We start from the raw sequence: 72,089 nt of genomic DNA, 5'->3' as shown, positions 1-72,089 counted from the left end.
AAATCACTTGAAGATTGTTTGATTCCAAGTAAAGAACTTCTTTTTCTGGTAAGGAATTACTACCTTAAATGAACTTCCTTCTTAATGCCAAGATCAGCCTGATTTTTAATACAATCTGTGAACATGTGGCCTCCATTAGGACACAGCATGATTTGCTTTACCCTCTTTCTTTCAAAGAATTCCCTGTCAGTTTTGAGAGGAGGAAGAGAACTGTGATATATGGCTATGATGAGCTAGCTTTCTGCAGACAACTGGATTTGATACAAAAAGACCTTAACTCTATGAACCAACCCACATTTACACTACACTGGGGAATAAAAAACATGTAAAAGGGGACTTCCCTGGTGGCACATTGGTTAAGAATCTGCCTGCCAGTGCAGGGGACACGGGTTCAAACCCTGGTCCGGGAAGATCCCATGTCCTGCAGATCAACAAAACCCATGCGACACGACTACTGAGCCTGCGCTCTAGAGCCGGCAAGCCACAACTACTGAAGCCTGCGGGCCTAGAGCCAGTGCTCTGCAACAAGAGAAGCCACCGCAATGAGAAGCCCACACACCATAACTAGAGAGAATCCTGCACACTAGAATGAAGAGCCCATGTGACACAAGGAAAGATCCCACATGCCACAACTAAGACCCCACACAGCCAAAAATAAATAATACATAAATAAGTATTTTAAAAACACTTTAGATCCAAAGGAGGTCCTCCAGAGTGTGGAGATCTGGAGTTCAGAGCTCTGTGGCTGACAGGGTCTTCGTGCTCCAGCCAGGTGTGAGGCCTGTGTCTCTGAGTTCAGAGAGCCAAGTTCAGGACACTGGTTCAGGACCTCCCAGCTCCACGTAATATCAAATGTTGAAAGTTCTCCCAGAGATCTCCATCTCAATGCTAGGACCCAGCTCCACTCAATGACCAGCAAGCTACAGTGCTGGACACCCTATGCCAAACAACTAGTGAGACAGGAAAACAACCCCACCCATTAGAAGAGAGTCTGCCTAAAATAATAATAAGGTCACAGACACCCAAAATACACCACTGTAGGTCATCCTGCCCACCAGAAACACAAGATACAGCCTCATCCACTAGATCACAGGCACAAGTCCCCTCCACCAAGAAGCCTACACAACCCACTGAACCAACCTTACTCACTGGGAGAAGACACCAAAAACAATGGGAACTACGAAACTGCTGCCTACAAAAAGGAGACTCCAAACACAGTAAGTTAAGCAAAATGATAAGACAGAGAAACACACAGCAGATGAAGGAGCAAGGTAAAAACCCACCAGACCAAACAATGAAGAGGAAATAGGCAGTCTACCTGAAAAAGAATTCAGAACAATGATAGTAAAGATGACCATAATGATATCAAAGACATATTTAAAATCTTGGAAATAGAATGGAGAAAATGCAAGAAACATTTAAAAAGGACCTAGAAGAATTAAAGAGCAAACAAACAATGATGAACAACAAAATAAATGAAATTTAAAATTCTGTAGAAGGAATCAAGAGCAGAATAACTGAGGCAGAAAAAAGGACATGTGACCTGGAAGGTAAAATAGTGGAAATAACTACTGCAGAGCAGAATAAAGAAAAAAGAATGAAAAGAATTGAAGACAGTCTCAGAGACATCTGGGACAACATTAAATGCACAAACACTTGAATTACAGGGGTCCCAGAAAAAGAAGAGAGAAAGAAAGGTACTGAGAAAATATTTGAAGAGATTAGAGTAGAAAACTTCCCTAATATGGAAAGGAAATAGTCAATCAAGTCCAGGAAGCGAAGCGAGTCCCATAAAGGATAAATCCAAGGACAAACATGCCAAGAAACATATTAATCAAACTATCAAAAATTAAATACAAAGAAAAGTATTAAAAGCATCAAGGGAAAACCTACAAATAACATACAAGAGAATCCCCATAAGGTTAACAGCTGATCTTTCAGCAGAAACACTGCAAGCTAGAAAGAAGTGGAAAGATATATTTAAAGTGATGAAAGGGAAAAACCTACAATCAAAGTTACTCTACCCAGCAAGGATCTCATTCAGATTCAACAGAGAAACTAACACTTTTACAGACAAGCAAAAGCTAAGAAAATTCAGCACCACCAAACAGCTTTACAACAAATGCTAAAGCAACTTCTCTAGAAGGAAAAAATCTACAATAACAAACCCAAAACAATTAAGAAAATGGTAATAGGAACATACATATTGATAACTACCTTAAATGTAAATGGATTAAATGCTCCAACCAAAAGATATAGACTGGCTGAATGGATACAAAAACAAGACCCACACATATGCTCTCTACAAGAGACCAACTTCAGACCTAGGGACACATACACACTGAAAGTGAGGGGATGGAAAAAATATTCCATGCAAATGGAAATCAAAAGAAAGCTGGAGTAGCAATTCTCATATCAGACAAAATAGATTTTAAAATACAGACTATTACAAGAGACAAAGAAGGACACTACATAAAGATCAAGGGATCAATCCAAGAAGAAGCTATAACAATGGTAAATATTTCTGCACTCAACATTGGAGCACCTCAATACATAAGGCAAATACTAACAGCCATAAAAGGGGAAATTGACAGTAACACAATCAGAGTAGGGGACTTTAACACCCCATTTCACCAATGGACAGATCATCCAAAATGAAAATAAATAAGGAAACACAAGCTTTAAATGATACATTAAACAAGATGGACTTAATTGATATTTATAGGACATTCCATCCAAAAACAACAGAATACACTTTCTCCTCAAGTGCTCATGGAACTTTCTCCAGGATAGATTATATCTTGGGTCACAAATCAAGCCTTGATAAATTTAAGAAAATTGAAATCGTATCAAGTATCTTTTCCAAACACAATGCTATGAGACTACATATCAAATACAGGAAAAAACCTGTAGAAAATACAAACACATGGAAACTAAACAATACACTACTACATAACCAAGAGATCACTGAAGAAATTAAAGAGAAAATCAAAAAATACCTAGAGGGCTTCCCTGGTGGCGCAGTGGTTGAGAGTCTGCCTGCCAATGCAGGGGATGTGGGTTCATGACCCGGTCCGGGAAGATCCCACATGCCACGGAGTGGCTGGGCCCGTGAGCCATGGCCACTGAGCCTGCACATCCAGAGCCTGTGCCCCACAACAGGAGAGGCCACAACAGTGAGAGGCCCGTGTACAGCAAAAAAAAAAGAAAAAGAAAAAGAAAAAAAAAACCTAGAAATAAATGACAATGAAAACACAATGACCCAAAACCTATGGGATGCAGCAAAAGCAGTTCTAAGCGGGAAGTTAATAGCAATACAATCCTACCTCAAAAAAAAAAATCTACAAACAATAAATGCTGGAGAGGGTGTGGAGAAAAGGGAACCCTCTTGCACTGCTGGTGGGAATGTAAATTGATACAGTCACTATGGAGAACAGTATGGATGTTCTTAAAAAATTAAACATAGAACTACCATACGACCCAGCAATCCCACTACTGGGCATATACCGTGAGAAAACCATAATTCAAAGAGTCATGTACCACAATTTTCACTGCAGCTGTATTGACAATAACCAAGACATGGAAGCAACCTAAGTGTCTATCGACAGATGAATGGATAAAGAAGATGTGGCACATATATACAATGGAATATTACTCAGCCATAAAAAGAAACGAAGCTGAGTTATTTGTAGTGAGGTGGATGGACCTAGAGTCTGTCATACAGAGTGAAGTAAGTCAGAAAGAGAAAAACAGTACTGTATGCTAACATATATATATGGAATCTAAGAAAAAAAATGTCATGAAGAAACTAGGGATAAGATGGGAATAAAGACACAAACCTACTAGACAATGGACTTGAGGATATGGGGAGGGGGAAGGGTAAGCTGTGACAAAGTGAGAGAGTGGCATGGACATATACACACTACCAAACGTAAAATAGATAGCTAGTGGGAAGCAGCCACATAGCACAGGGAGATCAGCTTGGTGCTTTGTGACCATCTAGAGAGGTGGGATAGGGAGGGTGGGAGGGAGGGAGACGCAAGAGGGAAGATAAATGGGAACATATGTATATGTATAACTGATTCACTTTGTTATAAAGCAGAAGTATACTCCAATAAAGATGTAAAAAAAAAAAGAAACAAGAAACATCTCAAATAAACAACCTAAACTTACACCTAAAGCAATTAGAGAAAGAAGAACAAAAAACCTCCAAAGTTAGTAGAAGTAAAGAAATCATAAAGATCAGATCAGAAATAAATGAAAAAGAGGAAGGAAACAATAGCAAAGATTAATAAAATGCTTAAAAGCTGATTCTTTGAGAAGATAAACAAAGTTGATAAACCATTAGCCAGACTCATCAAGAAAAACAGAGAAAAGGCTCAAATCAATAGAATTAGAAATGAAAAAGTAGAATAACAACTGACACTACAGAAATACAAAGGATGATGAGAGATTACTGTAAGAAAGTATATGCCAATAAAATGGATACCTGGAAGAAATGGACAAAATCTTAGAAAAGTACAACCTTCTGAGACAACCAGGAAGAAATAGAAAATGTAGACAGACCAATCACAAGCACTGAAATTGAAACTGTGATTAAAAATCTTTCAACAAACAAAAGCCCAGGACCAGATGGCTTCACAGGCAAATTCTATGAGACATTTAGAGAAGAGCTAACACCTAACCTTCTCAAACTCTTCCAAAATATAGCAGAGGGAGGAACACTCCCCAACTCATTTTACAAGGCCACCATCACCCTGATAACAAAACTAGACATAGAAGTCACAAAAAAGAAAACACTGCCCAATATCACATGTGAACATAGATGCTAAAATCCTCAACGAAATACTAGCAAACAGAATCCAACAGCACATTAAAAGGATCATACACCATGATCAAGTGGGGTTTATCCCAGGAATGCAAGTGTTCTCCAATATAAGCAAATCAATCAACGTGATAAAATATATTAACAATTTGAAGGAGAAAAACCATCTGATCATCTCAAAACATGCAGAAAAAGCTTTTGACAAAATTCAACACCGATTTATGATAAAAACTCTCCAGAAAGTAGGCATAGAGGGAACTTACCTCAACATAATAAAGGCCATATATGACAAACCCACATCCAACTTTGTTCTCAATGGTGAAAAACTGAAACCATTTCCTCTAAGACCAGGAATAATACAAGGTTTTCCACTCTCACCTCTATTATTCAACATAGTTTTGGACATTTTAGCCACAGCAATCAGAGAAGAAAAGGAAATAAAAGGGATCCAAATTGGAAAAGAAGAAGTAAAGCTGTCACTGTTTGCAGATGACAAGATACTATACATAGAAAATCCTAATGATGCCACCAGAAAACTACTAGAGCTAATCAATAAAATGGTAATGTAGCAGATACAAAATTAATGCACAGATATCTCTTGCAATCCTATACATTAATGATGAAAAATCTGAAAGAGAAATTAAGGAAACACTCCAATTTACCATTGTAACAAAAAGAATAAAACACCTAGGAATAAACCTACCTAAGGAGAAAAAAGACCTATATGCAGAAAACTATAAGACACTGATGAAAGAAATTAAAGATGATACAAACAGATGGAGAGATATATCATGTTCTTGGATTCGAAGAATCAACATTTTGAAAATGACTGTACTACCCAAAGCAATCTACCGATTCAATGCAATCCCTATCAAACTACCAATGTCATTTTTCACAGAACTAGAACAAAAAATTTCACAACTTGTATGAAAACACAAAAAAACCCTGAACAGCCAAAGCAATCTTGAGAAAGAAAAATGGAGCTGGAGGAATCAGGCTCCCTGACTTCAGACTATATTAGAAAGCTACAGTAATCAAGACAATATGATACTGACACAAAAACAGAAATATAAATCAATGGAACAAGATAGAAAGCCCAGACATAAATCCATGCATATATGGTCACCTTATTTTTGATAAAGAAGGCATTGGAGAAAAGACAGTCTCTTCAATAAGTGGTGCTGGGAAAACTGGACAGCTACATGTAAAAGAATGAAATTAGAACACTCCCTAACACCATACACAAACATAAACTCAAAATGGATTAAAGACCTAAATGTAAGGCCAGACACTATAAAACTCTTAGAGGAAAATATAGGCAGAACACTGTATGACATAAATCATAGCAAGATCCTTTTTGACCCACCTCCTAGAGAAATGGAAATAAAAACAAAAATTAAAAAATGGGACCTAATGAAACTTAAAAGCTTTTGCACAGCAAAGGAAAACATAAACAAGACGAAAAGTCAACCCTCAGAATGGGAGAAAATATTTGCAAATGAAGCAACTGACAAAGGATTAATCTCCAAAATGTATAGGCAGCACATGTAGCTTAATATCAAAACAACAAAAAACCCAATCCAAAAATGGGCAGAAGACCTAAATAGACATTTCTTCAAAGAGGGTATACAGATTGCCAACAAACACATGAAAGGATGCTCAACATCACTAATCATTAGAGAAATGCAAATCAAAACTACAAAGAGTAGTTTCTTATTGGAACCCTAACCAGATCCCATGTGAACAACAGTCAGCCCACTGGAGGATGAGAGACCACATGAAACAAGAGAAAGCATCCCAACTGAAGCCATCCTAGACCAGCCGGCTCCTAGCTAGCTTAGAAGTCAACTGTAGACACATGAGTGAGCCCAGCAGAGACCAGAAGAAAGGCTCACTGGGCCCTGCATACCAGTAAACTGTGAGCTAAGTAAATGCTTGTCAATTAAAAAAAAAAAAACTACAAAGAGGTATCACTTCAGACCTGTCAGAATGGCCATCATCAAAAAATCTACAAACAATAAATGCTGGAGCGGGTGTGGAAAAAATGGAACCCTTTTGCACTGTTGGTGGGAATGTAAATTGATACAGTCACTATGGAGAACAGTATGGGTGTTCCTTAAAAAACTAAACATAGAACTACCATATGACCCAGCAATCCCACTACTGGGCATATACCCTGAGAAAACCATAATTAAGAAAGAGTCATGTACCACAGTGTTCATTGTAGCTCTATTTACAATAGCCAGGACGTGGAAGCAACCTAAGTGTCCATCGACAGATGAATGGATAAAGAAGATGTGGCACATATATACAATGGAATATTACTCAGCCATAAAAAGAAATGAAACTGAGATATTTGTAGTGAGGTGGATGGACCTAGAGTCTGTCATACAGAGTGAAGTAAGTCAGAAGGAGAAAAACAAATACCGAATGCTAACACATACATATGGAATCTACAAAAAGAAAAACAATTGTTCTGAAGAACCTAGGGACAGGACAGGAATAAACGATGCAGAGGTAGAGAATGGACTTGAGGACATGGGGAGGGGGAAAGGTAAGCTGAGACAAAGTGAGAGAGTGGCATGGACACATATACACTACCAATTGTAAAATAGATAGCTAGTGGGAAGCAACCACATAGCACAGGGAGATCAGTTTGGTGCCCTGTGACCACCTAGAGGGGTGGGATAGGGAGGATGGGAGGGAGTGGCAAGAGGGAGGAGATATGGGGATGTATGTATATGTATAGCTGATTCACTTTGTTATAAAGCAGAAACTAACACACCATTGTAAAGCAATTATACTCTAATAAAGATGTTAAAAAAAAAGCACTCTTTGAAGAATATTTTTTGAAAGCAGGATTTTAAAAGAATGTACATGTATCTATAATTTTATTATGTATTTATATGGGTACATATAAGTATATTATAGAATAGAATATACAAAAATATTAACAGTGGTTACATTTAGTGGTATGATTCTTATAACTCTCATTTTCTTCTTTTTATAGAAATGTATACCCATTTTCTTAACTTTCTATAATGACCAGGAATTACTCTGTATTTTTAAAAGATGAGGGTTATTAGTTAAATATGTTTGAAAATTATTTAACTATAAATGCTTTTAAAACTTTCCAGATATTTGATAAACCCAAAATGCCTGTTCCTTATGGAATTTTTAAAAAATAAATCATTTAAACTGCACATTTCTGAAATATTCTGTTTTCCCTCTTAATTGTCCATGTATTCAGGTATTATGAAAAATTATACTTTTACAAATATATGCATTTTAGCTTATGCTTTTTATTTACTGCTTGATTACTGACTTAGAGCAGTCTATCAGCATAAGAACATTATGAAAAATATCAGTGACTCTGAAAACCTTTCCTCCCAAGAATTCCAGGATGTGAGCTGTGTGTCTACAATTTAAATCCATGCCTAATCTTTAACAAAGATCAGAGTTCCTGAAAGTGACTAATGCTGAAAACTATTTGACATTCATTGACACTGTGTTGAAGGAGGTGATAGGAATTAAATGAACAATGATACAATGACAATACTTAAAATATCTCACTACCTTTTATTTTACATTGTGTCCCTGCTTCCTATGGTACTGACTGTAGTAAATTGCCAAGAGACCAGAAAACGCATACAGTGATTTAATGATAACAAAGATACAGAGACTTAGACTTGGAAAGAACTTTAGAGACCAGATAGTTGAAGTTACATCCAACAGATTCTCTTCCATAACATGCCAAGGGCTGTCCAGCCACTGCCTTAATATTACCTCAGGAGGCAGGAAGCTCAGACCTTCCTGAGGCAGCACATTTGAATGCTGACCAATGCTAATTACTACTTGTATTACTACTGCTTCTGCTACTACTGCTACTAGTACTAATTCTATTACGTTTGCACAGACCCTTCACAATGTTAACAACATTCTAGAGCAACTATACTCCAAAAAAATTAATAATAATAATAAATAAGATATCTCTGCTTTAATTAGCCCATACAAATTTGAGAGGCTTTTCAAAAAATAAAATGCCAATTTGCCAAATGGTGGTCAAAACATTAAAGTTTTGGAGAATGACTTTGTAAAAATCTAATTATTAAATAATCTAATAAAACTATTTTTATAAAAAAGTTAAATTGCTATAAACATTTGCAGACACGTCTTTATAGAGAAGTTTTCATTTCATTTTGGGAAATACCTAGGGTTGGAATTACTGAGTCATATGGTAAGAGTATCCTTACATTCAGAAGAAACTTCTGTTTTCCAAAGTGGCTGTATTACTTTGCATCCTCAACAGCAGTGCATGAGAGTTTCAGTTGCTCAATGTCCTTAATAACACCTGGTATTGTCCATTTTTTGGAGTATAGTTACTTTACAATGTTTTGTTAGTTTCTTGTTGTACACCAAAGTAAATCAGTCATACATATACATATATCTACTCTTTTTTAGATTTCTAACAGTTTTATTTTAAAATTTTTATCCATAATAGCCCCAAACTGGAAACAACTTCAATGTCCATCAACTGGTAAATAAGTTGTGGTAGTTCATATAATGGAATACTAACCAGTAAAAAAATAAAGGATATTCCAGAGAGAAAGCAGACACAAAGGCTCAAGAAAAGAAGTAACTTGGTGTACTGCTGTAACTACTAGGACTTGAAATTCACTGGAGGATTAAGAATAAGAGGTTAAGCAGCAGTTAAACTAGACCACATATGCTATGCTAAGGCTTAAGACATATTTTTGACAAGGGATAACATCTATAATTTGATTTGGGCAGCATAAGGCAAACAAGCAGGTATTGAGATAAAGTAACTAGAAAACATTTGTTCAACAGACCATGAATTGACTTACTGTCAAGGAGTCCTAATCTTTGCAGGTAGGCAAAGAAGTCAAAGACAGTAAAGAGAACAGTGACATCTGTTAGAATGTTCCTGAGCATGTGATTTATTATGTAGGATAGGTGAAATCCACAAATGTGTTTCTTTTTCTTTTTTTTTTGTCGTATATGGCCTTTATTATGTTGAGGTAAGTTCCCTCTATGCCCACTTTCTGGAGAGTTTTTATCATAAATGGTGTTGAATTTTGTCAAAAGATTTTTCTGCATCTATTGAGATGATCATATGGTTTTTATTCTTCAATTTGTTAATATGGTGTATCACATTGATTTGCGTATATTGAAGACTATTGCATCCCTGGGATAAATCCCCCTTGATCATGGTGTATGATCCTTTTAAAGTGTTGTTAGATTCTGTTTGCTAGTACTTTGTTGAGAATTTTTGCATCTATATTCATCAGTGATATTGGTCTGTAATTTTCCTTTTTGTAGTATCTTTGTCTGGTTTTTGTATCAGGGTGATGGTGGCCTCATAAAATGAGTTTGGGAGTGTTCCTTCCTCCGCAATTTTTTGGAAGAGTTTGAGAAGGACGAGTGTTAGCTCTTCCCTAAATGTTTGATAGAATTCACCTGTGAAGCCATCTGGTCCCAGACTTTTGTTTGTTGGAAGATTTTTAATCACAGTTTCAATTTCATTACCTGTGATTGGTCTGTTCATATTTTCTGTTGCTTCCTGTTTCAGTCTTGGAAGGTTATACATTTCTAAGAATTTGTCCATTTCTTCCAGGTTGTCCATTTTATTGGCATAGAGTTGCTTGTAGTAATCTCTTAGGATGCTTTGTATTTCTGTGGTGTCTGTTGTAACTTCTCCTTTTTCATTTCAAATTTTATTGATTTGAGTCCTCTCCCTCTTTTTCTTGATGAGTCTGGCTAACGGTTTATCAATTTTGTTTATCTTCTCAAAGAACCAGCTTTTAGCTTTATTGATCTTTGTTCTTGTTTTCTTTGTTTCTATTTCATTTATTTCTGTTCTAATCTTTATGATTTCTATCCTTCTGCTGACTTTGGGTTTTGTTTGTTCTTCTTTCTCTAGTTCCTTTAGGTGTAAAGTTAGATTGCTTATTTGAGATTTTTCTTGTTTCTTGAGGTAGGCTTGTATAGCTATAAACTTCCCTCTTAGCTGCATCCCATAGGGTTTGGATCATCGTGTTTTCATTGTCATTTGTCTCTAGGTATTTTTTGATTTCCTCTTTGATTTCTTCAGTGATCTGTTGGTTATTTAGTAATGTATTGATTAGCCTCCATGTGTTTGTATTTTTTTATGTTTCTTTCCCTGTAACTCATTTCTAATCTCATGGCGCTGTGGTCAGAAAAGATGCTTGATATAATTTCAATTTTCTTAAATTTACTGAGGCTTGATTTGTGACCCAACATGTGATCTATCCTGGAGAATGTTCCGTGTGCACTTGAGAAGAAAGTGTAATCTGCTGATTTTGGATGGCATGTCCTATAAATATCAATTAAATCTCTCTGGTCTATTGTGTAATTTAAAGCTTCTATTTCCTTATTTATTTTCATTTTGGTTGATCTGTCCATTGGTGTAAGTGAGGTGTTAAAGTCCCCAACTATTAATGTGTTACTGTCAATTTCCTCTTTTATAGCTGTTAGCAGTTGCCTTATGTATTGAGGTGCTCCTATGTTGGGTGCATATATATATATATAGATAGATAGATAGATAGATAGATAGATATAACTGTTATCTCTTCTTCTCGGATTGCTCCTTTGAGCATTATGTAGTCTCTTCCCTGTCTCTTGTAACATTCTTTATTTTAAAGTCTATTTTATCTGATATGAGTATTGCTACTCCAGCTTTCTTTTGATTTCCATTTGCATGGAATATCTTTTTCCATCCCCTCCCTTTCAGTCTGAATGTGTCCCTAGGTCTGAAGTGAGTCTCTTGTAGACAACATATATATGGGCCTTGTTTTTGTATCCATTCAACAAGCCTGTGTCTTTTGTTTGGAGCATTTAATCCATTCACGTTTAAGGTAATTATCAATATGTGTGTTCCTATGACCATTTTCTCAATTGTTTTGGGTTTGTTTTTGAAGGTCTTTTTCTTCTTTTGTGTTTTCCACTTAGAGAAGTTCCTTTAGCATTTGTTGTAGAGCTGGTTTGGTGGTGCTGAATTGTCTTAGCTTTTGCTTCTCTGTAAGGTTTTTGATTTCTTTGTCAAATCTGAATGAGATCCTTGCGGGTAGAGTCATCTTGGTTGTAGGTTCTTCCCTTTAATCACTTTAAGTATATCATGCTACTCCCATCTGGCTTGTAGAGCTTCTGCTGAGAAATCAGCTGTTAACATTATGGTAGCACCCTTGTATGTTATTTGTCATTTTTCCCTTGCTGCTTTTAATAATTTTTTTTGTCTTTAATTTTTGCCAATTTGATCACTATGTGTCTCGGCGTGTTTCTCCTTGGGTTTATCCTGTATGGGACTTGCCGTGCTTCCTGGACTTGGGTGGCTATTTCCTTTCCCATGTTAGGGAAGTTTTTGACTATAATCTCTTCATATATTTTCTCTGGTCCTTTCTCTCTCTCTTCTCCTTCTGGGACCCCTATAATGCAAATGTTGTTGCGTTTAATGTTGTCCCAGAGGTCTCTTAGGCTGTCTTCATATCTTTTCATTCTTTTTTCTTTAGTCTGTTCCACAGCAGTGAATTCCAACATTCTGTCTTCCAGGTCACTTATCCATTCTTCTGCCTCAGTTATTCTGCTATTGATTCCTTCTTGTGTAGTTTTCATTTCAGTTATTGTATTGTTCATCTCTGTTTGTTTGTTCTTTAATTTTTCTAGGTCTTTGTTAAACATTTCTTGCATCTTCTCCATCTTTGCCTCCATCCTTTTTCCAAGGTCCTAGATCACCTTCACTATCATTATTCTGAATTCTTTTTCTGGAAGGTTTCCTATCTCCACTTCATTTAGTTGTTTTTCTGGGGTTTTATATTGTTCCTTCATCTGGTACATAGTCCTCCGCCTTTTCATGGTGTCTACCTTTCTGTGAATGTGGTTTTTGTTCTCCAGGCTGGAGGGTTGTAGTTCTTCTTGCTTCTGCTCCACCAATGTGTTTCTATGTCATTTCTGTGTGCTTGCATTAGATTTAACGTTTCTCTTTCAATGTTCAGGTTAACATATTGTTAAAATCAGAGTAGTGACTGTATTGACATGATCAGAAATATGATACGTTTCATATAATCAAAAGACTACGCAAGAAAAAAGAGCATATTTTCTTCTGTCAAAATAAAATTTTAACGCTATTTTCCTCCAGATTTTGACTCTAAAATATACCTTCAAAAGATGAAGCCACAAGTTTAAGGCATCAATAAACCACGCAGGGTTTACAGACCACTCCTCAGTGTAAGAAAGTAAAAAGGTTTGCGGAACAAAATCCATCAGAATGGGCTGGCAATTAGGAGTGTGGCTGATGGAAATATAACATAGGAAGAAAAGCTGTATTGTGGTCGCTAGGGAAAGGTTGGAGCCAAAGAAGTGAAAGAGGTAGAGGAGGTAGTTTACCAGAGTTGTAATAAAGCCAAGTTACATTAATCGAGGCTTACTGCCAGCTTCTGCCTTTGCACCAAGTTTCTCCTTGGCAGTCCTCAGTGCTCTGCTGGACCTATAGAACCTTAAAGAGATAAACAGATTATCATGTTGGAAGGAAGGGATGTATGTTTAAAGAATGAACAACAAATAGGGTACTAAGAGTAGGTGTAACATAATGCATCAGTTCCAATATGTTATTACCTCTTCTCTAAGAGCTCATGATCCATTTGCCTTCATTGAATTTGTGGCTGTGCCATGTATATCTAAACTCAGCAGAAGTGTGGGCTCTGATGACATGCTGAGCTTGTCCACCTAGCATTTTCTGCTAGTTTTCTTGGCACTTCCGTCTATTTAGAACATTCTTGGCTTTTGCTAGTCCTACTCTTGTAGAATGGAGCCCTGATTCTGAGTAATGAGCAGTTAGATGTAAATTCTACTCCCAAAATAGTGTTACTGGCCATAATTGGATGCCAAGTAATAATAAAGTAGTTTTATTAAGTATTATACATATCAGTAGTGAATTTAAGTTCAAAGTACCAGTTTGATCCCTTTGAAAGAAATAAAAGAATTATTTTACTTTAACCTAGGAATGATGAACATTCAGAAAGCATATAATATTACACAAAGTTCTGCCAACTATTTCCAGGGAGAGAAAAAGGGGGAAATTCTTTACTTATCATCTTTGTATCCATCATTCAAGTAAATGTAGTGATAATGGTAAGGAAGTAGCTAATAAACTCAAGTGGAACTCACAAGAAGCAGTGAAATAATGAAAGGTTAATTTATTAAATTAATAAAATTTAGGTTAACATATCAGAAAAAGTTGATACTGGAAGGACCTATTCCAATACAAAATGCATGGGCCAAGTATAACAATGGAAGTTTTGGATGTACTGTCAAACTATAAATTACCAGGAAAATTTCCAGACTTAGAAATAAAGGAACAGAAAATGAGGGACTGTAATTGGTGGGCAGGAGCAAAGACAAAATAGCTTCCACCTTAGCGTGAGTGCAGGTTTACCATATATGTACTGGCTTTGTTACCAAAACAAACTTGGGTGTGCTTGCCCACATGTGATAAAGCCAACCTACTGGCACTGGGGTGTGGCGAAGGTAAGTGCAGCGTTTATTGTAGGTGCCATACAAGGAGTCCAGGCAGCTCATGCTCTATAAAACCAAACTCCCTGATAGGTTTCAAGGAAGCATTTTTAAAGGCAATGTGAAGGAGGGGAGTCACAGTGTGTGTGCTCAGCTCGTGCACAATCTCTGATTGGTTAATGGTGAGGTAAAAGGGTGGTGTCACAGGGGTTAACATTACCAAGCCTCAGGCTCCAGCTGGTCTGGGGTTATGTGCTCATGGTCATCATGTAGTTAACTTCTTCCATTTGGTGGGGGTTTTAGTATCTATAAAATAACTCAGGAATGTGCTTCAAATACTGTTATCTATGTACTTCAGGGAGAAACTAAAGATTCTATACTTCCATATGGCTTATTTACTATTTAAATTGTTACCAGTTCTTCTGGCCCATCTCCTACTTTTGTCACTATATGTTCACATCCTTTCAATCATTCATTCTTGAGCCGGGATTTTGTGACTCAGGGGAGGCCTGGAAGACTACAGCTTTTCTACAAACAAGAAACAGGCAGAGGACATGGGGGGAAGGGTCTGTCCCGGGAAGGCCCCATAGGGTCCTGCTTGGTTACAGTTTTCTAAAGATAGGCTTTCTTTGCACCTGCTGCTTCTGCAGAATTAATAATAAACCCCCTCCCAAGTTTCTAAGTGTTATGATTTAAATGATAAATGGTAAGGTTTTCCTGGTTAATGAACATGTTGACAGCAAGTATTATGCTTGAGAGTAGGGTTTTGGCCAAAAGACCTAACTATAAACTTCCTGCATATGACCAGGAGTCATAAGGAGCTGACCTTTCCATGAAACAGAAAAACATCAGCAACTAACCCTGCCTAGGAAACTGCAAGGAAGCTTGGGTGGAAAAGAAGCCAGTACCTCAGCCAGTGGGTAGCTGTAGAGTCCAAACTCATTCTGTCTGCTTGGCTCAAATGGTTCTAAATTAAGATATTTTCATGAAAACTGATCTAGATATGGTGAAACCCATCCAATCTAAGTAGAGGCAAATTTGAAACTGGGCTGTGGTTAAGAGGCTACATCTTGAGTATGCAGCATAAGCCACCAAATCAACCCCCACTGCAGATGAATTTATAGTTAGAGATTATAATCTACTTGAGGAAATGAATCACTGTGAGAAAGTATTAGCAGACACAACAAATAGAAGAATATACACACCAAGGTTATAATCTACTCTGAAAGATACTTTGAAATAAATATTTATAAGGAAGGAAGGAATATAAATCACAGTGAAAGAATAAGAGAGTATTTTAAATAAGAGCAGACAGATTTGTAAAAAACAGCCAAACAGAATCTTTCTGCAAATAAAATATATACTCATAAGAAAAAAAAATTACTGAGTAGGTAGATTTCAAATCTCTTTTAATTCTTTTATCTAAAGCTCTGGTGTCTTGTTAGTTAACTTTGGAGATTAACTCTTACATCCATATATTTTTAAACAGGAAATAAAATTTCCCCTTGGAATTGCGCAAAGAAGCTAGATGTGTTTTACATTCTTTTAAGGAAATTAATTCCAAACCCTAGTTCTGAACTCTGTATACCACACTAAATTTCTAAAATATTTAGCATTAGTTTTCTTTTTTTTTTTTTAAAAGGGAACGCTATTTATTTATTTGGCTGCGTTGGGTCTTTGTTTCTGTGTGAGGGCTTTCTCTAGTTGTGGCGAGCAGGGGTCACTCTTCATCGCGGTGCGTGGGCCTCTCATTGTCGTGGCATCTCTTGTTGCGGAGCGCTAGCTCCAGACGCGCAGGCTCAGTAGTTGTGGCTCCTGGGTCTAGTTGCTCCATGGCATGTGGGATCTTCCCAGACCAGGGCTCGAACCCGTGTCCCCTGCATTGGCAGGCAGATTCTCAACCACTGGGCCACAGGGAAGCCCTAGTTTTCTTGATTTTTATCGCAGTTCATATATTAACATAAAATTGCACACAAATAAGCACATTCCCTGGCAACTCCCCCAAAAGAACAATCCAATCAAACATTCTAGTTATAGCAATTAAATAGGCAATTAGACAATCAAATGATTATTTTAACTATGTCATTACTAGTATATATTCTAAAAAATTTTTAAGAAGAACTATGTTCACATTTATGATTAATGCCATTATTTCTGTGATTTATAATTTGTTTTAAGATTGAGAACAAGAATAAATGATAGTTGTTTTAATAATACTATTATCTGAGAATACCACTATTACATAAATTCAGGGCATTTGTCTTATTTTAAAGTAGTTGTATAACTTTGAATGCCTTAAAATGCCAGGTTACTAGTTCCTCTTCTTTTACCATTGAAACATATTTAGAATAAATTATATAATGTTGGAAAGTCTAAGTCTTCTTCCCAAATAATCTGATTTGTGATGTATTTGATATTACAGCTTTTTCTTTCAAATCTATAGGAAATAAATCTACAGGCAAAATGGCCTGAAAGTTCAATAAGAATAAGAATCTCCAAATAAGACTCTTAGTTACCTCTTATGACTCTGAGATCCATGTCAAGACACATTTTAACAATGAATATACATACAAAATAACTTCCATATCATAAAACATTTTATTAATTGGGGAGGCCAAATAGTCTTTTAAAACTAAAGGAGAATAAAGTTAGGAGCAAAATAATGAAATTACATTTTAAAGTGAAATAATAGTGTCAGTGTCCTTATGAAATTATCCTATGTGGTGACATAAATTGAAACTCTGAAGTAACTGGAGGAAAATGTAGAAAATGGGTCCCTTTCCAAAAATAACTTTGCCAGGCATCTTAGAATTTTCTCTGATTTAATGCGCAGAAAGGTATTGAAGAGGATGATTAGGTGCAAAGGACATCTGTAATCATATTTGCTGATTGGATACGTTTATCCCAAAAAAGCATCAATATTTAAACCAAATAAATAAATTTTGATTTATTTCTTAAAAACTGAAACAACCCATTTTCCCCCTAAACTGGGAAGCGAATCATTCAGAGCGGAAATTTTATTTTTCATAAACATCATAAGGTGGGTTACATTAGAAGACTCAGAAGATACAAAAACACAATATTTAGTATGTATTAGAGGCAAATTCCCCCTTGGGAAGCTGTGAGAATATCAAGGGCCATGTGATCCCATAGGACTGCTTTTCTTATAATGGAAACTTCTGAATTGAGCAATTAATGGCTTGATTATTATAATTCAAAGGTTGCTGAATAAATTTGGTTAAAGCCTCTATGTGAGTAATGACGTCTTCTATTCCAAGTGAAGGAACAAATACCATGGCCAAATTATCATACCATTGGAAAAATGATTGAACACAGTGTGCCTGCATTAAAGGTAGAGTGGCAGTGGCTCTTTTCAGTATTGCCCATAGCTTATCTTGAGCCCAAGAGAAATCAATTGTGCATCTTTCTAACCAACCTGGGAAGAACCAACGCTGTAAATTTGCTCCATAAATCCATCGGGTCCTCCTAGGAACTACCTAATATTTTCCTGGTCATCTCAACCAATCAGTTCCAAACCAGTCACTGCTTCTCAAGGGTAATGACGTATTGGCATTGTTCATAAGACACTCAGCCCAATTTCCTAGTGTTATTAGGCTGATTATCCTCAGTATGATTTAACTGTTCTGAATATAAGGGCCTTTAAACTTAAATGACCATAGCCTGGTGTTAGCCATATAAACCCATGCCATAATTGAAGGGGGGTCCCTCCCAATAACTGGGAAGTTATATTCTTTGACTGAAATTTAGCTCATTGCTCTGATTGAGCTTGAGTAATTTTAAATAAAATCCATATTTATGAATTTTGTTTATTTTCTCAAAGAACCAACTTTTAGTTTTATGGATCTTTGTTATTGTTTTCTTCATTTCTATTTCATCTATTTCTGCTATGATCTTTATGATTTCTTTCCTTCTACTGACTTTTGGTTTTCTTTGTTCTCCTTTCTCTAGTTGCTTTAGGTGTAAGGTTAGATTATTTATTTGAGATTTTTCTTCTTTCTTGAGGTGAGATTGAATTGCTATGAACTTCCCTCTAGGAACTGCTTTTGCTGTGTCCCATAGGTTTTGGGTCATTGTGTTTTCATTGCCATTTGTTTCTATGTATTTTTAAAATTTCCTCTTTGATTTCTTCAGTGATCTCTTGGTTATTTAGTAGCACACTGTTTAGTCTCCATGTATTTGTGTTTGTTACAGTTTTTTTCCTGTAATTGATTTCTAATCTCATAGTGTAGTGGTTGGAAAAGAAGCTTGATGTGATTTCAATTTTCTTAATTTTTCCGAGGCTTGATTTGTGACCCAAGATGTGATGAGAATGTTAAATGTGCACTTGAGAAGAAGGTTTATTCTGCCACTTTCAGGTGGAATGTCCTATAAATATCAATTAAATATATCTGGTCTATTGTGTCATTTAAAGCTTGTGTTTCCTTATTTATTTTCTGTTTGGATGATCTGTCCATTGGTGTAAGACTCTTCAAGAAAAAAAGGGAGAGGATACAAATCAATAAAATTAGAAATGAAAAAGGAGAAATTACAACTGACACTGCAGAAATCCAAAGGATTATAAGAGACTATGACAAGCAAGTATATGCCAATAAAATGGACAACCTCGAAGAAATGAACAAATTCCTGGAAAGGTACAATTTTCCAAGACTAAACCAGGAAGGATTAGAAAATATAAACAGACCTATCACAAGTAATGAATTGAAACTGTAATTAAAAATCTTCCAACAAACAAAAGTCCAGGACCAGATGGCTTCACAGGTGAATTCTATCAAATATTTAGAGAAGACCTAACACCTATCCTTCTCAAACTCTTCCAAAAATTTGCGAGAAAGGAACACTCCTAAATTCATTCTATGAGGCCATTATCACCCTGATACCAAAACTAGACAAAGATACCACAAAAAAAGAAAATTACAGACCATTATTACTGATGAACATAGATGCAAAATCCTCAACAAAATACTAGCAAACAGAATCCAACAACACATTAAAAGGATCATACACCATGATTAAGTGGGATTTGTCTCAGGAATGCAAGGATTCTTCAATACACGCAAATCAATCAATGTGATATACCATATTAACAAATTAAGGAAAAAAACCACACGATCACTTCAATAGATACAGAAAAAGCTTTTGACAAAATTCAACAACGATTTATGATAAAAACTCTCCAGAAAGTGGGCATAGAGGGAACATACCTCAACATAATAAAGGCCATATATGACAAACCCACAGCCAACATCATTCTCAATGGTGAAAAACTGAAAGCATTTCCTCCAAGATCAGGAACAAGGTAAGGATGTCCACTCTCATCACTCTTATTCAACATAGTTTTGGAAGTCCTAGCCATGGCAATCAGAGAAGAAAAAGAAATAAAAGGAATACAAATTGGAAAAGAAGTAAAACTGTCACTCTTTGCTGATGACATAATACTATACATAGAAAATCCTAAAGAGGCCACCAGAAAACTATTACAACCAATCAATGAATTTGGTAAGGTTGCAGGATACAAAATTAATGCACAGAAATCTCTTGAATTCCTATACACTAATGACAAAAGATCAGACAGTTAAGGAAACAATCCCATTTACCATCATAACAAAAAGAATAAAATACCTAGGAAAAAACCTACCTAGGGAGGCAAATACCAATACTCAGAAAACTATAAATCACTTATGAAAGAAATCAAAGATGACATAAACAGATGGAGAAATATATCATGTTCTCAGATTGAAAGAATCAATACTGTGAAAATGACTATAGTGCCCAAAGCAATCTACAGATTCAATGCAATCTCTGTCAAATTACCAACGGCATTCTTCACAGAATAAGAACAAAAAATTTAACAATTTGTATGGAAACACAAAAGACCCTGAATAGCAAAACAATTTTGAGAAAGACAAACAGAGCTGGAGGAATCAGGCTCCCTGGCTTCAAACTATGCTACAAAGCTACAGTAATCAAGACAGTATGCTACTGGCACAAAAACAGAAATATAGAGCAATGGTGCAGGATAGAAAGCCCAGATATAAACCCATGCACATATGGTCACCTAATTTATGACAAAGGAGGCAAGAACACACAATGGAGAAAAGACAGCCTCTATAATAAGTGGTGCTGGGAAAGCTGGACAGCTACATGTAAAAGAATGAATTTAGAACACTCCCTAACACCATACACAGAAATAAACTCAAAATGGATTAAAGAGCTAAATGCAAGAACAGACACTATAAAACTCTTAGAGGAAAACACAGGAAAAATACTCTTTGACATAAACCACAGCAAGATCTTTTTTGACCCATCTCCTAGAGTAACCAAAATAAAAGCAAAAATAAACAAATAGGACCTAATTAAACTTAAAAGCTTTTGCACAGCAAAGGAAACCATAAATAAGACGAGAAGACAATGCTCAGAATGGGAGAAAATATTTACAAAGGAAGCAACGGACAAAGGATTAATCTCCAAAATATACAAACAGCTCATGGAGCTCAATATCAAAAAAACAACCCAATTAAAAATTGGTGGAAGACTTAAACAGACATTTTACCAACGAAAACATACAGATGGTCAAGAGGCACATGAAAGGATGATCGACATCACTAATCCTTAGAGAAATGCAAATCAAAACTACAATGAGGTATCACCTCACACCAGTCAGAAAGGCCATCATCAAAAATCTACAACAATAAATGCTGGAGAAGGTATGGAGAAAAGGGACCATCTTGTACTGTTGGTGGGAATATAAATTGATACAGCCACTGTGTAGAACAGTATGGATGTTCCCTAAAAAACTAAAAATAGAGCCATCATATGACCCAGCAATCCCACTACTGGGCATATACCCTGAGAAAGCCATAATTCAAAAAGAGTCATGTACCCCAATGTTCACTGCAGCACTATTTACAATAGTCAGGACATGGAAACAACCTAAGTGCCCAATGACAGATGAATGGATAAAGAAGATGTGGTACATATATACAATGGAATATTACTCAGTCATTAAAAGGAACATAATTGGGTCATTTATAGAGATGTGGATGGATCTAGAGTCTGTCATACAGAGTGAAGTAAGCCAGAAAGAGAAAAGCAAATATTGTATATTAATGCGTATATGCGGAATCTAGAAAAATAGTACAGATGAACCTATTTGCAGGTCAGGAATAGAGACACAGACATAGAGAACAGACATGTGGACATGGAGGGGAAGGGGAGGGTGGGACAAATTGGGAGATTAGGATCGACATATATACACTACCATGCATAAAATTGATAGCTAGCAGGAATATGCTATAAAGCACAGGAATCTCAGCTCAGTGCTCAGTGATGACCTAGATGGGTGGGATGGGGGGTGTGTGTGGGAAGGAAGTCCAAGAGGGAGGAGACATAGGTATACATATAGTTGATTCACTTCATTGTATGTCAGAAACTAATACAACATTGTAAAGCAATTATCCTCCAATAAAAAAATAAATAAAATAAAATATACACACTACTACTATATAAAATAGATAATCAATAAGGACCTACTATATAGCACAGGGAACTATACTCAGTATCTTGTAATAACCTATAATGGAAGAGAATTATGAAAAATTTATTTTAAAAAGAATATATATATTTATATATATATATGTATAATTGAATCTCTTTGCTGTACATCTGAAACTATCACAACATTGTGAATCAACTATACTTCAATAAAAATTTTTAGAAAAGGAAAAAAAATCCATATTTATGGCCATGGTCAGAGCAAGCATGGTTAACTGGCCAAGTGAGGAGGGTCCCATCTAGAAATATCAATAATGGCCCCAACAGAACTATAAGTCCTTTCTTCTAGAATAAATTTCCTAAGGGCCATCCAATTAGAGCCTTGGAGAGGAGAAATCCACCAAAGTAACCCAGGAGTACTAGACACAGGTAATTGTCCACAAACGCAGAAATTGGACTGATTTTTGAAATGCATATGATTGAGCCCAAGAAAGTAACACATTTGGTTCATAAGCAAAAGTGTGAGCAACCATCAAGGTAACAAGTACACAGGCCTGGTTCGGCATCTTGGGTCAGCTGTCTCCTTCAGATGTCGTCTTCTTCTTGTCCTGGTCTGGTACTGCTGGTCTCAATTAGTCGAAGCTGGTTGTCAGAAATAGAAATTGCAGTCCATTCAGGAGAGGATGCCTGATATGGCCCCTTCCAATGTGGCTATAAAGAGTCCTGTACTTGATGTCTTTTCCAACATGCATAATCTCCTGATTGCAGGTCATGGGGCATCTGATCTTCATCCAAAAATAGTTTACTATGATAAGCTTCAGAAACAAACTTAGACTGTCCTTTTAATAATTCAATTAAACTTTACAATAACGTAACAGTAATGAGGAGCCATTCAGGAAGTGAGTCTTAGGCAGTAAATATAGAACCTCAAAGACAATTAGAACACTGTTAGAATTTAATATCCACAAAACCATATTGCTAAAACATAATTTTTTCTCTAAAATTGTCCTCATTTCCACCAAATATAGCTAAATTAAGACTAATCTGTTTGCAAAATAAGTCTGGTTTCAATAAATTTGGTCTCTTTATTTACATAAGTCTAATTGATCATATAGGCTCTTTTAAATTTGGTTTTGCTAGAAGTGTTCATAAGGAATCTTAGATTGAACTTTTAAAAGGCATCTCAAGGCCAGGAAATCCACACCAAGAGCTTGCTATCAGACTCCGCCTGCAACATCTACAGATTTGGGTGAATTCCTCTCTTCTCAAGGTCCCCAAAATATCTTGAGATTCTTTCGCCTGCCAAGAGGTGGCCTTCCTCATTTACCTGGTAAGGCTTCTGAGAACCCTGTAAATGGGGTATCAAGTAATTTTTCCAAGGGGCTTTATGTCTCCATAAAGTTCACCTTAGTTCTTTAAAGCTGTCTGGTCATATCTGATTCTATGTACATTCTCAAAATATGACATTCCAGTCGGAGCCATGGTAATATAACTAATGTTTCCAATTATGTCCTTTAATAAGGAGAACAGATTCTTATTGATCTTATGGAAATAACTATATTGCCATAAAATAAGAATACTCATTAAGAGTTTCCAAAATCTGGGGGGATCAGGTAGAGAGAAAAGATAAAATTTTCAATTCTGATTACAAAAATATAATTTACTAAATTGCTGTAAGTCACAATTAGTGTAAGGGGAAAGATTTACTTATATCAGGAAAACAAAGATTAAAAGTAATACTTCAAACAAAAACCATAAAAATTATAACCATATTCACCAGTTCACTCAGTCCTATGTAACTAATTCTTGATTTTAATTATCTGTTAAGAGTTTAGAAGCCATTGGGGTTTCCATTAGAACTTTTAAATTTCTTACCTGTTTCAGCAGTATGACCTGAAAGCTATCAGAGACCTGTAGTTGTCAAAAAGTCCTTTCTATGAATCTTCTTGAAGATGAAGCATTTTTGCAAAAGTATCAGAGTAAAACAACTCTCTATGAATGACAAAGATTTGATTACAATGCAATTGACAAAGAAACTTGATTATGGCTGTGACATAAACATTTTAAGATAATAACTAGAATTATGACTGATAATATTATACTGGGACATATCCAATTTTAGAAATTTCATATAATTTCTAGAACATTATATTAATGACATTTACCCATACAATATAACCTAAGAAGCTTTATCATCACTATTTGACAATGCTTCCCATTAATTTATCATATCAAATAATCCTAATTAGTTGAATATCTCTCTTTGAGATGCTTCAGGGACCCTCTGAAATATCCCAAAGTTAGCTAGAGGTCAAAAGAATTTCATTTAGAATCTGATTTGAAGAAGTTTGTCAAAAATTTTAAAAATGTTTTAACATTTGGTCAAATAGATAATAGGGTGCTGCAAAACAATACTTATTCACATAATCAAAGTGACCATAAAAGCAGCTCAATATTCCAAGAAAACTTTGTTCTCTTTACAGAGGGAGAAAACCAAACTCCAGTCTTGTACCAACTTACTTTCAATAACAAAAGACATTTACTTATTTAGTTCAATCTAGTTTTAGCCAGTCCTGATCATGCACAAAACTCTTTTCTCAGGTTTCCTTTTCCACAAACCTCCCACAACTTTCTATATCTGTATTAGTTTGTTCCTTATTTTCTTTCCCATTTAGAAATAACCAGCTTTAGTACATAATTACTTTCTGTTCTTTTAACAGAATGCATTTCCATTTATCATACCTTCTTTTATTGAAAACACACATCCTCCTTTTCTTGAATGCTGAAATATTTCCCTTATTATTTCTAGTAAATTTAATTACTTATATATTATAATATTAACCTTGAAAACCTTAATTAATCTCTATCAAAACCCAAGAAGCAAGTAATTGTGAACTGTTAGTCATACTAGCATTTCCTGATTGGCAAACTTATGAACATATTCTATAACCTCTAGAAACATACATTTTTCTCAAAGCATAATTTCTTTCCTCACTGTGGCACAAGACATGTGTCCAATAAGCTCAAACATCTCTAGTTTTTCTCTAATAAGACAAAAGTAGGTAAACTTAAACTTGTTTGGCAATTAATTTTCCAGGAATTTTTAGGAAATGATCTGGATATTCAATGAATTCCCATCACTTAATTTAGCAAAACTCTAAAGTTTCAAGTTACTAAAAATATGGAGAAACTATTTTAGATAGACATACCTAAAACATAATTATTCTTAAAGGGCTCACCTAAAAAGTTCTTGTCTCATTTATATTTAAGTTATTTAAAAGTTTCATCATACCAAGTTATTTTTCTTGCTGACAATTTTGCAACAGATATAACAAGATCTTATTTGATTTCTAGTAAACCTAGGTACAATGAAATTATTATACTTAATATTGATGACTCTAAAGATATCTTTGTGTTAATTAAACCAACAAACTTAAACTAACTTTAATACCAGATATTGCTTTAATACTGAATATTTACCAGATCACATGAACCTGAAATTCTTTTGGGTTAGTTTCTTTTATATTTCTGAGTGTTTATATAAGCCAATTTTATTTAAGCCAATTAAATAGAGCTCTTTTACAAATTAATTTTGGTAATACCATCTGGAGGTAAAGACATATCTATATGTATCTATCTACATGCAGACATACATACACACATATAGACACAGAAATCTCACAGTCTTCCTGATTCAGGTTAAAAAGTCCCCCTCCCTGCCCCGTTTCTTTTTCTTAGTCTCAGGAATTGGAGATGCTCTAGATAAGAGTAAGATAAAAATTCCTGAGAGCCCTGATAGAACCTTTACATCTCAAGGCACAGGGAGAAGAAAACAAGCTCTGTTCCTAGCGTCAGAATTCTGAAAAGGTGTTTCATCAAGCCAGCTTTCTCTAACTGTGTACCAAAGCCTGTTTTGGAATGTCAGAAGAGTTCCATCTTGGCCATTTTCAGTTCGAGACTTCCCTCTCTTCCCAACTAAGCACTTGCAAGTTATCCGTTCGCTAAGTGTGATACATAAACCCAGCTAGTATCCTCTTAGGTGGCTGTCCATCAGGGAGCTGATTGTCCTTTGGGGCACAATTTCCCATTATTAGTTTAGTAGCCTAATTTAGATATGAGATATGGTATGAACAACTTTCTGAGGACAGTGTGGTGGATTGGATGTGTGCTGCGTCTGAGTCCAGCTCCCCAAGGGTTGGTTCAACTCTTTTAGGTGTCATAGTTTTTCCCTCTGACAGTCTAAAACCATTGTGGGTGCTTGGAGCACTGGATGATCAGTCTTTATCTTATGCATCGTTAGAGGAAGAGTATTTACTTAATGGTTATAGTGGGGTCTCTGTGGGACTACTGCAGGTCACAGGATTGATCCTCAGATACATCTGTTAGGTTATCAGTCACCTGAGGACACCTTATGGCTGGAAGGAACCAACATCCCTTGTTCTTTAGAGCTAAATAATTCAATCTCTCATTTCACTAGCAAATAGTTTTTTCAGACCATATATCTACTTGGTTTTTTTTTTTTTCAGTTTCAGCCAAATTTAACAAAAACCAACACCTATATTTCCCTTGACCTCCCACCAAGATCCCCCTAGGTCCCTGCCTTGGAAATACATCAGTGCCACTTAAGACTCCAAGTCTTAAGTAAAATAGCTCAAATAAAATTTTTAGGTTTATCACTTAAAAGCAATGAGATCCACATATCAGGAGAACTCACTGGAACATCTGAGGAGCACCAAGAAGTCAGTGGGGCTCAAATGGCCCATGCTGATACCAAACACCAGTTCAGGGTAGACTCCAGGTGTCCTCTCGTGGGTATCTCTGATATCCTGCCAACTATGTTATGCAAATGTTGATGAAAAAATAATCAATAAGCGATCTAAGAAAGAAATGGAAAATTTTATTCAAGCCAATCTGAAAATTGTAACTAGGGAGATAGTCTTTCAGAAAGCTCTGAGGACTGTTCTGCCCATTAGAGGTCAAAGCACAGTTATATAAGTTTTTGAGACAAAGGGTTATACATCAAAGTGTTAAACATCAAGGTGACATTGACAGTTTACATAGCTCAACAAAGTGAGCAGTGGGTCTTCATAACACCTTACATGATTAAGGAGGGAATGCTATCTCCTAAGGAGTTTCCTTGCTGGTGCCAGCAGGAAATTGATGTGTGTGTGTGTGTGTGTGTGTGTAGGCATTCCTGCATCTTCGTAGGGAATCTAGTTAATGTATAATGCAGATGCACAATGCACACTAAGGAGAAGGTATAGTGGCTCAAACAGCAGAGAAAATTTCACGTTAAATTTTATTTCCTGCCTTAAAATAATTTTGTTTCATCAGCAGCCTCATTGAGGAGGTAATATTTGAGTAGACTCTAAGGTGGTGAGGGACTTAGCCCTATGGATATGGTGGAAATAGTGTTGCAGGCAGTAGGAGCAGCCAGTGAAAAATTCTAAGGAGGAGAGCTTGCCTGGTATGTTTGGAGAACAGCATGGGGACACTGAGGGTAAGAGGTGAGAATAGAACTGTAAACTAGTATGTTTGTTGGTGGGAGGGGGGCTTTTGACTACAGAATTAACCTTATTAATGAAATAAAAGCTACACATTTTCTATTTACACTATAACTATGTATTATAAGGTCAAGGAAGTGAGTGTTGTTCTTTCTTGGACTTTATATTGTGAATATCAGAATGAAAAGTGGTTTGAAGCTCTAATTTTTTAACTCAATCAATTGTGCAGAAATCACTTATGAACTGTATGCTAATGATTTGAATCATGTGCCTGAGGTCCTTTTGCCAGAGACTTTTAAATTTAATTGGTAGTGGTGAGGGTGGGAAGGGAGGGGGTTTTGCCTGGGCATTGAGCTTTTTAAGTGCTCCCAGGTGGTTCTATATGCACTACTCTGGTATCTGTATATATAAAAAAGAGACACCTTTTTCTCATTCCGGCTCCAAAGTAGTCTGCTCAGTATGCTTATCATCCTTGCTGCTTCAGCTCATTGCAATGTCTAATAACTACCTGGAACTCCACAACCACAAATCCCCTCTACAGAAATACTGGGACCTCTCTTAGCCGTACCATTGGAGGGGAAAGGTAAGAGAGGTAAGAGTTCTCCTTTACTGCCCCATTCATAAGTTCCTCACAACACCAAAAAACAAGACTGGGTGTGGGCGCCAGATGACTGAAAAGTTTGTGATACAGAATGACAATGTAAGAGGAAGGGTAAGAGGAGAGGAGAGCAACATGTTGGCATCAATTGCCTAATAAAACATTTTAAGAACAAGGCTGCCTAATATTCAGTTTCAAATTTTGGCATTGTTGTGGTAGAAAATACCCTGTCTCCCCCACTCATCTGTTTCATTTATGTGTCTGGCATATTTTTGGCACACAACAAATATTTGTTATATAAATGAATGAATGAATTCAAGTGGGCTGAACACAAAAAGCACCAAGCCTCCAACCCATCCTTTCCTGATCCCTCCAATCTCGTTCCCCAGTGGCAGTCGCATTTACCTCATTTGTTACCCTACTAGTTCTAAATTATATATTTATGCTGTTCATTCTAGATGATTCGGTGTTAGATCTTGCATACTCACTTTCTGCTAAAATAGGTAAGGATTTTACTAAATTAACCACTCCAATTTTTCCCGACCTACAATACCTAATAAATTATATCACTATTGTTAGCTTTTCCATTGTTTACATTTGTTAGGTTAACTAATATACTTAAATTTGTATTTCTTATTTCAACTATAAGGAGTACCTCTTCACTTCGTCAAACAAGAATATTGTATCCCATACCCTACTCTTCATGTCTTGTTCTCTTTTACCTTATCGTGGATGACATTTATAATCTGATTCGTAGCCATAGTTAAGGGATTCTTGATTTGTCTACAGGTGGACTATAAATGTGAAAATCAGTAAACAGTGTATATCTTACATCTACCTGGCCAAGTTGTATTCTATGACTATATATGTTTTTTGTATACTTTTTGCCATACACCCCCACCCTACTAGACTTCTGCCTTTTTTTTTTTTTTTTTTTGAATGGTCTATTTGTATGCCATCATTAGTATAGGTTCTCCAACACTTCCATTTACTCTCACATCTGGGGGCTCTTTCGTTGCTACAGAAAATTCTCTTACAACTCTGTAGTCTCCTTTCAATTTGGATGGGTGGCTCTCAGGCCTGCTGCACAGTCGTTCCCTGGAAGTTGCCCTCATTGCTTTGCTGAATTAGTTCTATTGTTAATAGAGCCAACCTGTTCCAATTTCTAGGACAGTTCCCTTGTTTTGCCAGTCAACATTCTCAAGTAACTTCCTAAAAAAGAGTATCTGAGATATAAAGATTCCTCAGTTTATGTTTAGTTTTCATTTTCATTCTGCCTTCATATTTTGTCAATAGTTTGGCTTGGTATAGAATTCTAGCTTCAAAGTCATTTCCCTGACTTGGGAAAGTGGAACTTTCAGGGAATTGCTTTTCTCCTAACCTCTTCTCCTATTGCTGAGAAGTCTATTCCCAGCCTGATTCTAATTCCCTTATGGAAGACCTGTATTAGCTCTCTGGACACTTTTAGGATCTTCTCTTTATTCTTGCTATCCTTAAGTTGTATATGCCCACACATAGATTTTTTTCTTTTCTCCTGCTCAGTAGATATTATACATTTGCAGACTCACATCTCCCTTTAGCTCTGAATTCTTTTTTTCTTGTAAGTTTCTCCAATCATTTTCACTGTTCTTTCTGGAACTTCTATTCATGTTGGAAACCACAATTAATTCTGTATGAATTATCTTTTCTGTCATATTTTGTCTCTGACTACTGTTCTCTACATTTCTCCTTTGCTCTAATCTTGTAGTAATGCAAATATAGCCTACAAGTCAACCTTATAGGCAGTGAGACAGAGAAATGAGTCATAAGTCATGTTTCTCCCTTCCATTTAGTTAAAGGCTTATCCAACATCAGTCTTCCTGAATCAGTGAGTGAGTGTCACCTATGGTGGTGTGTGTTCACTCTTACTACAAACAAATATCTGGTCTCAGTACTGGAGTATAAAATAGTGAACAGAGAAACAAAGTTCCTGACATCCTGTACTTACTTTGTTAGAGGGATAAAAGTAATAAAGGGTTGCATTTCAGGTGTAGTTCTAGAGTGAGCAGCTGTAGCTGAAGATTTCAAGTAGGCAGGCAGCATCTTGGTCACAGATAGGCAGCAGCTCCCTTGGTGGTTTGGGGTACTAGGTTAGGCAGCCCCAAAACGTGCCTCAATGGCATACTGATTATTTTGAATTAAAGTTACTAAACAGCCAACGCAAAAAATACTCTCCTGTCTCCGTGAAAAGAGGAAATAAATTGTGACAAGTGCACTCATGCATCTGGAGGTAGAGTGATACCTTTTCACCAAAGATAGGGAATTTGGGGCTGAGAAGCCTATATAAACAAAACTTATCACTTTAATTTACTACCCCAAACCCAAATTCTGTTTAGATTTTTCACTAATTGGACACCCAAAACCTAAGTTCTTTTGTCCTATCAATTCCTTACAAATTTATTGTTTATTTGCCTAAAAGTATAAAAGCTGCTTGCTTCAGCCACTTCTTAGGACCCATTTCTACAAGACCTCCATGTGCATGATTAAAATTTGTTTCTTTTTCTCCTGTTGATCTGTCTTGTATCAATTGTATTAGTATAGCCACAAGGATGCAAGAGGGGCAGAGGGGGAAAATTCCCCCCTCCTGATAGTGAACTGCTCTTGCAGTGTGACTTTGGGTACTTTTCTCATAATTCTACCTATGTGTCTTCAGCTCTCCTATGCTTCTGCAATATCCTGTAAAAATTCTTCTTATTCTTAAGAGTGATTCTTTTTTTTTTTCACACACACACACTGTATTTTATTTTTACAAGAGATAAATAAACTGACACCAAGCATTGTAAATGGATGACCACAACAAAAGCAACAATGATTGCAATTACCAAACACGAAACACACTCATACTATGTCATAATATTGACATTCAGTCCAGGAATCCTCCACTGTAACAGCTCCATTATTTTGCAGTGAAAATTGATTTGTATATTTTTTGCCTCTGAGTCCTTGTGGGATTTTATTTTTTTATTCAAACAGGAAGTCACAAAAATTATAATCATCATCATTTCACTCAGCCCCACGTAATTAATTTTTTTCATCTTGATCTTTTGTTAGCACTTTTATGAATTCATCAGTTTTCCATTAGAGTTCTGAAAATACTTATTCATTCAGTTCAGCAGTATAGTCAGTTACCAGAAACCTGTACTTGTCAGAGTCTTTTCCATGAATTCCTTGAAGATGAAACCCTTTTACAGGAACATTTTTGCAAAAGCATCAGAGTACACCCAGAACTGTCTGAAAATGACAAAAGACTTAACAATGACCTCGGATAAAGATTTGAGGAACGTTCATAATAATGCAATTGACAAGGAAATTTAGTTATTTCTGAGATATACATTTTAAAGTAATAACTAGAATTATGACTTATAACATCAAGAACATATAAGATTTTTAGAAATTTCATGTAATGTCTGAGACATTTATATTAACATATTTCCATACAAATAACCCAAAGAAAGTTTAGTATTAGTTGTTTTTTTGTTTGTTTTTTTATACTGCAGGTTCTTATTAGTCATCAATTTTATACACATCAGTGTATACATGTTAATCACAATCGCCCAATTCAGCACACCACCATCCCCACCCCACCACGGTTTTCCCACCTTGGTGCCCATAAGTTTGTTCTCTACATCTGTGTCTCAACTTCTGCCCTGCAAACCAGTTCATCTGTACCATTTTTCTAGGATCCACATACATGCATTAATATCCGATATTTGTTTTTCTCTTTCTGACTTACTTCACTCTGTATGACAGTCTCTAGATCCATCCACATCTCAACAAGTGACCCAATTTCGTTTTTATTATGGCTGAGTAATATACCATTGTACATATGTACCAAAACTTCTTTATCCATTCTTCTGTCGATGGGCATTTAGGTTGCTTCCATTACCTGGCTATTGTAAATAGTGCTGCAATGAACATTGGGGTGCATGTGTTTTTTGAATTATGGTTTTCTCTAGGTATATGCCCACTAGTGGGATTGCTGGATCGTATGGTGATTCTATTCTTAGTTTTTAAGGAACCTCCATACTGTTCTCCATAGTGGCTGTATCAATTTACATTCCCACCAACAGTGCAAGAAGGTTCCCTTTTCTCCACACCCTCTCCAGCATTTATTGTTTGCAGATTTTCTGATGATGCCCATTCTAACTGGTGTGAGGTGATACCTCATTGTAGTTTTGATTTGCATTTCTCTAATAATTAGTGATGTTGAGCAGCTTTTCATGTGCTTCTTGGCCATCTGTATGTCTTCTTTGGAGAAATGTCTATTTAGGTCTTCTGCCCATTTTTGGATTGGGTTGTTTGTCTCTTTAATATTGAGCTGCAGGAGCTGTTTATATATTTTGGAGATTAATCCTTTGCCCGTTGATTCATTTGCAAATATTTTCTCCCATTCTGAGGGTTGTTGTTTCGTCTTGTTTATGGTTTCCGTTGCTGTGGAAAACCTTTGAAGTTTCATTAGGTCCCATTTGCTTATTTTTGTTTTTATTTCCATTACCCTAGGAGGTGGATCAAAAAAGATCTTGCTGTGATTTATGTCAAAGAGTGTTCTTCCTATGTTTTCCTCTAAGAGTTTTATAGTGTCCGGTCTTATATTTAGCTCTCTAATCCATTTTGAGTTTATTTTTGTGTATGGTGTTAGGGAGTGTTCTAATTTCATTCTTTTACATGTAGCTGTCCAGTTTTCCCAGCACCACTTATTGAAGAGACTGTCTTTTCTCCATGGTATATCTTTGCCTCCTTTGTCATAGATTAGTTGACCATAGGTGCGTGGGTTTATCTCTGGGCTTTCTATCTTGTTCCATTGATCTATGTTTCTGTATTTGTGCCAGTACCATATGGTCTTGATTACTGTCGCTTTGTAGTATAGTCTGAAGTCAGGGAGTCTGATTCCTCCAGCTCCGTTTTTTCTCCCTCAAGATTGTTTTGGCTATTCAGGGTCTTTTGTGCCTCCATACAAATTTTAAGATGATTTGTTCTAGTTCCATAAAAAATGCCATTGGTAATTTGATAGGGATTGCATTGAATCTGTAGATTGCTTTGGGTAGTATAGTCATTTTCACAGTATTGATTCTTCCAATCCAAGAACATGGTATATCTCTCCATCTGTTGATATCATCTTTAATTTCTTTCATCAGTGTCTTATAGTTTTCTGCATACATGTCTTTTGTCTCCCTAGGTAGGTTTATTCCTAGGTATTTTATTCTTTTTGTTGCAATGGTAACTGGGAGTGTTTCCATAATTTTGAGATTTTTCATCATTAGTGTATAGGAATAGAGATTTCTGTGCATTAATTTTGTATCCTGCAACTTTACCAAATTCATTGATTAGCTCCAGTAGTTTTCTGGTGGCATTTTTAGGATTCTCTATGTATAGTATCATATCACCTGCAAACAGTGACAGTTTTACTTCTTCTTTTTCAATTTGCATTCCTTTTATTTCTTTTTCTTCTCTGATTGCTGTGACTAGGACTTCCAAAACTATGTTGAATAATAGTGGTGAGAGTGGACATCCTGGTCTTGTTCCTGATCTTAGAGGAAATGCTTTCAGTTTTTCACCATTGAGAATGATGTTGGCTGTGGGTTTGTCATATATGGCCTTTATTATGTTGAGGTAGGTTCCCTCTATGTCCACTTTCTGGAGAGTTTTTATCATAAATTGGTGTTGAATTTTGTCAAAAGCTTTTTCTGCATCTATTGAGATGATCATATTGTTTTTATTCTTCAATTTGTTAATATGGTGTATCACATTGATTGATTTGTGTATATTGAAGAATCCTTGCATCCCTGGGATAAATCCCACTTGATCGTGGTGTATGGTCCTTTTAATGTGTTGTTGGATTCTGTTTGCTAGTATTTTGTTGAGGATTTTTGCATCTATATTCATCAGTGATATTGGTCTGTAATTTTCCTTTTTGTAGTATCTTTGTCTGGTTTTTGTATCAGGGTGATGGTGGCCTCATAAAATGAGTTTGGGAGTGTTCCTTCCTCTGCAATTTTTTGGAAGAGTTTGAGAAGGACGAGTGTTAGCTCTTCTTTAAATGTTTGATAGAATTCACCTGTGAAGCCATCTGGTCCCAGACTTTTGTTTGTTGGAAGATTTTTAATCATAGTTTCAATTTCATTACTTGTGATTGGTCTGTTCATATTTTCTGTTGCTTCCTGGTTCAGTCTTGGAAGGTTATACCTTTCTAAGAATTTGTCCATTTCTTCCTGGTTGTCCATTTTATTGGCATAAAGTTGCTTGTAGTAGTCTCTTAGGATGCTTTGTATTTCTGTGGTGTCTGTTGTAACTTCTCCTTTTTCATTTCTAATTTTATTGATTTGAGTCCTCTCCCTCTTTTTCTTGATGAGTCTGGCTAATGGTTTATCAATTTTGTTTATCTTCTCCAAGAACCAGCTTTTAGTTTTATTGATCTTTGCTATTGTTTTCTTTATTTCTATTTCATTTATTTCTGCTCTGATCTTTATGATTTCTATCCTTCTGCTAACTTTGGGTTTTGTTTGTTCTTCTTTCTCTAGTTCCTTTAGGTGTAAGGTTAGATTGTTTACTTGAGATTTTTCTTCTTTCTTGAGGTAGGCTTGTATAGCTATAAGCTTTCCTCTTAGAACTGCTTTTGCTGCATCCCACAGGTTTTGGATCATCGTGGTTTCATTTTCATGTGTCTCTAGGTTTTTTTTTTTTTGATTTCCTCTTTGATTTCTTCAGTGATCTCTTGGTTATTTAGTAACGTATTGTTTAGCCTCCATGTGGTTGTGTTTTTTACGTTTTTTCCCTGTAATTCATTTCTAATCTCATAGTGTTGTGGTCAGAAAAGATGCTTGATACGATTTCAATTTTCTTAAATTTACTGAGGCCTGATTTGTGACCCAACATGTGATCTATCCTGGAGAATGTTCCATGTGCACTTGAGAAGGGAGTGTAATCTCCTGTTTTTTGATGGAATATCCTATAAATACCAATTAAATCTATCTGGTCTATTGTGTCATTTAAAGCTTCTGTTTCCTTATTTATTTTAATTTTGGATGATCTGTCCATTGGCGTAAGTGAGGTGTTAAAGTCCCCCACTATTATTATGTTACTGTCAATTTCCTCTTTTATAGCTGTTAGCAGTTGCCTTATGTATTGAGGTTGCCTTATGTATTGACATAGCAGCTCCTATGTCAGGTGCATATATATTTATAATTGTTTTATCTTCTTCTTGGATTGATCCCTTGATCATTATGTAGTGTCCTTCCTTGTCTCTTGTAACATTCTTTATTTTAAAGTCTATTTTATCTGATATGAGTATAGTTACTCCAGCTTTTTGATTTCCATTTGCATGGAATGTCTTTCTCCATCCCCCACTTTCAGTCTGTATATATCCCTAGGTCTGAAGTGGGTCTCTTGTAGACAGCATATATATGGGTCTTGTTTTTGTATCCATTCAGCAAGCCTGTGTCTTTTGGTTGGAGCACTTAATCCATTCACGTTTAAGGTAATTAATGATATGTACATTCATATGACCATTTTCTTAATTGTTTTGGGTTTGTTTTTGTAGGTCCTTTTCTTCTCTTCAGTTTCCCACCTAGAGAATTTCCTTTAGCATTTGTTGTAGAGCTGGTTTGGTGGTGCTGAATTCTCTTAGGTTTTGCTTGTCTGTAAAGCTTTTGATTTCTCCATCGAATCCGAATGAGATTCTTGTGGGTAGAGTAATCTTGGTTTTAGGTCCTTCCCTTTCATCACTTTAAGTATATCATGTCACTCCCTTCTGGCTTGTAGAATTTCTGCTGAGAAATCAGCTGTTAACCTTATGGGAGTTCCCTTGTACGTTATTTGCCATTTTTCCCTTGCTGCTTTCAAGAATTTTTCTTTGTATTTAATTTTTGCCAGTTTGATCACTATGTGTCTTGGCCTGTTTCTCCTTGGGTTTATCCTGTATGGGAATCGCTGTGCTTCCTGGACTTGGGTGGCTATTTCCTTTCCCATGTTAGGAAAGTTCTTGACTATAATCTCTTCAAATATTTTCTCTGGTCCTTTCTCTCTCTCTTCTCCTTCTGGGACCCCTATAATATGAATGTTGTTGCATTTAATGTTGTCCCAGAGGTCTCTTAGGTTGTTTTCATTTCTTTTCATTCTTTTTTCTTTAGTCTGTTCCACAGCAGTGAATTCCAACATTCTGTCTTCCAGGTCACTTATCCGTTCTTCTGCCTCAGTTATTCTGCTATTCATTACTTCTTGTGTAGTTTTCATTTCAGTTATTGTATTGTTCATCTCTGTTTCTTTGTTCTTTAATTCTTCTAGGTCTTTGTTAAACATTTCTTGCATCTTCTCCACCTTTGCCTCCATTCTTTTTCGGAGGTCCTGGATCATCTTCACTAACATTATTCTGAATTCTTTTTCTGGAAGGTTGCCTATCTCAACTTCACTTCGTTGTTTTTCTGGGGTTTTATCTTGTTCCTTCATCTGGTATATAGCCCTCTGCCTTTTCATCTTGTCTATCTTTCTGTGAATGTGGTTTTTGTTCCACAGGCTGCAGGATTGTAGTTCTTCTTGCTTCTGCTGTCTGCCCTGTGGTGGATGAGTGTATCTAAAAGGCTTGATGGGAGGGACTGGTGGTGGGCAGAGCTGACTGTTGCTCTGGTGGGCAGAGCTCAGTAAAACTTTAATCCACTTGACTGTTGATGGGTGGGGCTGGGTTCCCTCCATGTTGGTTGTTTGGCCTGAGGCAACACAACACTGGAGCCTACCTGGGCTTTTTGGTGGGGCTAACATCAGACTCTGGGAGGACTCACGCCAAGGAGTACTTCCCAGAACTTCTGCCAGTGTCTTTGTCCCCACGGTGAGCCACAGCACCTCTCCCTCCCCCACAGGAGACCCTCCAACACTAGCAGGTACGTCTGGTTCATTCTCCCCTGGGGTCACTTCTCCTTCCCCTGTGTCCCGACGCACACACTACTTTGTGTGTGCCCTCCAAGAGTGAAGTCTCTGTTTCCCCCAGTCCTGTTGAAGTCCTGCAATCAATTCCCACTAGACTTCAAAGTCTGATTCTCTAGGAATTCCTACTCCCGTTGCAGGACCCCCAGGTTGAGAAGCCTGGCGTGGGGCTCAGAACCTTCACTCCAGTGGGTGGACTTCTGTGGTATAAGTGTTTGCCAGTCTGTGTGTCACCCACCCACCAGTTATGGGACTTGATTTTACTGTGATTGCACCCCTCCTACCATCTCATTGTGGCTTCTCCTTCATCTTTGGATGTGGGGTATCTTTTTTGGTGAGTTCCAGTGTCTTCCTGTCGATGATTGTCCAGCAGCTAGTTGTGATTCTGATGTTCTTGCAAGAGGGAGTGAGAGCACGTCTGCCTACTCCGCCATCTTGGTTCCTCTCTGAAAGCAACTCTTAAGAGTGATTCTTAAGAGCTAGAGTGAACTTTATGAGTTCTGTTCTCTGCAACTGAATCTGACTGCTACAATAGCCACAAAAATAAATTGTAGTTTTAGCAAGCAGCCTTCTTGGTATAGAATTTTCTAATCCCCTGAGTTCAAATTGCAGGAACAAACTTTATCTTAAGTCCCCAGCACCAGTAAGTCCCCAATTTCCCATGTAGTCAGGGAAGCATTTTTTAAAAATTTGCCATCTAGATAGAGAATAGAGCTGATGAGTATTCCAAATTGGCAGCTAAACAGAGGTAATTCTCTGTAGCAAAAAGTGTCAGTGGGCCTGAGGATAAAGAAATCTGAACAGTATCTGAACTTCCCAGAGTTTCAAAAAAGGAGGAACTGTTTTTCTAGAATGTTTTCTAAACCCCTCTAAAACTTAGTCTTATACTACCAAGCATATGAAATGGTCCATTGACAGGTTTACCTAGTATACAAAATGCAACAGTTTATTTTGAATAATTTCCATTACAATTTTTTGTTTGCTTCTAGAAAATGCAAAAACATACTATCTTTGTCAGCTCAGGCTCCAAAACAAAACGCCATACAGTAGGTGGCTTAAACAGATATTTATTTTCTCACAATTCTGGAGCCTGGAAGTTCTGAGACCAAGGAGGCTGCTGATTTGGTTCTTGGTGAGAGCTCTCTTCCTGGCTTGCCACCCTCTCCTGTGTCCTCATCTGGCAAAAAGAGACCGCTCCTCTTCTTCTAAGGTACCAAACCTACTGGGTTAGAGTTCCACACTCATGACCTCATTTAATCTCAATTACCTCTTTACAGGCCCTATCTCCAAATACAGTCACATTAGGGTTAGGGCTTTAATATATGAATTGGGGTGGAGTGGGGGAGAGCACATTTCAATCCATACACATACTTCCTGATTTTAGAAAATGTGAAAATATTTTACAATATTATTGATAATAATGAAAAGTATTTATTTTCATATTTATTTAATATTTTATATTTATTTTAATATTTATTAACATGAACCAGGTACTGTGGTAAGTGCTTTATAAGTATTTTTAAATTTAATTCTTATAACCAATGAACTAATTATCTCATTTTACAGATGAGGAATCAAAGCCCAGAAATGCTAAGTAACTTGTCCAAGATCACACTGCTAGCACAGTGAAGATTCCAATAGACAGTCCTTTTAACTACTATACTATAATTTAATGTATAAAATACTGGTATATTATACACCAGTAAGGAGGGTTGTTTTGGAATGGTTGATAGTGTGAGATAAGCTCCACCCTAAATGTGCTACTGCATGTGCTGAAAGGAGGAATGAGAGTCTATTATGCAAATGGGGGAGTTTGGATTACATACTAATTTACACTCTCAGCAGCAGTATCTGAGTCTGTTGCTCCATGACCTCATCAAACCTGGATTTTATATTTAAATAGCACCTCACCCTACAATTTCAAAAAACAGAAACAAAAATTCTGATGTGCCCCATTTGCTATAAGAAAAATCCTCTATGTAGTTATTGTGACCTGGTTTAATCATTAGCCCTTATCAAGGGTAAACCATGATAGCAAGTTCCGGAGGTTTAAATACACATCTGCTTAAGGCTAAAATTTGATATGCTCACTTTATTAATTCATCTGAAAATACCACAAGAAACTCAAAGTGAAAACAAAGCCATAAAGAAAAGAAAAAGTTATACAAAGTACTCATAAACCTTACAGTTTTAAATATTTCAATTCTCTGGATTGGCATAGCTATTACGAATTTAGTTCCTTTAAAAGGATAATGTTATGAATATCAACAGAAAATTATGCTTCAATTTCTGAAACATTAAAATAAACATTAGAGTAACATGAATATAAGTGTATATGTAGGAATGAATATATTATTTTAGATTGTATAATCCTGGAGTCAGTCTGAGTCCTAAAACTTCATTTTAATCTCCACAGACTCTAAAATACCTGCTAAGTCCAAGTTTGTTCAATGACAACATTCAGCAAAAATTGAGAACTTAAAAAATTATTTAAAACCAGAAACTTACGTAGCCCAGATTTTAACTGCAAAAATAATTAGCGCTCTTTGGAAAGAGGGATAGAAAGACATCTCTATATAACAGTATATGCAATTAATCACTTCTCCCAGGTCTTTTCCCCCCCTTCATTTCTTGAAAATACCGAATAGGGACACTCATTACTCGGTACTTTCTAATTTTTCTTGCATTATAACCACCTGGAGGGACTTAAAAAATACACGTCCCTGCCCTTTCCCCCTCCATGAAAGGTACTCAGTGAATCTGGGGCGGGGCTGAGCACCTGTATTTTTAACCAGCGATGCCACTTAAGGAAGGGAGGCCTCAGTCGGAAAGCCAGACTTCCCCCATCAGAACCCTTGGGGTGGGGCCCGGGCACCCATGGTTTGGTGAGTTCTCTCAAGCGATTGTGAGGCAGGATCAAGAACGAAAAGCGCGCTCAAGCTCCGGGCGTCTGCGCCCAGGCCAGCGCGAGGTAAGGCGCCAAAGTGGTTTTCGTCGAGCGGGAATCTCGGTCTTGCCGGGCGTCCTCAGTGAGAGGCCCGCGTGGACCGACTCTGGAGACACTGGGGTGCTCGGGTCGCAGAGGCCGCGCAGCACGCAGGGATTTCCCCCTATCCGTCCCGCTACCGAGGTTAGTAGCTCTTCCTCTTCCCCTTGTCATCCGGCACTCAGGACGCACATCCTCCCAGCCTCGCCAACCTCCCACGCCGCAGGTCGGGAGCACGCGGAGGGGCCGCAGGGCGCAGGCCGAGGCCCGGGCCACAGTAGCCACCGCCAGCCGTCTGGTGGGCGGACTACCTCGGCCCCCCGCCCTCTCAGCCAACACTTCTTCAGGCCGGGCCCCTCGCTGTGGCCGCGGCTCCACCAATCCCGGGGCTCGCCCGCCGCCACCGCCTCCGCACCTGCGAGGAGAAGCCCGCCCGCCTCCGCCGCAGCCGTCGCAGCGTCCCCGCCCCGTTCCGCCCCCTTCGCGGCGCCCAGAGATCATAGGCCGCCGGCGTCCTGCTGCCACTAGTCGAGGAGCGGAAGCCGCTTTCCTGAAGCGGGCTTGGGTGCTCCAAAGCCCGGCCGGCTGCTAAACCGCAGCTTCCGGCAGCCGCTGCAACGGCTAGGCGCGGGGCGCGGCCGAGGACCCCGTAACCGGGCGGGCGTCCTGAACGGGCAACCCCGCCGAGGGAGGTGGCCGTGGCGGTCGCGCTCGGGCGCCCCGTGCGCCGCGCTCCATGCCCGTGTGGTGCTGCCGCTGCTCCCTGGCCGGTCATTTCAGGTGACTTCTCCACCGTGGAAGAAAAGGGGGCAGGCGGAGGTTAGAGTGCTGCGGGGCCCTGCGGCAGGGCAGGGGCCGAAATGGGTAGAGGCCGCGCGGGTTAGGGAGTCGGGGACGGGTCGGGGGTGGAAGGCAAGCGCCTGAATTGCAGAGGCCTCCCGCCTCGGCTGCTGCTTCCTCCTGGTTCCTGTCTAGTCGAGGTTCCCCGCCTTGGCTCCTGGCTCTGGGGGACTCTCCTCTGTTGTCCCCTTTTCCTCTCCCTGGACCGTACTAGTCACGGGACTGCGGGACCGGCTAGGCCCGGATCTAGTCGGTTACGGCGAACTGAGACTTAAAAGTAGTGCAAAGTTTTAGTGAAGGGTTGTGAGGTTCTCCCAGCCCCCCACACACCTTAAACATTTTTTTTTTCTTAAAAAAAAAATCTAATAACCTAAGTTACTGGGTTGAAGGGAGGCAGGGAGCTATGTTTAAAATGTGATGTTTTAGCTACAAATACGTTTCTGACTTTTAAGATGTCATTGTAAGTCATATATATTGTAGAAATTTGAAAAATGTCGCGATTCTAGACTAACATTATGAGGAACGTTTTTAGGGGTGATACGGATAATACATTTTAAAATAAAAGTTTATGTACTAGATCTAGCACAGTTGGCCAACATTTCATTCAGTTATGGAGAGAAAGACCGAAAGCAATTTGAAACTAGTTTTAACCTTGTGGTGAAGAAAAGATAAGCTTAGCGAAGACTTTAGTGAAGTGCCTTGCCTTATACATACACGAATGTGCTAGAATAATGATATGCAAAACTTCTTTTGTAAAATATGAAATTCTGATCAGAGTTCTTAAATTGGGCTGCATATATAGACTTTAGGTGGCCAGTGAACTTGGATGTAAAGAAAGGTACCAGGAATTTTCACTCAACTTTAACCAAAATCTCTTTTCTTCAACTGTGAATATAAGCAGTAAATCACAGTAGTATTTGTGGCTTTGTCATCAATAGAAATCACAAATATTTTCATACCACATTAATTGTTGCAGATACCTAGAAATACTGTTTATTTATTTCTTCAAGATTACAGTAATTATTTTACATCACTGAACTTGTTATTTAATACAATAGAGGAATACATAAAAAACATATTCCAAGTTTACTTTTTAGTTTCCTTGTAAATCCTGTTATGTATTTAATAATATTATTCAAAGAAGAGGTCCAGAGGCTTCACCAAATTGCAAAAGGAGTGTAAGGCACAGAAAAGATTCAGAATTCCTGTTGAACTAGAGCAGCAATCCAGGCTTGCCTACCTTCTCAGTGAGTTTTGTAGGAGTCTCTAAATTCTGGATATTAAAAATTATGTAATAAACTGCTGGATCTTAAATTCTAGGTAAATTTGTGTGTTACCTACTTGACAGTGATTTGAGAGTATCAGATCCACTTTGGAGAACTTTAGAAAACAAGTTCGCTTAGTGAAAACTTGTTAAACTGAAGCCCCTGAGAAAATAATATGCTTTTTAGAAAGTACTGTCCAAAAGCCTTTTGACACCTTTTGGTACAGTTGAATTCTAAGGACACAGCTTGGGATTCATACGTGTTCAACTAACCCTAGGTAGTAAATATCATGTGCTTACGTCCTTGTACAGAAATGTGGAGGAGGAGGTGAAAACAATGTATTTGCTATATTTTGATCTTGAGGGATAAGGGAAAACAAGCCTGCTAGCCAAAGAATAAAAATTGTGATTGATAAACCATATTTCCATTGTGTAAACAGCTCTATCTTATCTAAAATTTAAAAAAGAAAACGTTTATTTAATAATTAAAACATTTCCTTAGAAGAAGGTTTATAATTTACTAGCACAATTTTTTTTTTTGGGTAATTTCATTAGGAACACATTTTAAAACCAATTGTGACAGTGTCTACATTTTGGATCTTGCCTTATATCTGAAAGAATAAATATTGTGAGAGAACTGTCTCCTAACTTTCCAAGGAAGAAAACTTCCATACTTCCTGTTCTAGAAGATAAAGAGTGTGACTGACTTCCTTTGTGACTTTAGAACCTTCTTTTCTTATGGTAGTATCAATTTGGTAAAAATCTAAGGTCATGCTTCCAAAGACTAAACTCAGGTAGTAAAGCATTTCATTTTGAAGGATCATTTAGAAAAGTATTGCTAGGTGTGAGAAAAGTGTTTTGTTATTCAAATATTATGTCTGTGCCATCCTTTTAAATTTGTTTTGAGTCTTTGGACCATAATGTTTCAAAAACAGAACATGGAAGGCATCTAAAATCATCTGAAATTTCAAATAGTCTTCTAATTTGATGCCTAAGAATAACTATTTCTGCATATGTGTAAAGTGCTGTTCTTTACTATTTCCTAAAATTTAATTATATTTTCCAATTTACTGCCTCAAATAAAGGAAAAGTAGATTTTTTTAAAGTAGATTTTTTTATTACTCAAATACTTGTTTTAAATAGAACAAACATTCAGCAAATTGGATATCTGCAGTGGAAATTTTCACTGTTCATAGACCTGTGAACACAGTATGCATATAGTATGCATATACTGTAAAATATGTACAGCAATACTAAATTTATAGTTTAGACTCTGAATTTTTTAGAAAGAATACTTACTAATAGGTCTTTGTTTCATTGTTGCTTTATGTAAATTCAGTGAACCTTATTTTCATTTCTTCCCTTGATTCAGTTTTTCATGCCTGTGTTAAACCAGTATTTATCAAGTACCATGCAAGTTTATTACAAATAGTTTATACCAATATTATGGATTATATACACAAAGATTATACCTATGACCAGTTAGTAGAAAATCAGAACAAATTACGTATACTCTGGAGAATTAAGATAAGCTAAAACTTTGGCTCTATATACTCTACTTGAGTCTTGGGAGAGACTAGTGTCAAATTGCTTGAGGCCCACACACACAAAAAAAACCTACTAGATCTAGTAAATGAATTCAGTGATATTGCAGAATACAAGATCAACATACAAAAATCAGTTGTATTTCTGTACACTTACAATGAACAATCTGACAATGAAATTGATAAAACAATTCAATTTATACTAGCATCAAAGAGAATGAAATATTTAGGAATAAATTTAACGGAAGAAATGTGAAACTTGTACATTGAAAACTAGAAACATTGAAAAGAATGAAAGGAGGCCTAAATAAATGGTAAGGAATCCCATTTTCATGGATTGAAAAGCTTAGTATTCTTAAGATGGCAATAATGGCAATATTCCTTGAATTTATCTACAAATTCAGTGTAATCCTATCAAAATCCTAGCTGCCTTTTTTTTTTCAGAAATTGATGAGCAGATCCTAAAAGTCACATGGAATTACAAGGAACCCAGAATAGCCAAGACAATCTTGAAAAAAGAACAAAGTTGGAGGATTCACACTTCCTAATTTTACAACTTACCACAAAGAAACTGTAATCAAGACAGTGTTACGTTGGCATAAAGATAAACATAGATCAATGGAATAGAATTGAGAGTCCAGAAATAACTCCCTTCATTTGTTGTCAGTTGATTTCTGTGGGATCCCAAGACAAAAGGGAAATATCAGCCTTTTCAACAAATGATGCCAGGACAGATGAATATTCACAAGCAGAAGAATGAAGTTGGACTGCTACCTCATACTATATATAAAAGTTAACTCAAAATGGATGAAAGACCTAAATTTAAGAACTAGAACTATAAAACTCATAGAAGAAAACAGGTTTGTAATCTTAGATTAGGCAGTGCTTTCTTAGATATGACACCAAAAGTACAGCAACAAAAGAAAAAAATAAATTGGACTTGATCAAAAATTAAAACTTTTGTGATTTAAAAGACAATATAAAGAAAGTGAAAAGACAACCCACAAAATGGGAGAAAATATTTACAAATCATATATCCAAAAAGGGACTTGTATCCAGGACATATAAAGAATTTTTTTAACTCAACAATAAAAAAGACAGCCCAGTTGGAAAGTGGGCAAATAATTTGAATTATTCTCCGAAGAAGATATACAGATGGCCAGTAAGCACATGAAAAGATGCTTAACATTATTAGTCATTAGGGAAATGCTAATCAAAACTGCAATGAGATGCTACTTTACACCTACTAGAGTGGCTAAACTAAAAAACACAAAAAATAACATGCTGGTGAGGATGTGGAGACATTGGGACCCTCATATCACTGGTGGGAATGTAAGATGATGCACACTTGGGAAAATAGTTTGCTAATTCCTCAAGATGTTAAACATAGAGTTTACGGCCCAGCCATTGCATGCACTCTTAAGAGAAATGAAAACATTTATCCACACAAAAATTTATATATGAATGTTCATAGCGTATTTGTAATAGCCAAAAAGTGGAAACCATCCAAATGTTTATCAGCTCGTGAGTGGGTAATATACAATGGAATATTATTCAGGCATAAAAAGGAATGAAGTACCAATATATCCTACCACCTGGGTGAACCTTGAAAACATGTTAAGTGGAAGAAGCCAGACACAAAAGGCTACATAATGTATGAGGAGTTCCATTTATTTGAAATTTCCAGAGTAGGCATCAGTAAGACAGTAGATTAGTGGCTGCCAATGGCTGCAGGGAGGGAAGAATGAAGAATGAGTGCTAAGGGGTGCAGCATATACTTTTGGGGTGATAAAATTTCTCTGAAGTTATTGGTAGTGATTGAAAAACCTTGTGACTACTTAGAACCCTGAATTGTACACTTTAAAAGGGTGAATTTTGGACTTCCCTGGCAGTCCAGTGGTTAAGGCTCCGTGCTTCCACTCCAGGGGGCGTGGGTGCAATCCTTGTCAGGGAACTAAGATCCCACATGCCAAGTGGTGCCGCCAAAAAAAATAAATAAAAGGGTGAATTTTATATGTGAATTATATCTCATTAAAGGTCTTTTTTTTTCAAAGCATTACCAAGTTCCCTCTATTTATTTACCTTGGTTTAAGGCCTGATCAGATGATCTGTTGTTTTTCTGATGTTTTTGAGCTCTTGAAAACTTTGTCTTTCTTGATAGAAGCCTAACAGAGGAGGCATTTTATTTCTAATTGTCTTAACCTCTTTTTTCTTAAGTATAAACCAATTATTTGAGAAGACTAGTCCAGTGTAATGAAAGATCCTTGTAAAATGTATAGTCAGGGGGTTGGTGGTGGTGGGATGAATTGGGAGATTGGGATTGACATATATGATTGGGAGATTGGGATTGACATATATGATTGGGAGATTGGGATTGGCTAATATGTATAAAATAGATAAATAATAAGAACTTGCTGTACAAAAATAAATAAAATTCAAAACAAAATGTATAGTCAATTTATAGAATTGATAGCTATATTAAAATTCTGAGGCCTGCCAGGAAAAAAAAAAAAAAAAGGTTTCTTGAGACATCTTGACTTCGAATATTAAATGCTTCTTAATAAGTTATTAAAAAAATGAATTCTATTGTACCTTTAAGTAAAAGTGATTCGGAGTTTAAGCCAACACTTCTAGCCATGATTTTTTTGTTCTTAAGGAATTTAAATATTAAATATTTGTTTCACAGCATTTATTTGTAGACTTAAGAAACTGACCAAGGCATTTTAGATCATTGAGTTTTGCTTATAAAATCAAATATGGTAGTAACTGCTAAAGTACCTTCATTCAGTCATTCAGAGGATTATCAGTTTGCTCTCAGAGTGTACAGGATATCAGATAATATTCAAGTATCTAGTTTAATATTTATATAGTCTCAAGTTGACTCTAACCCCCAGCATATCTGCCCTTTTATTAATGTGAAACATTTGTTAGGGTTTGAAGAAGGAGACATCTTTTTAATTATCAGAATCTTAGAGTGATGATCATTTTTATTAATTAAATTCCAGGTTATAGATATGGAAGCAACAGTGTTTGAGATAGGGATGTCAGGAGGAGACTGGCCATGATGTCTGCATCTCCTGAAAAAGAACTGTGGCCTTTACAACCACCATAATATTAATGAGGCCTGGATACCTAAAAGGACTAATCAGAAGCATCCAAAGGAAGCTGGGGAACCTGTCCTGGGCACACACTTTGGAGAAATATCAGGGACAGGCTCAAGTATAATATACTCTTGTTGAGTTCAGTTGTCAAGAAGCAGAAGGCAAGACAGCCAGTACATCTGGATCTGATCAGTGGTGGGAGTTGGAATGCTCTGGAAGGGATGGATTGAGCATAAGACTTCTTTCAGGGGCAGGCTTGCAATGTGAGGAGGGGCTTTCCTAAGTAGCCATATGCAAAGGGTATCAGTTCTGGCCAAAAGGGGCCATGTATTGTTAGGGGAGCCCAATTACTGGGGGTGGGAAATCTATCAGTGTATCCTGGGGAACTCTGCCCTATCCTGGGGTGGTTCGGGAACTTGGAAGGTTATAGGGAAGGAGAAATTTTGGTCTCTGCCTAATTCTTTCCATGTGTCATCCTCGCCCAAGGATCAGTGAGTCCTGTGAAATAACTGATCCATTCCCATGTTTATCATTTTAGGAATAGTAATAAGCACACTCACCCACTGGTCAGTACTGTTTAATATTTTCAGACATTGGCCTGTTTCTGACTATATGAAAATGAAAAATAATTCAGGAATTCTGTTCTGAAGTAATCTCTAGTATAGTGCAAAACATTAACTGTGTTCAAAGGATACTCCATTTATTACATGAGCTTGTCAGAACGACAAAACTAGTTTCTAGGGAGGCAGTTGGGAAAGAAGGTAGACTGGAAATTAACGTTAAGATCTTTGCATTTTTCAGTATCTCTTTGAGAATAAGATGTATAAACCTTATTTTTTTACCAAAATGCACCATTTGTAATATATAAGTTCAGTAACTTTTCCTTAAAATATTATGTGACTGTTTTTTCCCAAATATACTACCTCTATTGTACTCATCTTTTTATTAATGAGAAAAAAGTGAAGGAGAAACTTTCCAGTCCTAGGAGATCTCAGAATTATAAAAATCCCTAATACAATGTTATGTCTTTGGTCATTAAAAATAGCTTCTTATTTAAGACTTGCCTTCAAGGCATTAAAGAGACATGAGCAGCTACATTCAGCCCTCCATATCAACATGTTCTGCGTCCATGGATCCAACCAACTGCAGATGGAAAGTATTTGGGAAAGAAACAATTCCAGAAAGTTCCAAAAAGCTAAACTTGAATTGGCTGCATGCAGGCAACTACATACATAGCATTTACATTGTATTAGGTGGTATAAGTAATCTAGAGATGGTTTAAACTATGTGGGAGGATGTAGGTAGGTTATATGCAAATAGTATGCCATTTTATATAAGGGACTTGCGGATCCATGGATTTTGGTATTTGGGGAGTGAGGGTGGGATTCTGGAACCAACCCCCCTTGGATACCGAGGGACCACTGTATTTAGGATTTCTAGCAAAGTGGTGTACATTGACGTGGCTAAGGTACTAATTTGAAAGCATTAATCAAAAGGATTTCCTTTTCTCCTTTTATGGAACTATTGAATATTTTATGGCCTAAATAAAATCTGAATAAAGACAGATTTTTATAAAGGCTATATTGACTGTATATCTGTTGTTTTGTTTTTGTTCCATATTTTCCTTTTAAAAGAAACTATAGTGACCCTGAAACTGAAGGAGAGATTTTTAATTCCTTAGTGCAATATTTTGGTGATAATTTGGGGCGAAAAGTTAAAGCTATGCCATTAGTTGAAGAAACTTCTTTACTTGAAGATTCATCAGTGACTTTGCCTGTGGTAGTAATAGGTAAGTTTTATTGCATTTTATCTCTTAAAATTACAGTTCTGATCCTTACTACTTTTATAAATGCACAGTTACATAGCATAAGTCCTTAGGATTGTATTGAAAAGTATTCTTAGGTTGCTTAATATTTTTAAATAACCAATAACCAAATCCTTGGAGAGAGGAATTGGTTGATCTGATATTAGATTCTGTGTTAGAATATAACATTTTTTCATTGAAGGGTTGATATTACTCTATTATTTTAAAATATCAGTAGTCTATTAGTTGTGTTACTTATATCACAGTGTCATGATAATGATGATAACCAATGTTATTAGAGCCCTGTATAGAGCATTCTGTGTACATTATTGGATTATGCCTTAAAACCCTATAGCCCTCTGAGGTTGTAGGGTATGGACAGACAGGGAAACTCAGTAGTTGAGTAACCTGTGCAAGTTAGTAGTCAGTGCTCAGTTAGTAAAGAACATTATAGTACTCTACAGTTAGGTTTATAATATTTTAACCATATGTTACTATTATATTTCTATTGTACCACCTCAATAGATAGGTATATAAGATTAAAAATTGTTATTAATAAAACCTAATTCAAAATTATAAAATTTTATTATTTTGTTTTATTGCATGTATTTAATTACCTGTCATATGTATCTTTAATATTCAAACTCATGAAGTTGGACAAGTACTATAGTGTGAAACCAAGCCAAAGGAAGGAATTATGGGACATAATGTACCTTGATGGCATACAACTTCCTTAGTTTCTTTGACTTGTTTCAAGTTAATGGAGAGGAAAGTCCTGTGCTCTGTCTGGCATATTGACATCTCTCCATAGGAGATTCAGTAAAGGAAGGAAGGAAGGAAAGCAAGATAGTTCTACACTAGATTCCCCTCTAGGGGAGCTGACAGTGTTTGCAGTATTTCTCATCCAAGATATCTTGGAAACTAAATCTCACGTTCATTTCCCACTTATATCCAACCCTGGTTTTCCATCCTGGATGTCTTGCCATAGGCAAAGGAACCTATGTCTTCTTGTTCTAGTTGGGCTATGGCAGGGTCAGAAAAGGAAAAACTACTTTCATCTGCACCTTACTTCCCCCAAAACAATCTGTTCCTATTTTGCCTCAGCTAGCCAAAGCGTAGCTTAACCTCATGTATATAGGGCTATTATTGCTGGCAGTAGCACTGCCAGATGATCATAATAAAGGGCTAATTTCCTTAATGTATGTAATTGGTTTTCTGTTGCTGTCATAACACATTACCGCAAACCTGGTGGCTTTAACAACATAAATGTATTTAACTGTTCTATAGAACAGAAGTCCAACAGTGGTCTCACTGGGCTAAAATCAAGGTATCAGCAGGGCTGCATTCCTTTTGGAGGCTCTAGGGTAGATAGAATGTTTCCTTGCTTTCCCAGTTTCTAGAGGCTAGTATTCCTTGGCTCCTGGACCCCTTCTGCATCTTCAAAGCCAGCAGTGTTGTTTCTCTTTTAACCTTTCATAGTTATGGTTCCTCCTTACCACAGGTGGGAAAGGGTCTCTGTTTTCAAGGACTTGTGTGATTAGATTGGGCCCACCTGGATAATCCAGGCTACTCTCTCTAGCTCACGGTCCTTAATTTAATCACATCTACAAAGTCGTTTTTCTCTGTAAGGTAACACGCTCAGGTTCTTGGGGTTAGGAATGGGAAATCTTTGGGAGTTGGGGCACATTCTGCCTGTGTATATATTTCTCTATGAACTGTTTATTTGTATTCTTTTTGTATTGTCTTTTGAGTGTTATTTCTTTTTGATTCTTTGAGATATTAACTCCCACTATTTTTTGTATAGTCAGTATTTATTTTAATAGGCTTTATTTAGAGCAGTTTAAGTCTATAGGAAAATGAAACAAATTACAGAGAATATTTCTGTAAATACTCTCCCAACCCCCTTTTATACCTTTTATTAACATCTTGCTTTGGTGTGGTACATTTGTCACAATTGATGAACCACTGTTTTTATACATTATTATTAACTAAAATCTATAGTGCACATTAGGGTTCACTCTTTGGGTTGTACAGTTCTATGGGTTTTGCTGGGTGTATAATGTCATGTATTATAACATCATATAAAATAGTTTCACTGCCCTAAAAACCTCCTGTGTTCCACCCATTTATCCTTTCCTTCAACTATCAAACCTTGGTAACCACTGATCTTTTACTATCTCTATAGTTTTGCCTTTTCCAGAATGTCATATATATGGAATCACTGTATGCAGGCTTTTCAGACTGGCTTATTTGACTTAGCAATATGCATTTAAGATCCCTCTCTCTGTCTTTTCATGGCTTGATACTCATTTCTTTTTATCACTGGATACTATTGCATTGTATGGATGTTTCAGTTTACCCATTCGCTTATTGAAGCACATCTTGGTTGCTTCCAGTGTTTGACATTTATGAGTAAAGTGCTGCAAACATTTATGTGCAGATTTTTGCATGGCCATTAAGTTTTCAACCCACCTAGGAGTGTGATTGCTGGGTCATACGGTAAGACTATGTTTAGCTTTTTAAGAAACTGTCAAATTGTCTTCAAAGTGACTGTATCATTTTGCATTCCCAGCAACTATGAATGAGAGTTCCTGTTGTTCCACATCCTTGGAAACATTTGATACTGTCTGTGTTTTGGGGTTTAGCCATTCTGATAGGTGTGTAGTATCTCGTTTTAATTTGCAGTTCTGTAATGATATACAATGTTGAGTAATTTCTCATATGCTTATATTCCATCTCTATACCTTGAGGTATAGAGCTTTTCCCTACTTTTTAATTGATTGTGTTGGTGGTTTAATGGTTGAGATTTAAGAGTTCTTTGTATATGTTAGAAACAAGTACTTTATCAAATACATGTTTTGCAGATATTTGCTCCTAGTCTGTGACTTGCCTTTTCATTCTCTTAACAGTGACTTGGCAGAGCATAAATTTTAAGAAGTCCTGCATATCAATTTTTTTCTTTCATAGATCTTGCTTTTGGTGGTATGTCTAAAAACTCATTACCAAACCCAACGTCACCTAGATTTTCTCATAGTTATTTTCTAGATGTTTTATAATTTTATGTTTTATATTTAGGTCTATAATCTGTTTTAATTCATTTTTGTAAAGATATAAAGTTAGTATCTAGATTCACATTTTTTACATGTGGATGTCCAGTTGTTCTAGTACCATTTGTTGAAAAGATTACCCTTTCTCCATTGCATTGCCTTCGCTCTTTTGTCAAAAATAAGTTGACTGTATTTGTGAGGATCTATCTCTTGGCTGTCTATTCTGTTCCATTCATTTATATATTCTTTCATTTCCACACTGTCTTGTTGACTGTAGTTTTACAGTAAGATGAAGTTGGATGGTATTAGCCCTAACTTTGTTCTTCAATATTATATTGGCAGTTCTGGGTCTTTTGCCTTTCCATTTAAACTTTAGAATCAGTTTGCCAATATCCACAAAGTAACTTGCTGGGATTTTTATTTTGATTGCATCAGATCTGTAGATCAAGTTGGGAAGAACTGATATCTTAACAATATTGAATCATTCTATCCATGAACATGGAATAGCTTTCCATCAGTTAGATATTCTTTGAGCTCTTTCATTAGAGTTTTGTGGTTTTTCTCATTTAGATCTTATATGAATTTTGTTAGATTTATACCCAGGTATTTCTTGCAAATATAAGTGGGGTTGTGTATTTAATTTCACATTCCACTTGTTCATTACTGGTCTGTAGGAAAGCAATTGACTTGTATATATTAACCTTTTTCATGCAACATAATTGCTTGTTACTTCCAGGAGTTTTTTTGGTCAATTCTTTGGGACTTTTGACATAGATAATCATGGAATTTACAAACAAAGACAGTTTTGTTTCTTCTTTCCCAATCTGTATACCTTTAATTTCCTTTTCTGGTCTTAGTGCATTAGCTAGGATTTCCATTAAGGTGTGTGATGAGTAGGAATGGTGAGAAGAGACATCCTTTTCTTGATCTTAGAGGGAAGACCCCCCTAATTCTCACCATTAATTATGATGTTAGCTGTAGGATTTTTGTAGATACTCTTTGTCAAGTTAAGGAATTTCCCCTCTGTTGTTTGTTGAGAGTTTTTACATGAATAAGTGTTGGATTTTCTCAGATGTTTTTTTCTATTTCTGTTGGTATTATGACTTTTCTTTAGTTTTGTCTCTTTCTTTTTGATTCAAGGAAATTAGCTCTTTACCTCAGATCTTAACTCCCAGTATTTGCCATTTAAAAAAAAAATTTTATGAAGTCAAATGGTTTATTTTCCTTTCTGTCTTTTGAGTTTTGTGTTGTACTTAAAGGCTTCTTGCTACAGCATTATAAGTAGAAATAGTAACCTCTTTCCTAATATTATGATGTTACTTTTCATGTTTATATCTTTGAGCTTATTTTATTTGGGGCAAAATATTAGATAAGGAACAGGATATTTTTCTGATGGCTTACAGTTGTCCCAGATAGATTAAATTTTTGGTAGATGGATATAATAGAGAAGTGGCAACCCAGACTAAAAGAACTACAGAAATCAAAGTAGTTGTTGGAGTTCAACAACAACAAAAAATCCAGTTTGGTTTGGGGTAAAGGATATAGAAATACAGGAGGGAAATTATTAGGAGGTGGGACTTGAAAGATGGTTGAGACCAGAACATGGAGAACACTGGATAGAAGAAACAAGCAATGAAGGGCTTTGGGTAGAGTGGGTAACATAGCACGGGTAACATAATGAGAACTCTGTTATGAGAACTCATTTGAATGTAGAATGTGAAATGATTTGAAGTAGGTGAATCTTGAAGAGAAACAAGAAGAGATTTTTGTCTTCTGAGTGAGAATATATAGTGAGAATAACAAAGACAACTGAATGGATATACGTGACAAAATACATTTAAACCAGAACCTGATTAACTTAGGATTTTCCTGGTAAGTATCATACCAGCAAAGGAATGAGGTTTAAAGGAGAGGCCACCAAAATGGAAGAACTCATGAATTTGCTTTTGAACACATTGTGATTAAGTTATTAGTGGTTCAGTGAGGTGAAGAAGTGGCATATGGAAATTTGGGATATATTTTTGGGGTAAGAGGTCAGCCTAGATATCTAATTTTGAGGGTTAGTAGCATAGAGAGTTGAAGCTTTGAGTAGGTGAGACTCCCAAAAGAAAATAGGAGAGAAGACAAAAATCTTCTCTTGTAAATACTTGGCTTTGAGAGTTTAGAGAAAGAAGAATTGGTGAAGGAGAAAAACCATCTGTGAAACAGTAAAGCCAAAGAACATGAGTATTAAGATGCAAGATACACCCCTCTCCACCTTTTTTTTTTTAATAGGAAATGGACCCTCAGGAATCTGCCTTTCGTATATGCTGTCAGGCTACAGACCATATTTATCATCAGAAGCAATACATCCAAACACAATCTTACATAGCAAATTAGAAGAAGCGAGACATCTTTCCATTGTTGATCAGGTATTATTTTTCACATGTTGATGCTTTTAAATTTATACTGAGACAAGGTTAGTTTTCTACTATATAAGCATTGTATTTCTTAGCTGAAAACCTTTTCTTCTAAGTAACACCTAACATTTTAATTTTAGAATTGTAAATATATTCTGCTGAGTTGCTTCCATTTATTTTCCTGAATTAATTAGAGCAGAATTTCACAAATTATTTCCTGATGGAGTTTAATAGGTGCTCTATGCTCTGGTAAGTTTGGGAAATGCTGCTTTTTATTATTAGAGTGTCATGGTAGACATAGTAAGGCATACTAGCATATTAAAGGCATCTTCAAGTTTTATAGTAAAATGATCTGATTAGCTTTTTGAAACCCAACCTTTTCCCATACTTATTTGACCAGAGAATCTATTAAGATCTCAAGGAATGTCAGTGTTTTGTAGCACACTCTATGGGAAATGCTGGATTACAATAATGGTCTTCACTATTATTATGTTAGCTGGAGTTTTTTTGTTTGTTTTTCCAAATTCTATCTGCCTTTTTTCTTTCTTTTAAAAAAAAAAATTCAGGACTTAGAGTACTTGTCTGAGGGCCTTGAGGGTCGATCATCCAATCCTGTTGCAGTACTTTTCGACGCACTTCTTCATCCAGATGCTGACTTTGGGTATGATTATCCATCCATTTTGCATTGGAAATTAGAACAGCATCATTATATCCCTCACTTAGTTCTTGGTAAAGGTCCACCTGGTGGAGCTTGGCATGTGAGTATATTTTCCTTAGCATTTTAGTGAATGTGAATTATTATATGTCATCTTGATAAGACCATTTTAATTCTTAAACATTATGATATAATATTATATATGATGATTACCACATCTTTATCTGAGAATTTTAATGTGTTTGGATAAATATGAATTAATTACTAGTAGAAATTAAGCCAAATTTGATTAGTGATAGTGTCTTAGAATAAGTGTTTCTCTAAGAATTATACAGAAAACATTTCAAGATGTTTTGCATAGTACAACATTTTTAATTCATTTATTCATTGTAGAGTTTACAAAATTTCACACAGTATTTCATTCTAATATGTATTATTTCCCTACATTTTCAAGACCTTAAATGAAAAATGTAAAAGAAAAAAATTTGTATTAGTCTGCTTGGGCTGCTAAAATAAAATACCATAGACTGAGTGTCTTAAACAACAGATTCACACTTTGAAGGCTGGAAAATCCAAGATCAAGGTGCCAGATGATTCAGTTTATGGTGAGGGCTCTTTTTCTGGCTTGCAGACAGCTGCTTTCTTGCATATCCTTATGTAGCAAAGAGAGTGTGAACTCTCTTCTTGTAAAGCCACTAATCCTGTTATGAGGGCATCAGCCTCATGACCTCATCTAGCCCTAATTACCTTCCAAAGGCCCCATCTCCAAGTGCCATAACGTTGGGGGGTTAGGGTTTCAGCATGTGGATTTGGGGGGTGATAGATACAATTCAGTCCATAGCAGAGGTTAAACCAGAGGACTATCAACATAAAGATTCAGCATATTTCATTAGCGGGCAGCAACTAATAATTATTCTTCACTCCTGTGTCCTTAGCAGTTAGTACAGTGTCTAGTGTGTGGTGAGTGCTCACTTGTACAAATAAATGTTAAATAATTTTTGCTATGTTATGAAATAAAGACTTCATGGGAATTTTAACTTTAAATATCAAATCTTTAGTATAAACTTCAGTTGGATATTCCTATATTAGTGCAATGTTATATGGCTAAAAGTTGTTTACATTTATCAAACGATTGTTTCAGAGTATTTGGGGACTTTATAGATTATATCACTGACTTTTTCATCTTAATTACCTTTATAGTAATGGATAGCAACTATCAAAATATCTGTGCCTTTTAGCTTACGTTTATATTTGCTTTGTTAATAAGTAGCATTCTTAATAAAACTGCATTTATTGGAAAAGCCATAATATATTGTTTAAGTTTTTAGAGAACCTTCTATAAATTCCTGAGGTTTTATTGTACATATATATTTTCTGCTTGGAAAAATGTGCAGGCAATATTTGATCTCTGTTACTTCATTTCTCCCACTTACATTTAGGAAAGTTAAAGTATGGATAAGCCTTGATTACTAAAAACATATTTGAATCAGTGCTAAAGCGATATATACCTGAAACTTGGTTCTAATCCTAGTATCAGGCCCAGCCTGCTTCAAAGCAGTGGCAACTTGCTGCATTCTCTTCCTGTGGTGATCTTGTACTGTCACAAATAATATGACTTTATAAGCCGTAGCACATAGCAAGTGCTCTGTAAATGTTAGCTAATAATAATAATAATAACAAGTCCCATTCCCAATACTGGGCTGTGTAGAAACAGGGCAAGAAGGGTTCAGATAAAAGAAGGCATAGCCAAAAAGAGTTGGTTGAAAGAGATCGTTGAGGTCATTGGGAAAGGTGCTTTTGGCCCTTGGGCTTTTCTTGCTTTGTACTGAGCAAAGTAGAAGTAGGGCAAGCTTGAAGGGGCTCACTTCCTTAAAGGCAGCATTAGCCTCAGCAGTGAGTCTGTTCTTAATCAGGCAACCACTTACTTATTTCCCTAGTTTTAGAAAGCGATGCCTGCTGTATTGAAACAAGCTTAGACTTCACAATCATAATTGATTGGGGGGGGAAGCCATTTTGCTGCCCATTTAAAAAAATTTGTTGGGCTTCCCTGGTGACGCAGTGGTTGAGAGTCTGCCTGCCGATGCAGGGGACATGGGTTCATGCCCCGGTCCGGGAGGATCCCACATGCCACGGAGCGGCTGAACCCGTGAGCCATGGCCGCTGAGCCTGTGTGTCCAGAGCCTGTGCTCCGCAACGGGAGAGGCCACAGCAGTGAGAGGCCCGCGTACCGCAAAAAAAAAAAAAAAGATTTGTTAATAATATTAAAATGGAAAGACATTTAAAGTGTTAGAAATGAATGACCTTTTCCCCTTTTGTTTAAAATGAAAATACTGATTTGCTCCTCTAACACGATATTCTGCATCTAATTATGTTGATTATAGGCATTGGGTAATATTGTAAATCTGATTTATAAATATATAGTTACATGAAAGAAGGAATATAGATACTACCAAGTGTTGAAAATATTTTAAAGTTAATTGGAATAAATTTCCAGAGGTGATTTACACAACCATTTAGGATTTATTAGAGCTCTGCTTATCCAGACTTAATTATAGTAAATGAGATGGCTTTGGTTAAAAAAAAAAACAAAACACCTTGTTACTGAAAAAATGTGTTTTTTGATAGTACATTTTTTATTCAAATAGAATATGGAAGGCTCGATGTTGACAATCAGCTTTGGAAATTGGATGGAGCTACCTGGACTTAAATTTAAAGATTGGGTATCTAGCAAACGAAGGTAAAGATCAAACTATTAAAATTTTGGTGTACAATGGGAGTCTGTCAGCAGATCTCAAACTAGCTGTGATCCTGTCTTAGATGAATAATATTGATGCATGTGTCTTTCAAATAAAACCTCTTTGCAGCAGTGGTTATGAGCTAGTTTCTATTTAGATTTTATAAAACTAAGCACACAGAAGTAAGGGCTTGTCTACAGATTGTTAATCATAGTTTTATCCCACTCTCCTGTTAAACCACTCTGTTTTGTTACTTTCTTGTCCACCTACATATCCTTTCCTTATTTACTTATTTTTATGAGTGGATATATATAACTTATTTTTATGAATGGATATATAACTTCGTGTATGCATATCTCATGTATACATACCTAAAGTATTTGACTTTTCAGAGTAGAAGAGTATATATAATGAATAATTTTAAAAAACTTAAGATTTATATGATCTGAAGAGAAACCAGAATATATATAATGAATAATTTAGAATGATGGAATAAAATAGAATCCGTGATGTGATTGCCTACTTGGCTGTAGAGGTAAATATTTAATAAGAATACTAAAATATGAGAATAGAAAATATGAAAATCCTCTAACACAACATTGTAAAACAACTATACCTCAATGAAAATTAATTTTAAAACAAAGAAAATATGAAAATCTCAACTTGAAAGAATAAAAGTTTATTTTGTATTTATTTGGGAGAAAGAACCCAAAATTTAAAAAGAGAAATATGAAAAGCCCTATCATTTTCAAGCCATTTTCATTCCTATAGATAGGAACTACTAATACACAGAATCTACTCTACTTTGACTGCTGCCAGAAACAATAAATTAAAGCAGGAAGTTACTCAACCTTTGTTAGAACAGGGCTGTAATGTTTGAATGCTTGACTTTCTGCTAGATAGAAACCATGTTAATCTACAGTAATTATCCTTAATTTAAGAAGATTTAAGGAAAGTAAATTTAGACCAGAGTAAATTTAAACCTTTCAAATATGACTTTTGGGTTTTTAAAAAGGAATTTTATATGGGTTTGAAATGTTAAGTTGCAAAATCAGGCAAATTGTACAAGTTCTTGATTTTCATAAGTAAGAAAGTGAAATTGCTCAACATATTTTTCCCTTTATGATGTGGGTAAGAAAGGGAAAGAAAGCTTTATGATTTACATACCAGAGTGTTCATTCTTCTAAATTGAGCATATTGTGTGTTTAAGTAATATGTGAAAATGAATATTGTGATAAATATTAGCTTTAGTTCCTGCCCTTGCATAGTGTTAAGACTCTTAGACCTCTAGAGATTGGCAGGGTTTAAATCCTGACTCTGTACCTTCTAATGTTATGACCTTGGTCAAATAACTTAAACTAGCTATCAACTTCCTAGTTTGCAAAATGAAGATAATAATAATAGTAACTATTACATAGGGTTTCTGTACAAATTGAGAGTTAATACATTCTAAGTCTTACTTATTATAGTCATTAAACTTTGAACTTCTTCCAGTTACAAGTTACACTGAATTATGTGAAATGATTTGGTGTTTTTTTCTGGGTTTTCTTGGCCCCACTGCATGGCTTATGGGATCTTAGTTCCCCAACCAGGGATCAAACCCCGGCCCTCGGCAGTGAAAGCACGGAGTCCTTACCACTGGACCACCAGGGAATTCCCTGATTTGGTGTTTTTATTTCTACTTACTTCTAATTGGGGCATTGTTTAAGGATACTAACGCCCATTGCTTTAAATTTCAAGTGGAAAATAAAAGATGTATTAACGTGCTTTTTTCATAAAGAGCAGCTTATATTTATGGATCTCTTTATGAGTAGGAAAACACAGAGAGAGAACTGTTACTTACTTAAATATGATTTTGCTCAGCAAAAGACTGATCTGAATTATTTTTGGTCATTAGGAAAACAGAAAGCAACTTATTAAAAATCGTGTCTAGATATTATGTTTGAGAAGTATATGTATTGCAGTCAGACCTGTAATATCTCAATGGTTGTAAACAATTCAGTCAATAGTTAAATAGAATACAGACTGAATAGTATAGCTATAGACTGAATTATTTAGATTACAATTGTGACATAGACTAAAATAGCCTAATTTTCAGATATCCACATTTTAATCCATTTATTTAATAAAAGTTTATTGATAAAGGCAGCTAATCTGAACAGATACTTATACAAGGCATTGGGGAAACAAAGATGCATTAAATACAATCTCTACCCTCATGGGACTTCCTCCATTGATAAACTAATTTATTAACATTTTTAAAGAAAAGGAAAGGCTTTCTTTCTTTGTAAAGTGTTATGGTAAGCTTGGACAGTCCGGAGGAATTAAAAAGATGTAATAGTTTACTAGATGGAGAAGTGCTAATCATGGAAACTAAAAGTATTATCCTCATAGAATATTTTTCCTTTTCTTTTTATAGGAACCTAAAAGGGGATCGAGTTATGCCAGAGGAAATAGCTCGCTACTATAAACATTATGTAAAAGTCATGGGTCTTCAGAAGAATTTCAGAGAGAATACTTACATTACCTCTGTATCAAGACTCTACAGAGATCAAGTTGATAATGATGGTCAAGACAGAGATATTTCAACACAGCATTTACAGATAGAGAAGTCAAAATTTACCAAGAGAAACTGGGAAATCAGGGGTTATCAGCGAATAAGAGATGGTTCCCATATTCCCTTCTGTCTCTTTGCTGAAAATGTAGCTCTGGCAACTGGAACATTGGATTCTCCTGGCCGTTTGGAAATTGATGGGGAAGATTTTCCTTTTGTGTTTCATTCAATGCCTGAATTTGGAGCCGCTATAAGCAAAGGACAGTTGTGTGGCAAAGTGGATCCAGTGTTAATTGTAGGTTCTGGGCTTACCGCAGCTGATGCAGTACTGTGTGCTTACAACAATAATGTCCCTGTGATTCATGTATTTCGCAGACGAGTAACTGATCCAAGCTTAATTTTCAAACAGCTTCCCAAAAAGCTTTATCCAGAATACCATAAAGTCTATCATATGATGTGTACTCAGTCATATTCTTTAGACTCAAATCTTTTATCTGATTATACCAGTTTTCCTGAGCACCATGTGCTTTCCTTTAAGTCGGACATGAAATGCATTCTTCAAAATATCTCTGGATTAAAGAAAATATTTAAGCTCTCTGCAGCAGTAGTATTGATAGGTTCTCATCCCAATCTGTCCTTTCTGAAGGAGCAAGGGTGTTACCTGGGCCACAACTCAAGCCAGCCAATCACATGTAAGGGTAATCCTGTGGAAATAGATGCATATACATATGAGTGTGTTAAAGAAGCCAACCTTTTTGCATTGGGTCCTTTGGTTGGAGACAATTTTGTTCGATTTTTAAAGGGAGGGGCACTGGGTGTTACACGCTGTTTAGCTACAAGACAGAAGAAAAAAAAGCAGCATTTATTTGTTGAAAGAGGAGGAGGAGATGGGATAGCTTAGAGCAGGTTTACAAGTAATTTATATGAACACTTTACCATTAAAGATTTTTAATAGTGGTTTTACAGTGTACTGGCTTGAATTTTCTGAACTTGAATTAACTGAGAGAGCCTCAAGCTATAGTAACTATTTTTTAAAGTTACCAGAATTTGGTGTCCTGATTACATTATAATGTATCAAAGGTGTCAATTGTCAGACAAATAGAAACACTGCCAATTTGGTATACTTTAAGTTCTCACTTAACTAAAACATTCTTTTCTTCCAAGACTTATTTTTTGTGATCATTGTTGGTTATTTATGTTTGATTACAAAATATGACAGCATTGAATCTATAAAACCACAGTCATTAGGCCAGAGGTTTCCCTCACTTTATATATTGGGTCACCTTGCTGCTCAAAGGGTGGTTCAAAGATAGCATCAGCTTCATTTGTGGCTTGTTAGAAAGGTAGACTCTCAGGACCCACAACAGACTTACTGAATCAGAAATTACATCTTAATGAGATCCTCAAGGAATATGTATGCTTACTAAAGCTTGAGAACACTGGTCTAAAAGAAAATGGGATGTAAAGGTACAGATAGATGCTGAGGGTGGGTGGAAATAGAGGGCATATACTACTCAGGTTTTATTTATTTTGAAATTATCAATTGTATAAATCTAATTTATTAACAAATATGGGCTTTTAAAATTTTTTATTGTTGAAACCTTGACAGGTAATTAATCGTTTCAGCTTCTAATTTAAACAGTCCAATAATGTTGGCATATACTGAGACATCCAGGAACCTGCTGAGATATTTTTTGGAGATATATTCTCTAGTTAACTAGCATAATACTTAATTTGCAGTTCAATAAATTTTGAATGGAACAATTTATTCCTCTGTGAACACTGAGTTAAGTTCTGTCACTGAAACTTAAGATATTTGGGCATAAGTACTTACAATATTGCAATACTTTTTGAGTATTACCAGAATTATTAAACATTAAAATTGAAAAAGTTAAAACCTGTCTTTTCTATTCTCAAGATGATTACTTTGAAATTTGTTCATTGGAGATGACATAGCATTTAATCCTTTGGTTATTTATTGAATTATGTTCTATCTTGATTTATATTTAGGTGTGCTTAATGTCTTGTGTTTTCATGCAGATCCCCAGAAATTTAGTATTAGACAAGATAAGTGTTACTTGTGAAGTTCTCCATGGCAAATTGAATTTCTGAAGTCTTCTTCTGTTACTTTTTTTTTTTTGGTAAAATTTATTTCACCTGGAATGTGTTTATTCAAAGTCTATTTCTATTTATTTATTTATTTATTTATTTATGGCTGCATTGGGTCTTCGTTGCTGCACACGGGCTTTCTCTAATTGCAGTGAGTGGGGGCTACTCTTCATTGCAGTGCGTGGGCTTCTCATTGCTGTGGCTTCTTGTTGCGGAGCACAGGCTCTAGGTGCGTGGGCTTTAGTAGTTGCGGCTCGCGGGCTCTAGAGCGCAGGCTCAGTAGTTGTGGCGCACAGGATTAGTTGCTCTGTGGCATGTGGGATCTTCCTAGACCAGGAATCAAACCCATGTCCCCAGTATTGGCAGGTGGGTTCTTAACAACTGTGCCACCAGGGAAGTCCCTCTTTTTTTTTTTTTTTTAGTATTAAAAAATGGACTAAAAGTATTTTTCTGTTCATGTTATTGCAATGTTATGTGCTTACAGAATAATAATTCACCTTAAAATAGAATTGTTTGGAATAGACATCTACAACTAGCTGTTTCAGATGAATTCTTACACTCTTGATAACTGTCATGTATGATTAACTTGGTTTTAGAAATGACTTACCCAGTTTTTATAATGGTAACTTTTTCAGATTAGTTTCACACCTATTGATATGGTATAACATCCTTTCATGCACTTGATTGAGCACTTTCTTGTTTGTTCTTTTGAGTTCTGAATGAGTTGGATTGGATGTTTTTCTTAATGTCGATTCTAAATTGAAAATGACATTGTTATAAAGATGGTTTCTAGGGAAGGATAAAAACTGTTGACATCCCCTTGTGTCTCAAAAGTTTGCTTTTACCCAACCAATAGCATTTTTGCGATGAGAGTATTCACATACACACACAAAAAGACTTCAAGGAAAATAAAACTTCAGAAGGGCCCTAAAGGCCCTAAATAAACCTGGTGAATAATTTCATTTTTAGTAACCTCACATTTCTCAATTCTCTCTCAGACCTAGCTGTCCTATGTTGCATGTAACATTAAAGCTTATCCTCTGATGTAATATACTCTTGTACTCTTAAGTTGATCAATTTCTGTCCCATAATTCCAAATCTTTCATTATTCATCAGTATCAACTACCTATTCAGGGAGGGAGGAAAGCACTAAATATTTTTACTAGTCATACCATGATGTGGGCATCTCTTTCATCCCTCAAAAGTCTAGCTCTTGAAAGAATGATTAAAAAGCAGAACCTCTTTGGGGTTTTGAAAATAATACAATAAAAATAAGATTTAGTCACGGCTCTGTGTTTTAAGCAGTCTGAGTATGTGAACTTTGTTCAACTTTATCTTTTTTTAAAGTGAAAGAAAGAAAAAAAAAGCCAGGCATTCAGTTGAGACCCCAAACAGGCCAACCCTTGGGAATACAGTTACTATAAATCCACATTACTCTAAAACCAGTCCTCAACAGAATCACACGTATTTGCCAGTAAATTAACTGCCTGCCACCACAGAACTGGACACTCTCTAAAGGAAGACAGCAAAATCCAGATCCTTAGCAACATCACAGCATCCACAATATACAATATGCAATAAAAAATTATTAGGTGTGAAGACAAGAAAGTGTGACATAACCAGAGAAAAAAGCCATCAAAGTAGATCCAGAGGGCTTCCCTGGTAGCGCAGTGGTTGAGAGTCCGCCTGCCGATGCACGGGACGCAGGTTCGTGCCCCGGTCCGGGAGGATCCCACATGTCGTGGAGCGGCTGGGCCCGTGAGCCATGGCCGCTGGGCCTGCGCGTCCGGAGCACCAGCGGGAGAGGCCGTGACAGTGAGAGGCCCACGTAACGAAAAAAAAAGATCCAGAGTTGACACAGATGTTACAAATAGCAGACAGCACTTTAAAAGCTACTATATAAATGTTTAAAATATTAAAGAAAAAGGTTTACATTGAGTGAATAGGTGGTGAGTTTCAGAACAACAAAAACAGACAAACCCATATATTCTACAGCTGAAAAATACATTCTTAAATGAAAAATTCACTACATGGGCATAAAAATATACAAGACACTGTAGAAAAAAAGATCAATGAACTTGATAGGTTAATTGGAACTACTCAAACTAAAGCATAGCAAAACTATTTAAAAAAAGAAAAAAAAACCTGACATATGAGATAAATAACAAATGGTCTAACCTGTATAGTTGGATCCAGGAGAGGAAGAGTGACGGGAGCAGAAAAATATATATGGAAAAATAAAGATTAAAAAATTTACAAATTTGATTTAAAAAATAAAAACTCACAGATCCAAGAAACTCAAGATGTAAACAGGATAAATAAAAGGAAACTGATTAATTGCTGAAAAAGATGAGAAATTTTAAAAAGCAGTCAGAGTTTGAGACATAGCAGTGAACAATAAGAATGAACAACTTACCAGAAAAATGTAATCAAGAAGACAGTGGAACAATGTCTTTAAAGTGCTGAAGTTTAAAAAAGGGTGTCAAACTAAAATTCTATATCCAGTGAAAATATCCTATAATGAAAACTGAAAAAATGTGATACCAGGAGATATGCACTACAAGAAATCTTAAAGGAGGTTCTTTACATTGAAGGTAGTGATATCTGGTGAAACATATATCTACATGAAGGAAAGAAATTCCAGAAATGAAAATTTTAAATTATTTTTCTAATTCCTTAAATTATTTAAAATCTAATTGACTATTAAAATGAAAATGACAGTGTTTAACCAGAAGAAAATTTAAAGCAGAAGTTAAGAACTAAGGACATGTAGAAGTAAAATACGTGATAATTATAAGTAATGGGATGAATGGAAGTACACATTTATAAGATGTATATGTTACACTGGAAGTGGTATGTTATTTAAGGTAAACTGCAATAAATGTATTCCTTACAGCAACTAGAGAATTTTATAAGGTGTGGCTGTAAAGCCAATAGAGGCAGTAAAGTAGAATACCAAAAAACATTTTAAAATTTTTATTTTTTCATAGGTGCACAACATAGTGATTTGATATTTCTGTATATTACAAAATGATAAGCACGATAAGTCTAGTTACCATCTGTCATCATACAAAGATATTACAATATTATTGATTATATTCCCAATGCTGTCCATTTCATCCCCATGACCCTATTTTGCAACTGGAAGTTTGTACTTCTTAATCTCCCTCACTTATTTCACTCATCCCCCAGCCCCCTGCACTGTAAGAATGACCTGTTTGTTCTCTGCATCTAGGAATCTGTTTAATAATGTATGTTCATTTGTTTTTTAGGTTCCACATATAAGTGAAACCATACGGTATTTTTCTTTCTCTCTCTGACTTATTTCATGTAGCAAAATACCCTCCAGGTCCATCCATGTTGTCACAAATGGCAAGATTTCATTCTTTTTTATGACTGAATTATATATATATGTACATACACACACACACACACACCATAGACACAGGTTGCTTCCATATCTTGGCTATTGTAAATAATGCTGCAAGGAACACAAGGGTGCATATATCTAACTGAATTAGTGTTCTTGTTGGAAAAATACCCAGACGTGGAATTACTGGATTGTATGGTAGTTCCATTTTTAATTTTTTGAGGAAACTCCATGCTGTTTTCCATGGTGGTTGTACCAATTTACATTCCCACCAAGAGTGCAAGGGGGTTCCCTTCCTCCACATGCTCACCAACACTAGTTACTTGTCTTGATGACAGCCTTCTGACACAGATGTGAGGTGATATTGTGGTTTTGATTGCATTTCTCTGATGATTAGTGATGTTGAGCATCTTTCCATATGTCTGTTGGGCATCTGTATGTCTTTTTTGGAAAAATGTCTTTTTGAGGTCCTCTACCCCTATTTCAATTGGTTTGTTTTTTTGAAGTTGGGTTTTAAGAGTTCTTTGTATATTTTAGATATTAATCCCTTATCAGATATATCTTCTCCCAATTCAGTAGAACTTTTTCATTTTGTTTACAGTTTCCTTTGCTGTGCCAAAGCTTTTCAGTTTGACGTAGTCCCAGTTGTTTGTTTACTTTTGTTTCTCTTGCCTGAGGATACATATCTCCACCAAAAGATACTGGAAAGACTAATGTTAAAGAGCATACTACGTGTGTTTTCTTCTGGGGTTTTTATGGTTTCAAGTGTTATTAAGTTTTGAATCCATTTTGAGTTGATTTTGGTATATGGTGGGAGAAAGTAGCCCAGTTTGATTCTTTTGCATATAGCTGTCCAGTTTTCCCAACACCATTTATTGAAGAGGCTATCTTTTCCCCATTGTATATTCTTCCCTCCTTTGTTATAAATTAATTGATAATAGAAATATGAGCTCATTTCCGGGCTATTTTGTTCCAGTACCATAAAACTTTTCATCACTGTAGCTTCGTAGTATAGTTTGAAATCAGGGAGCATAAGACTTCCTCCAGCCTTGTTCTTTCTCAAGATTATTTTGGCTATGTGAGGTCTTTTGTGTTTCCATACAGAGTTTTAAATTATTGGTCTAATTCTGTGAAAAATGCCATTGGTATTTGATAGGGATTGCATTGAATCTGTAGATTGCTCTGGGTGGTATGGTTACTTTGACAATACTAACTTTTCCAATCTACGAGCATGGTATATAATTCCATTTGCTTGTATCATCTTCAATATCTTTCATCAGTAATTAATTAAAAAAAGAAACCTATGCAACAGATTTCTATATATTAATTTTGTATCCTGAAATATTATTGAATTCATTTAGTAGTTCTAATAGGTTTTTTTGGTGGCATCTTTAGGGTTTTCTAAATATACTATCATGTATAAACCATGTATAAACATGGCAGGCCAAAACGGAATGTAATGATATAATCAAATTGCTAAGAAATAAACAAACAAAAAAACCCCCAAAAAACAAAACTTGCCAACCAAGAATACTCCACCTAGCAACGTTCTGAATTGTTCTGTCCTTCTGAATCAAAGGAGAGATTTTCCAGACAGCAATAGCTAAAGGAGTTCATCACCACTCAACTGGCCTTACAAGAAATGTTAAAGGGACTTCTTCAAGCTGAAAAGAAAGATGCTAATTAGTAACAGAAAAACATATGAAAATATAATCTCTGATAAATATAGTTAAATTTAGAATAATGTAATGGTGATGAGTAAATCACTTAAAAATCTAGTATAAAGGTTAAAAGACAAAAGTAGAAAAAAATAATTATAGCTACAATAATTTATTAATGGTTACATAAGGTAAAAAGATGTAAATTGTGACATCAAAAACATAAAACATGGGGGTGGGAAGAGTAAAACTGCAGAGCTTAGTATGCATTCAAAGTTGTTATCAGTTTAAAATAGACTGTTGTAACTATAAGATGTTTTATGTAAGCCTCATGGAAACCACAAAGCAAAAACCTATAGTACATACACAAAAGATAAAGGAATCTAAACATACCACTACAGAATATCATCAAATCACAAAGGAAGAGAACAGGGCTTCCCTGGTGGTGCAGTGGTTGAGAGTCCGCCTGCCGATGCAGGGGACACGAGTTCCTGCCCCGGTCCGGGAAGATCCCACATGCCGCAGAGCGGCTGGGCCCGTGAGCCATGGCCGCTGAGCCTACGCATCTGGAGCCTGTGCTCCGCAACGGGAGAGGCCACAACAGTGAGAGGCCCACATACCGCAAAAAAAACAAAAAACAAAAACAAAAAAACAAAGGAAGAGAACAAGATAAGAAGGAACAAATGAACTGGAGAACAATTTACAGAAATTAATTAGTCAGAAAACAAAATGGCAATAGTAAGTTCACACTATCAATAGCTACTTTAAATGTAAATGGACTAAATTCTCCAATCAAAAGATGTAAAATGGCCGAATGGATAAACAAACAAACCAAATTATATGCTGCCTACAAGAGACTCACATTAGCTTTAAGGATACACACAGACTGAAAGTGAAGAGATGGAAAAAGATATTCCATGTAAATGAAAATGAAAAGAAAGCAGAAGTAGCTATGCTTTTATCAGACAAAATAGACTTCTATCCAGAGTATAATACAAGACAAAGAAGGTCATTATATAATATTAAGGGTCAATCCAACAAGAGGATATAGCAAACATAAATATTTATGCAACCAACATAGTAGCACCTAAATATGTAAGCAAATATTAACAGATTTGAAGAAAGAGACAGCAATACAATAACAGTAGGGGATTTCAATACCCTGCTGTGATAAACAATTACAATTACTACTAAGGAGATTGAATCAATAATCAAAAATCTCCCAACAAAGAAAAGTCCAGGACTAAATGTCTTAACTGGTGAATTCTACAAAACATTTAAGGAGTAGTTAATACCCATCCTTCTCAAGTGAGTCCAAAAATCTGAAGAGAAGGGAACACTTCCAACCTCGTTTTATGAAGCCAGCATTAATTAAGCCAGCTCAGGGACTGAAATAGTTGATATTGTTAAAATATCCATCCTACACAAAGCAGTGTACAGATTCAGTGCAATCCTTATCAAAATTCCGTGGCATTTTTCACAAAAATAGAATAATTGTAAAATTTGTATGGAACCACAAAAAACTTAAAAATTCAAAGGAGTCTTTAGAAAGGAGAAGAGCAAAGCTAGAGGCATAACACTTCCTGATTTCAAAGTATATTACAAAGCTATATCAATCAAAACAGTACATTATTGGCATAAAAATACACATAGATCAATCGAACATAACAGAGAGCCCAGATTTAAAGCCATGCATTTACAGTCAATTAATTTTTGACAAAGGATCCATGAATATAAAATGGGGAAAGGAGGGGCTTCCCTGGTGGCGCAGTGGTTTAGAGTCCACCTGCCAATGCAGGGGACATGGGTTCGTGCCCCAGTCCGGAAGGATCCCACATGCCGTGGAGCGGCTGGGCCCGTGAGCCATGGCCACTGAGCCTGTGCATCTGGAGCCTGTGCTCCACAACGGGAGAGGCCGCAACAGTGAGAGGCCTGCGTACTGCCAAAAAAAAAAAAAAGGGGGAGAAAGGATAGTTTCTTTAATAAATGGTGCTAGGAAAACTGGACAGCCAAATGTAAAAAACTGAAACTGGACCATTATCTTACACCATATACAAAAATCAAGGCAAAATATATTAAAAACTGGACTGTGAGACCTGAAAGCATAAAATTCCTAGAAGAAACCATAGGAGGTAAACTCCTTGACATAGGTCTTGGCAATGATTTGTTTTTTTTGGATTTGACAACAAAGGCAAAGCCAATAAAAGAAAAGTAAACAAGTGGGACTACATCAAACTAAAAAGCTTCTGCATGTCAAAGAAAACCAACAAAATGAAATGGCAACCTATGGAATGGGTGAAAATATATGCAATATATGCAAAACATATATCTGATACAGGATTAATATCTAAAATATATAAAGAACTCAATAGCAAAAATCAAACAATCCAATTAACGGACAGAGAAACTGAATAGACATTTCTCCAATGACATACAGATAGCCAACAAGTACACGAAAAAGTGGTCAACATCACTAACCATCAGGGAAATCAAAAGTATCTCACAGCTATTAAAATGGCTGTCATCAAACACTTGTCATAACAAGTGTTGGCTAGATGTGGGGAAAAGGGAACACTTGTGCACTGTTGATGGGGATGTAAATTGGCGTAGCTACTATAGAAAACAGTATGAAAGTTCCTCAAAAAGTTTTTAAAAAATACATGATATGACCCAGCAATTCCACTTCTGGCTATATGTCTGAAGGAAAGAAAATCACTGTCTCAGAGAAATATATGCACCTCTGTTTCACTGAAGTATTATTTACAATAGCCAAGACATGGAAATAACTTAGGTGTCCATCAATGAACAAATAAAGAAAATGTGGTATATATACAAAATGGGATATTACCCAGCCATAAAAAAGAAGGAAATCCTGTTATCTGTTACAACATGGATGAATTTTGAGGCCATTATACTAAAATGGCAGAGAAAGGCAAATACTGTATGACTTCACTCATGTGGAATCTAAAAAAACCCAACTTACGGAAACAGAGAACACATTGGTGGTTGCCTGAGGCAGGGGGGTAGGGAAAATGGATCAGGGTGGTCAAAATGTACAACAAACTTCCAGCTATAAGATAAACAGTTTCTGGGTATTGAATGCACAGCATCTTGACTACCTTTAACAATACTGTATTGTATATTTAAAAGTTGGTAACCTTTAAGATGTGATCTTAGAAGTTCTCATCACAAGAGAGAATAAAAATTTGTAACTATGTGAGGTGATTGAGGTTAACTAAACTTGTGGTAATCATTTCACAATATGTACATATATCAAATCATTATGTTGTATACCTTAAACTAATTTATATCTCAATAAAACTTAAAGATATATGAAGTAAAAATGGACAGAACTAAAGGGAGAAATAGACAAATCCACAACTACAGTTGGAGATTTTAATATGCATCTTTCAGTAACTGGTCAAAGAGAAAAAAAATTAGTATATTAAAGATTTCAATAGTATTATTAACCACTGACCTAACTAACATTTATAGAACACCTATACCCACAAACTGCATAACACACTTTAAGTGTACATAGAACACAAACAGACCAACCATATGCTGTGATAAAACAAGTTGCAAAAAATTTCAAAAGACTGAAATTCTTACTAAATACGTCTCTCACCATAGTGCAATTAATTTAGAAAGCAGTAACAAAGAACTGGTAACTAACTAGCTATTATATCTCTGGATAGACAGAGAACTTTTATTTGGAAATTAAATAGCTAATGAACATGTCAATGAAGAAAGCACAAGGAGATTAAAACATATTTTGTATTGAATAATAACACAAATATCCAAAGTTGTCACATGCAGCTAATGCAGTGCACAGAGGGAAACATATAGTTTTAAATTCTAATATTAGAAAGAAGACAGGTTTAAAATCAATGATCTAAGTTTCCATCTACAGGGGCTAGAAAAATACGAGCAAAGTTAAACACAAAGTAAGTGGAAGGTAGGAAATAAAGAGTGAAAATCAATGAAACAGAAGACAAAAAAATAGAGAAAATCAATGAAACTAAACATTCTTTAAAATTTTTAGAACAGAATTGATAAACCTCTAACTAGATTGATCAAGCAAAAAAAAAGAACACAAATCTCTGAAAAGAACAAAAGAGACATCACTATATATTATACAGACATTAAAAGCTTAATACAGGAATATTATGAACTCTACGCCAGTAAATTTGTTAAACTTGAGGGAGGAGAAAACTTTACCTAAGTCTCAAAGTGCTTTGATCTCTTAGGAAGGAATATGGATCATGATCATTCAAATAAGCAAATATAGACTCCCACTAGTGTGCCCAACCACAAGGTTTCAGTTAACGAATTAGGGAGAAATATGTAAGGAAGATACTTCTGGGTAGAAAGAGCATTATACCTAGAGAAAGGGAAGGGGGTATGCAACTTCAAATGTGCTGCTGGAGATCCTTTTTGACCCACCTCCCAGAGAAATGGAAATAAAAACAAAAATAAACAAATGGGACCTAATGAAAGTTAAAAGCTTTTGCACAGCAAAGGAAACCATAAAAAAGACAAAAAGACAATGCTCAGAATGGGAGAAAATATTTGCAAATGAAAGCAACTGACAAAGGATTAATCTCCAAAATATACAAGCAGCTCATGCAGCTCAATATCAAAAAAACAAACAACCCAATCCAAAAATTGGCAGATGACGTAAACAGACATTTCTCCAAAGAAGATATTCAGTTTGCCAACAAACACATGAAAAGATACTCAACATCACTAATCATTTGAGAAATGCAAATCAAAAATACAATGAGGTATCACCTCACACCGGTCAGAATGGCCATCATCAAAAATCTACAAACAATAAATGCTGGAGAGGGTGTGGAGAAAGGGAACCCTCTTACACTGTTGGTGGGAACGTAAACTGGTACAGCCACTATGGAGAACAGTTAGGAGGCTCCTTAAAAAACTAAAAATAGAACTACCATATGACCCAGCAATCCCACTACTGGGCATATACCCTGAGAAAACCATAATTCAAAAAGAGTCATGTACCAAAATGTTCATTGCAGCTCTATTTACAATAGCCAGGAGATGGAAACAACCTAAGTGT

The 72,089-nt window shown here is 36.1% G+C and overlaps 1 protein-coding gene across 3 annotated transcripts; it reads left to right on the top strand.

Annotated features, from left to right (window-relative positions):
- The first annotated feature begins 40,148 nt into the window (after window positions 1–40,148).
- Window positions 40,149–69,757, top strand: OSGIN2 (oxidative stress induced growth inhibitor family member 2). 3 transcript variants are annotated; one of them, XM_022584832.3, is made up of 7 exons: window positions 40,151–40,703; window positions 44,016–44,431; window positions 48,307–48,461; window positions 53,798–53,934; window positions 54,489–54,680; window positions 57,223–57,314; window positions 59,732–69,757. In XM_022584832.3, exons 2-7 carry the CDS (start codon window positions 44,328–44,330, stop codon window positions 60,765–60,767), a joined length of 1,716 nt encoding a protein of 571 aa, XP_022440540.1. In that variant the 5' UTR covers window positions 40,151–40,703; window positions 44,016–44,327; the 3' UTR covers window positions 60,768–69,757. The 3 variants fall into 3 exon arrangements, with proteins under 3 accessions (XP_022440541.1, XP_022440540.1, XP_022440544.1); XM_022584833.3 differs by lacking the exon at window positions 44,016–44,431 and having other exon boundaries at window positions 40,149–40,703; XM_022584836.3 differs by lacking the exons at window positions 44,016–44,431; window positions 48,307–48,461.
- Window positions 69,758–72,089: the final 2,332 nt, after the last annotated feature.

The sequence above is a fragment of the Delphinapterus leucas genome, chromosome 17, assembly GCF_059928025.1.
Source record: "Delphinapterus leucas isolate spDelLeu-1000000601 "Yukka" chromosome 17, BTC_Dleu_Yukka2, whole genome shotgun sequence".
Lineage (NCBI taxonomy): Eukaryota > Metazoa > Chordata > Mammalia > Artiodactyla > Monodontidae > Delphinapterus > Delphinapterus leucas.
This window is presented reverse-complemented; position numbering and strand designations above follow the sequence as displayed.

Excerpts from the sequence above, each read along its gene's own strand:
- OSGIN2 (XM_022584832.3), top strand. The coding sequence starts at position 44,328 with ATGAAGTTGGACTGCTACCTCATACTATATATAAAAGTTAACTCAAAA. Across the intron at positions 53,935-54,488 it reads ATCTTTCCATTGTTGATCAG|GACTTAGAGTACTTGTCTGA; the intron begins GTATTATTTTTC and ends AAAAAAATTCAG. Across the intron at positions 57,315-59,731 it reads TGGGTATCTAGCAAACGAAG|GAACCTAAAAGGGGATCGAG; the intron begins GTAAAGATCAAA and ends TTCTTTTTATAG.